The sequence below is a fragment of the Mus pahari genome, chromosome 16 (assembly GCF_900095145.1).
Source record: "Mus pahari chromosome 16, PAHARI_EIJ_v1.1, whole genome shotgun sequence".
Classification (NCBI taxonomy): domain Eukaryota; kingdom Metazoa; phylum Chordata; class Mammalia; order Rodentia; family Muridae; genus Mus; species Mus pahari.
In genome coordinates this window covers 18,373,214-18,445,302 of record NC_034605.1, presented here as the reverse complement: position 1 = coordinate 18,445,302, position 72,089 = coordinate 18,373,214, and the positions used below count along the sequence as shown (strand labels likewise).

At 40.1% G+C, this 72,089-nt stretch overlaps 3 protein-coding genes across 4 annotated transcripts; 1 reads left to right on the top strand and 2 right to left on the bottom strand.

Annotated features, from left to right (window-relative positions):
• Nucleotides 1-39,099: 39,099 nt before the first annotated feature.
• On the bottom strand, nucleotides 39,100-47,343 carry C16H7orf25 (chromosome 16 C7orf25 homolog). 2 transcript variants are annotated; one of them, XM_021215570.1, is made up of 2 exons: nucleotides 47,304-47,343; nucleotides 39,100-40,998 (listed from the first exon to the last, which is right to left on the bottom strand). In XM_021215570.1, the coding sequence occupies exon 2, from the start codon at nucleotides 40,729-40,731 to the stop codon at nucleotides 39,466-39,468; it is 1,266 nt and encodes a 421-aa protein (XP_021071229.1). In that variant the 5' UTR covers nucleotides 40,732-40,998; nucleotides 47,304-47,343; the 3' UTR covers nucleotides 39,100-39,465. The 2 variants fall into 2 exon arrangements, with proteins under 2 accessions (XP_021071229.1, XP_021071228.1); XM_021215569.1 differs by having other exon boundaries at nucleotides 47,224-47,330.
• Nucleotides 47,344-51,942: 4,599 nt separating this feature from the next.
• Nucleotides 51,943-62,721, bottom strand: Psma2 (proteasome subunit alpha 2). The gene is made up of 8 exons (XM_021215677.2): nucleotides 62,642-62,721; nucleotides 60,671-60,747; nucleotides 59,889-60,021; nucleotides 57,792-57,914; nucleotides 56,428-56,509; nucleotides 53,741-53,814; nucleotides 52,382-52,439; nucleotides 51,943-52,292 (listed from the first exon to the last, which is right to left on the bottom strand). Exons 1-8 carry the CDS (start codon nucleotides 62,680-62,682, stop codon nucleotides 52,176-52,178), a joined length of 705 nt encoding a protein of 234 aa, XP_021071336.1. The 5' UTR covers nucleotides 62,683-62,721; the 3' UTR covers nucleotides 51,943-52,175.
• Nucleotides 62,722-62,884: 163 nt separating this feature from the next.
• On the top strand, nucleotides 62,885-65,759 carry Mrpl32 (mitochondrial ribosomal protein L32). Its single transcript, XM_021215838.1, has 3 exons — nucleotides 62,885-63,065; nucleotides 64,435-64,616; nucleotides 65,314-65,759. The coding sequence occupies exons 1-3, from the start codon at nucleotides 62,939-62,941 to the stop codon at nucleotides 65,566-65,568; spliced, it is 564 nt and encodes a 187-aa protein (XP_021071497.1). The 5' UTR covers nucleotides 62,885-62,938; the 3' UTR covers nucleotides 65,569-65,759.
• The last annotated feature ends 6,330 nt before the right edge of the window (nucleotides 65,760-72,089 follow it).

Genomic DNA, 72,089 nt, shown 5'->3' with positions numbered 1-72,089 from the left:
CAAGTGCTGATCTGAAGTGAACCCAGGCAGTTACTCCATCCAGTTTAATGGACATCAGTGTGGTCAATAATAGAAGGAATGGCCCTCTTCATTTTGTGTCCAAGTGTTCAGCACAATGTCTCTTAACATATACCCAATCTCCAACTTGGTACTTGTGTGGAACCTCTGGGGTACCTGCGTTATACAGGGCACTAAGTTTAGGCCACAATTCCAGGTGGCTGATCTGGAAAGCTTGCAGTCGAGCCATAAGTTCCTTGTCAGCCTGAAAAATCACTCTTGGAGTGATCAAGAGCTGGAGTCAAGGGAGTGGGTGTCCCATGCAGGATCTCAAAAGGGGTCAGGGCTCGACCCTGCCACAGGTGGGCATCCAGGTCCAAGAATACAGAGAAAGACAATCAACACACAGTTTGCTCCAGCTGTGGGGAAACAAACCAGGTGCCTCTGCCCATACAGCAGAAGCCAGATATACCAGATTAAAGCAAGACTCGGCTCTTGCCGATACTGTCTTGCTGTTTCCAGAAAGAGCAAAGCCTTCCCGGCTCCAATGAAATATCCTTCAGTCACGCCGCCGCCGCCAACGCCACCGCCACCACCACCACCACCCTGTCTTGCAGTTGAGACATTAAGGCAGGTCTACATGCTGCAAATGACTGCACTGCACCAGACACCATAGGTAATCCGAGCCTCACAACACTTGCAAGCAAAAGTTCAAACAGACTTACAGACAAACAGTAAGACAAACAGGAACCTCGGTAAAAGCTCAATACCTCCGATTCACTGCTCCAGTGTGTTCCACCAGGAGTCAGGTTCCCAGCCAATGCACCAAAAGTAAGACTGGTGAGCCTTAGCTTACCAGGGACCCCCTGAATAAACCACTTGGAGCCAGGAATCAATGCAAAAAGTAAGAGGAATTTATTGTTATACTGCACTGGGGTCGTCCCAGACCTGAAGGAGAGGCAGCAATAGCCTTTCTGCGTGTTTTTATATGTTTTCCAGGGGCCGAATAGAGCATCAGCAACTAGGTACAATATGATTGGCGGAACCATGCGCCCTTTAAACTGATTGGTCTTCAGGGAATGAGGAAGTAGGGGCTTACTCAGCCTCTCCCTTCTGGCTCTCCCTTCTGCTCTCTGACCTGTCTCTTCCAGGAGGGGAGGGGTGTGGTGGAATTTTCCAACGGCTCTGAGCTGAACTCTTCAACCTTTTTCCTTACTGCTTTTAATATTCTTTCTTTGTTTTGTGCATTTGGTGTTTTGACTATTATGTGACAATAGGAATTTCTTTTCTGGTCCAGTCTATTTGGAGTTCTGTAGGCTTCTTTTATGTTTATGGGTATCTCTTTCTTTAGGTTAGGGAAGTTTTCTTGTATAATTTTGTTGAAGATATTTACTGACCCTCTAATTTGGGGATATCGCCTCTCTTCTAGACTTATCCTTTGGTTTGGTCTTCTCGTTGTGTCCTGGATTTCCTGGATGTTTTGGGTTAGGAGCTCTTTGCATTTTGCATTTTATTTGACTGTTGTGCCAATGTTTTCTATGGTATATTCTGCACCTGAAATTCTCTCTTCTATCTCTTGTATTCTGATGGTGATGCTTGCATCTATCACTCCTGATCTCTTTCCTAGGTTTTCTATCTCCAGGGTTGTCCAGATAGAGCTTGATATAAGAAGAAAGGAACAAGTTTAGACATTGAATTCCATTAGCATTTATGAGAAAGATATCATTCATAGAACCTTGCTTACCAAAGTTTTGGAAATCAGAGATATATACATTTGGAAATTCTTAAAATAAAGATAGTCTCTACTCGTGAAGGAAAATTAACTTTCATACTAAGTATATAGTATTTAATTGTCATACTATTTTGATTTTTGGCCTATCGCTGAAATGATTTCATTCAAAATATTTAAAGCTACTTTAATATATAATTTGTTGAACACAAAGACACTAACAGGTTCTCAACAGGCACAATGGAGAGAAGCTTGACTCTTCTTTGCTCTAGATCTAAAGTCATAGACCACTGAAATTTTGTAGTTTGAAAACAAGCAAGGTTTCTTTTTTGGTACACACTTGATTTTCATCTGCTTGAAGTACTTTTGTAGCCTAATAAAATAAAAGTACCTGCATTTTTATATGAAGAATCAACTGGCTGTGGTAGGAGACCTTTTCATTCTTCACCCAACTGTTTTCAGGACATTAAATAATAATATTCAACATTGCTTTAGCATAATGGCAACAAGCAGTGGTTTCACATAGGACCTTTTAGTATTCTTCATCTAAATTAGCAAGTACAGCACACCTGCAGGTGGTCTCACAGCATCCAAGAAGCAGGAAAGCACTGTCTAGAAGTTGATGCCCTAGAAATGTTCCCAAGTTTTCTTCATTTCTTAATCAACACCTCTCAAAAGCAGTAAGTGTGGAGCTGGATAGATGACTCAGGGTTAAGAACTCTGACAGCTCTTCCAAAGGATCTGGGTTCAATTTTCAGCATGGCAGTCTGTAACAACTGTCTTTAACTCCAGTTCCAGAGTATCTGGCATCCCCATACAAATACATATAAAATAAAATTCAACAATTAAAAAAAAAAACTAAAAGGAAAGAAACAGCAAATGTTCTACATTGTTTCAATGAATAAAACTACTATGAAACGTAAACAAGTGGAAGCTTATGTGGGAATTTGAAATCTAGAGTAGCTCCTGAACAGAACAGTTATGAGTAATTTGAACTTTTGAGTGAAGTTATCAGAAAAATGCGGCAGGAGGTGAGCATCGATATATTGATTAACACCCTAGGGCATAACATCTAGGGCAATCGGTGCTCTAGAAATAGGCTCAAAGATTTATACTACATAGGTAGCTAGTTTTCTAAAATACCAACTAATAAGCTCTATTATAGGTAATTACAAATTTGAGTTCTAAATACAATCCAGACCTTAACATTTTGGATATCCATGGCCCACATATTTAAAAATTCTCCCTGTCTACACTAAAGCAGAAATTCCTTTCTGGAGCTTGTTGTCCCGAGTGTAGAACTGGTATTAATGCTCTGGCCTAGAAGTGAAATACCAGACATTCCTATGTCATTGACCAGAACTAGTCACACAGTTCTATTCTATCACAAATGGCCAGGAAATATAAACTTCCTATAGGCAGGCAAGACAGAGATCTGGAGATATTGTCTGAGTGAAACTTAAAAATAAATAAAGGAATAACCCTGAAGTCATCAAGGGAGGAAATGTAAGATTTCATATCACCAGACCTATGGAATTACAAAGAGATGAACATGTAAGAAAATCAAACTGGGATGGGAAGGTAGCTTAGTGAGTATGACTACTTGCTAGCAAACATGAGAACCTACGCTCAGATCCCCGCATCCTCATAAAAGCTGGATACAACTGCAGACATGTGAACCTGCCACAGTCAGCAAGAGGGTAGAGACAGAAGGATGTCTGAGGCTTTGGTCAAGCAACAAAGCCAAAAAATTGGAAGCTCCTGGTTCATCAAGAGACCCATTCTCAAGGAAATCAGGCTACAAGTGATAGACAAGAGTCTGTATCTACTTCTGACTGCAAGTGGATACCCACCTATGCCCACATATGCATATCGTATATAAATAACACATGCACACATAAAAATAAAGTAATATAATATAAACTAAAAAGGCCAAGCAAGTTGTGCCTAGCCTAGTGCTGCTTATAAGCTGTGGAGATTCAGTATTTGTACTGTGGTTAAGTCTATACAAGGTAACTCAGTACCTGTCTCACAAGAACTCAAAAGTCAGTGGTGGAATAAAGGACCACAAGAACATTGAATAATCAAGAGGGAATAAAATCATAGAAAGCATATCTATTGCTCTTCTGATCAAATTGACCCTATTTCCTGGAAAGATGTGAGGTTCATGCAGAAGCCACAATTGTTTTATTTCCCTGGACTTAAAAAGTGAGGTCCTTCAGCCTCATCCAAGCAAGGCTGCAGAAGGCCAACATATTGTACAACAATGGGCAGCAATCCTAAAGTTTGGATGTTGTCCATGCGAAAAGAACCCACCCATCCTGGAAATGTTTCTGCCCCCTTGCATGGAGGCCTAGATCAAGCATTCCCTGTCCATGTCCCTTCCCAAGACTTAGATGCTAATCTCTGGTTGTGGATTTAACTTTAGCACTGAGTTCATTTATACTGCCAAGACTCTGTTTCTTCTTCAACATTGCTAGTTATCTTACTTTATAAATAGAGGAACAAAAAGGAAACTTTGTTGAAGTATAGTCTCATACCATGATTTTACAGTGATGGCAGGAATTGGGAAGCAGGGTTTACAAGGTTCCCTTGAGATTAATGATCAAAAGAGGCATGGACTTTCCCTATCAAAGGCATAGGGAGATTTGGAAGGTCCTCTTGGGCAGGATGACAGGCATGTTCTAGACATGACACTATATGTAATCAAATGCACAGATCAGGCTGTCTGAAATGTCCTTTGAAAGTTTTACAAGGAGAGAACATGAATGCACAGTGAATTTGAAGGCAATTCCAATTCAGACAGAATGCTCCCTCTGGTGGCTACAGCATGGCCGAATCTTAACATTAACCAGCTGCACTACGATTCAAAACCCAGGCTAAGAGCTGAAATCAGGGCATGCATGTGCTTGGTTAGCAACACTTGGAACAATGGGTGACAGTTTCAAAAGCCAAAGGACAAAGAAGCAAGTGGCCTCTGAGCAGAGAGGACAGCACTTGTAACATAGATTAAGACATTCCTCAAAAGCAGATCCAGAAAAAGGACATATAATAGCTGCAGTTAACTCAAATTACCTCCTTCATCTTTTAACCAAAGTATTATAACCAAAACATATCAGCAAATATTACATCCAAGTGTCTTGGAGTGAATAGGAATTCAAACTGAAGTTCCTCTCAAGAATTTCTCAGCCCTACAGACATTGTTTGTTTGGAATGAATTTTCTTTCCAGTATGGAGATACAGTTCTGGGTCAGAGCTGTAACAATTTCCAAGGAAATGGGGGTTGGGAGTGTATGTTCTGTGGCTGTACGGGAGACTTCTATCATTTTAATGGATTTTTCATCAAAAGTCAAAGAACATGTAAATATCACACATGCATACCTCATGGATCTGAAATAGATATGACACATACACAATCATATAATTGTACCTACACCACAGACATATTCACACACAATCATAATGGTTACCACAGACATATGTCCCATATCCATATATTATATTTCATTAAATTATATTATATATTAGTATACTAACAATATATATTAATATATATAACAACACATGTGATCATATATCTATGGTTCTGCTATATACTTACATATAGTTACCCATATACCATACATAGATACATCTCTTTCATCTGTTATATGCACAAACACATACTCATTCATACTACTCACACATTCCTACTCACTTATCACATATTTTAAGCAGTCATAATTACCATGTACACATCATCACACATTCTTGAACACTCATGAACACATCATACACACAAAAAGCAAACATCTTTTTATTTTGTAAATATTTTAAAATAGTATGCTTCAATAAAAAATTAGAAGTTAGAGAGCTAGAGTTATAGTTAAAAGACAGAGAGCTTGCCTAGTAGATGCAAGGCCTTAGGTTCAGTTCTCAGTGTTACTAAAGTTAAACTCATAGTTGCATTTAATAACTATTCTGTGTTCAGTCCAAAATAGGACATCTTTATCACATACACCCAAGCACCCATCATAGCTCAAGAAACATTATGGAAGAGAAGGTAGAAAAAATGAAAGTAGAGAGGGGAGGAGTGCTGTGACATGATGTTTTCTGAACATGACACAACCATTGCACTCCTTAGCTCAGTGCAACCATGGTTACCTGCACAAAACAAGCACAAAGTCAATACAAAAAGTTCAGACAACATTCCAATGTGCAGCATGCACTGGGCTCGGGAGTTTACCAATAGGTAGGTAGGTAGGTAGATGGATAGATAGATAGATAGATAGATAGATAGATAGATAGATAGATAGATAGATCAAATAAAGAGAGGACATGAAGAAAAATGAAAAGGAAACCTGCTGGGCATGCCTGGAAGAGTGGGAGAGAAAAATTCGGATGCATATAATCAAAATGCATTGTTTACGAGTCTCAAATTCTCAAAGAATAAATAATAGATATTCTATATTCTTAAGAAGAAAAGTCTATGGAGGTACTGCCAGGCTGTTTTAATATGTAATCAGAAGAACTGGTACACAGAGAAGTATGTGTAAGTAAGAATGGGAAGATTTTAGCCAAGTGAGTGAAATCTGTATTTCTAACACTTGACAAGCTAAGGTAGGAGGTAGGATAACAGAGTGGGTTTCAGATCACTGTGGTCCTGTTTGATAACCAAATTCCAAACAACATAGGATATCATTTAAAGGCAGAAAGTGAGAACAAAAATAATAAAGATCATGCAGAAATATGATCACAAAAATTGAGTAAGTCAGTTACCCCAGGAACAATTCAGAGATCCAGTTATGTCTTAAGTTGTGTCTACCTGGATGTTTCCTGTCCACCTGACCACAGATAAGGGTGAGTTAACTGTGAATGAGCATCCCCTCTTTACAAGCATTTTCTGAAGACTTGCCTTGGTAAAGACAGTGTGGTAACCTAGAACTACTTAGACAGTGTGGTAATCTAGAACTACTTAGGCTGATCAATTTAAAGGCAAGACAAGATGCCACCCCATAAATGGTAAGCAAGATAAAATTACAAAAGCTCTTTTGATTTACAATTCACCTCCAATACCTATTGGGGCTCAGTTCTACTCATGTCTTTTTTTACCAGTAACCCCTCCATAGGACTGGTCTAGAAGAGACATCTATTTGAAGCAAGCCTCAATTAAATGCTTTTCTTTAACAAAGATACTTTCTCTACAAACTAGCCCCCCCCCTATCTAATATTCCCTGAGTAAAGCAACTTAGCTGACTTACAAGAAATAAACTTTAAAAATACCAACTATAAATGTTTCAAGAAACTCAAAGAAGGTTATGAATAAATGTCTGAATAAAGATCATAAACACACACACAGCTCAACACTTGAATGGAATCATGACAATTCAAGATGGGAAAAATAAATTTAATAAAGAGATGGAATCTCAAAAGAAAAACACAAAACTGAAGTAAAACTTAAAATAAAAAATTCAGGATATCAATGCATAAACTGCGCAGGAAACACAGCCAGCAGATTGGATCAAGTAGAAGAGAGAATTATCAAGTATTGAAGATAAGGTAGAAAAAATAGATTGTTCAGTCAAAGAAATGTTAAATAATTTTTAAAAGGAACAAAATATCCAAGAAATGTTGGATACTGTAAAGAAGACCAAATCTACTAAGTATAAGAGAATGATAAAAAATACACATCAAAGGCACAGAGACTATTTTCAACAAAATCAATATCATAGAAGAAATAATCTGAGAAGAGTTCATCAAAAGATATCTAAGAAAACAACATGATTGCAATATAACACTTTTCAACAATAAGCCCCAATATTAACCATCTTCTCCCCCATAAAAAAGACACAGACTAGTATATTGGATTAGAAAAGAGACTCTCTTTCACTGCTTCCAGGAAACACAACTCATCATCAAGGAGAGAAAATACCTAAAGGGAAGAAAAGAATGTTCCAAACAAATGAAATTAAGAAACATGCAGGCACAGCTATTCTAATATCTGACAAAATAGACTTGAAGCCCAAGATAAACAGACATGATAGGGAAGGACAGTTTATAAAGGGAACAAACCACCAAGAGGATATTACAGCTCTAAACATGCATGCACAAAATAAAAGACACCCAATTTTATAAAAGAAGCACTATAAGATCTCAAATCACAGATTGACCATAACACCATGATAGTGGGGGCTTCAATTTCCTGCTCTCACCAATAAATGGGTCACCTCCATCCAGAGACTGTCTCACCTGGGGATCCATCCCATAATCAGCCACCAAACGCAGACACTATTGCACATGCCAGCAAGATTTTGCTGAAAGGACCCTGATATAGCTGTCTCCTGTGAGGCTATGCCAGTGCCTGGCAAACACAGAAGTGGATGCTCATAGTCAGCTATTGGATGGAGCACAGGGCCCCCAATGGAGGAGCTAGAGAAAGTACCCAAGGAGCTGAAGGGGTCTGCAACCCTATAGGTGGAACAATGATATGAACTAACCAGCACCCCCAGAGCTCGTGTCTCTAGCTGCATATGTAACAGAAGATGGCCTATTCAGCCATCACTGGGAAGAGAGGACCCTTGGTCTTGCAAACTTTTTATGCCCCAGTACAGGGGAATGCCAGGGCCAAGAAGTGGGAGTGGGTGGGTAGGGGAGCAGGGTGAGGGGGTATAGGGGACTTTCGGGATAGCATTTGAAATGTAAATGAAGAAAATATCTAATAAAAATTGGAAATAATAAATAAATGGGTCACCTATAGAAAATTGCAACCAATCAAAATGCAGAGTTGTGGTGGTCAGTCCCATTGGACACATCTGCAAAATTCTCTTATCTAAGGCTCAGGAACATTACAGAAGATGGAGCAGAAAGATTGTACAATCTAGTTCAGGAAATTTTCTATAAGATCATGTTTCCTAGTATTATCAGAATCTATACCCACTAAAGTCTAAGCAACATGACGTCAGTCAACGTGCTAATGTTTACTGGAAGAGCTCAGGAGGCCTCAACTGTACACAAAGAACTATAGGCACCCGAGAAATTCTGGGATTGAGGGAAAAAGACTCATCAATTGGTTATTTAATACCAAATGGGCACCCCTAGAAACATACATACAAGTAACAGTATACAGACTAAGCAGTTCATATTCTGGATGTACATATATTCATATGTATGTGAGTCATACACATATATGTTTTTGTGTGTTAGTCATGAAGCAGGAGAACACCTCTAGAGGCCTTATGTTATAGTAGAAAGGCTAGACGGGAGGCACTCTGGTGAGCTGTGGAGTTGAAGCGATAGAGTCCATTATCAGAAAATGGGATATAGGAGTCCAGGGTAGAAAATCAAGGCATGTTCCATGAAAATAATTTTAAAAAGAAAAAAAATCTTCAATATAGTTCCTCATCATCTCCTCACAGTACTCAAGTTGTCAGGACAGGGCACGCGTTCTATAGAGTTGATCATTCAGCATGTACAAGTAAAATTCAAAGCATTTGCAGATCCATTGACTTGTTTCTAAGCTGGAACTTCTGCATGGTCAAGGAGTTGGCTTTTACTGCCCAGCCACAAACACTTCCTATCAATAACCCTTATTTTAATCATGTAGTTGATGTGCCACAGCGAGATTTCAATAGAAATAGGTTGAAAGAAAGTAATGTAAGAACCAGAAAGGAGGGTTACTGTAAAGTATGATCTTCTTGTCTTGATATAGCTAATACATTCACTGAGTCAGAGCTCACAATCGAGCCTGTGAAAATCCAAAGACAGGTGGGGAATGTGCTCACTGGGGCCCACGTCTTACTGAGGAGCTACTGACAGTTGATAGCTACTGGAGGAGGGAGAATCATTCTTCTCTGAGGGTGGGTCACTCATAGGTTTCCTGTGCTACAACTGATGATTTCACACACGAGTACACACTCCGTACAGAACTAACTGATCTTAATCGATTATCAAAAGGCAGAGAAGGAGGAAAAAGAGAAGGCAACACATTAATGAAATATTAAGTTCAGAGTGGACCTATTGAAGGGAGTTGGTGGAAGGAATGGAGGATGGAAATGGTTACATTACATTATAGGCATGTATGGAACTCTAAAACAATAAAAATAATAATCAATTTACAAAATTAATAACAATGGCTACACCTTTTATTGTTGCCTCCCAGAACTCAAAAGACCCTATTGCTAAAGATGCAACACATGTTGGACATAGAACTTTAGAAGAATTAAGGTGTAACTGACTTGAAAACTTCTTTCCTGAACATTATTTTACATAGTACCTGATGGTGCTAAACAAAATGCCAGTGGAAGAGGTAACCCTCATCACCCCCGTGGCTTTGAAATTGTTGGTAATCAACAGCCAGGTTCATATGCCCCCAATAAAACTAATGACAATAGACTAAGGGTTCCCACCCACCAGAGGACCAGGAGGTATGATCTTCTGTAAGCCTGTGAAAGACCTCAGATCCCTCTTTAAAAGACAAACATAAATGGCCCCCTCATGAGTACTGACTTAGATGTTTTAAAGCATCCTTTCTTTTGGTAGCTATGTCTAAAGGAATCACACAAGAGCTTGCATACTTATGGAGGAATGAAACTATTTCTCCTACCCAACTAAGAAACATGCTGTTGTCTCTTCTACTTTTCCTTTCCCTTGCCTTTTCTTTAGGAACACAGTATCTTCCAAGTCTCATCTTGAATATAGTTGCCAGCCTCACCAACTCCTCTGTTCATTTTGTCCCAAGCTACAACAATCACAGCGAGAATTATCCCTGAGGAGTCTCTCAGTCAGTACAAAAGAAATGGCCTAAGTTAAGGCAGGCATGCAGGTTTTAAGTGTACTGTGAAAAGCAGGGTCCTTATAAGTGGAGTAGGAGGTAACCCTAGACCTAAGTACTAGAAACAAAACAATATCATCTTGATATACAGGTACACTTGCAATAAGTTACTATTTTCTAAACATGCCCTTGTTTGATTCCAGTGGCCCATTCTGGCAATGAGGGTGATAAAGAGTCAGAGCAATAACCTGGAGCCACAGGTTCTTCAACTACTCACTCGATAACATTTCTGAATTGGTCTTACAAATCAACAGTACCATGTTGGTACTTTTTGCTACCAGGTCTGAGTTCAAACCCAGTTATCCCACATGATAGAAGAAGAGAGCCAAGCCGACTCCTGAAAGTTGTCCTCTGACCTCAACACATGCTCCATGGCATGCCCCACAATAAATGCATAAACAAGTAAGTAAGTAAATAAATAAACTAACAAAAATTAAAGAAAGTCTAGCTTTGTGGGGCAGTGAGCTGTGCACAGACAGCCTGGTCCCTGGTTGAGCACAGGCCTTGAACCCCAGTGACCTAGTAGGTGGTAACTTCTGCCTATGAGGGATGGCAGGGGTTCAAGCCATTCCCCCTGGGCCCCTGGCTCCTGTTGCAGCTACAGCCTCCCACAGCCCCTAACCTCCACCCCCCCAGGTCTGTGACCATCAGTCATATAGGCAATGCCCCAAGCTCCTGGTATTCTGTCTGGACTCTACTCCCACACCTACCTGGCAACAGCCAGGTATGCTCCTCCCCGCAGTTACCTGGCAATAGCCAGGTAGGCTCACCCCATTATAAAAGGAGCCGCTTTCCCCCTCCTCTCTCTCTTGCTCTTACCCTCTTTCTCTTATTCTTTCGCCTCTCTCTCTTGCCCTCTTGCTCCCCCTATTTCTACCTTCTCTTCCCCCCTCTCTCGCCATAGCAATGGCCGGCCTCTACTTCTCTACTCTTCTTCTCTCTGCCTTTCTACAATAAATGCCATAAAACCATGGACTGCAGACAGGCAGTGGTGGCACACACCTTTAATCCCAGCACTTCGGAGGCAGAGACAGGCAGATTTCTGAATTCAAGACCAGCATGGTCTACAGAGTGAGTTCCAGGACAGCCAGGCTATACAGAGAAACCCTGTCTCGAAAAAACAAAAAATAATAAAGAAACAAAACAAAACCCCATGGACTGCCTCTTCTTGGGATCTGCCTTGCTGGAGCAATGGAGCAGGTCTTTCCCCTAGAGAGCTGCACATCTAACCTCCCTGCCCTCCAGTCACAGCTGCCAGCCAACCCAAGACAAGTTGCCCAACTAAGCCAAGGCCTCTTATCCCCATGGTAACCAGCTGGAGCCCTCTTCCTGCCCTTTCCCTTCCGCCCTGGGCCAGAGGGTCTGCAGTGCCCAAGAGTGAGAACCTGCGGGTCTTGGCCTCTGAGCAGGCCAGGACCCCGGAGCCAGCCCCAGGCGGCTCCACCTGCCCAGCAGTGTGGGGTCAGACATGGAACCCCATTTTTCACCCTCATAACTTAGATCTTGCATGGTTTGCCTCTTACATTTGATCTTACTAAACTATAGTTTTTAAAATTAACTTTCTTTATTTAATTTTTTTCATACAATGTATTTGGATCATATTCTTTCCCCTCCTCCAACTCCTCCCAGGTCCACACAAACCTCCCTACTGAGCCAACTTCATTTCCTTCCTCTCTCTTAAAATAAATGAATGAATGAATGAATAAATAAATAAATAAACAAATAAATTCAAAACAAACTAAAACAAAACAAAACAAACAAGTAAGAAAAAAAAAAGTCGAAACAGCTTTGTTGGGTTTCTTAGTGAATTTACCCAAAGCTATTTAACCAAAGCTGGTTTCTCCAGACTTAGCTGCTACTAGAAATACTGGTAAGTGAGATTTGGGGGATCGATTTAGAGCAGATTCACAGGCGTTTTCCTACAAAATTCATTGACACTCCTCCCACCTGCCCCCCATCCTTGCCAAAGGTAGAAAGCTGTTCTGGTATTCTTGATTCCTTTGAAACTAGGGTTTGACAATGGTTTGCGCTCCATTTACTAGGTGCCTTGTTGGTGGAACTGACAATTCTACAGATATCTGTGAAGTCAGGGATGCTGCAATCCAAAGGAGAGCCGCCACAGAAAGAATCATCCAGATCAATAATGTCAATAATGACAAGATTAATTAAGTGCTATAATCAAATGAACTGGCTCCAATCTGTTCACAGAGGCTCTTTAACTCTGTGAACAAACACATTAAACACCATAAGATGAAGTAATAACGAGAAAATGACGTTTGAAGGAGAGATCACGAGCACTTTATAGTAAGCACGATAACTTCCTGGGATGTAAGATTTTTTTCGGTTATCTGGTTAGCTATTAGGCCAAAAGCATTCAGATCGTTAGTGTGAGTGATTCTAAGTGCCCAGGGCTGTTCTGTGCCCACGGAAACAATGCCCCTAACACAACAAAGTCTCTTCTGGACCTTTGAAAAGAGTCTCTAGACTCTCACCGCTTAAATGTGGCTCAGAATCTAACACTGCCCGGGAAAATGAAGGCAATTCATTTTCAAATAATACTAGTCCCACCCTCCGAGCCTTGAAATGAGAATCCATCCTGTTAAGATCAGCAACCCAAGAGACTGCTGTGCTCACCGAAAGGCTATGGCGCAGAGACCATAGCAGGTACAACTATTCTGGGGATATAATTTTAAGTTTGCGAATGCCTGGGAACTGCCTGACTTTATACATTTAGCTCTGCCACACCAAATGTAAATTTTCAATATCAGACATAGATCACTGTAACTTCTGATTTGCTTTGCTATGTAATGATTTCCATTTAGAGGCCAGTGGACTGAAACACAAGTTACTTTTGCGTTCTCCCTCAATTAACTATTTAATGATCTGCAAACAAGTTCCTAGAAAGACGCCACTTAAAGAAACTCTATGGTCCTTTCATAATGTGACTCATTACACTCTTTACTGATTCACTGTGCCCAAAAGGCTAATTTAGAGTCCCGTGGTAGCTGTGGTGATAGAAACCCCTGTTCTGCAGAAATGTCCCCAGCAAGCCACCCATACAAACACATACATGAGCAATATGCACAAAGCCCATGCTCCTGGCTTATGTCCTCAAAGTACAGTGTTTCTTAGCAATTTTGCTCCTTTCCAGACCGTACACAGGCTGTGGATCCAAATCACTAAATGATCCCTACAGGGATTCAACAATAAGCCTAAGGCAATACTGGCGGCAAAGGGGTGGTTTTGAAAACAGCTTCACAGTTTTTCTCATGGGTGAAGGAAAGGTGAAGTACAGCATGTGTGAACCTCTCCTCCCACACAAACAAAAAAATAACAATATTTGTAATTTTTTTACATAGTTAGATATAGAAAATTTCATCTGGAAAATGAAGAGCACTTTTTAAAAAAATTTTCTTGTATCTGTTGTAATGTCTCTGTTTTCATTAATTTGAATGGTTTCTAGATAAGTTTGGTTAAAGGTCTGTTAATATTTTCAAGATACTATCTATTGGTTTCATTGATGCTTTGTATTATTTTTTCCTTTCTAGTTTATTCATTTTAATATTTATTTAATTTAAATTACTGACTCATGTCTATTTTTTTGTCATTGATTGTTTTTCCAAGGTCTTCTGGTACATTTTAAGTGATTAATTTGACATGTCTCTGGTTTTTCTATGTGGGCACACGGAGCTATAAACTTTTCTTTTATGACTGTCTTCTTCACTGTATGACATAGATTTTTGGTATGATGCGTGTTATTTTCATTCAACTCAAAGCATTTAAACTTATTTTCTTGATTCCTTCTTTCACCCAATTTTGATTAAGGAGTAGATTGTCTACTTCTATAAATTTGTGAGCTTTCTGTCATTGTTACAGTTATTGTTGGTGTCCAGCTTTAATCCACAGTGTACAGAATATAGGATGTGACTTCAAGTTACTTATATTTTTGAGGCTTGTTTTGGGCCCAAATTGTGGTCTTTTGTGAAAACTGTTCCATGGACTTCTTAGAAGAATTCTATAGAGTTTGGGTGATATATATATATATATATATATATATATATATATATATATATATTAATCTTAGGTTCATGTAGTTTGTGATGCCATTTACACAGTTTTGTTTAGTTTTTCTAGATAAACTGTCTATTGGTAAAAGTTGGGTATTAAAATCCCATACTGTGGTTTTAAATCTGATCATGTTTCTTTTGGGTATATGCTTCTAGCTTGGGTACATGTATATTTAGGATTATATATCCTGTTGTTTAATTTTTTTAATAAGTATAGCATTCTTTTTATCTTCTGATTAGCTTTGGTTTGAGGTCTATTTTGTCAGATATCAAAATAGCTATATTTGCTTGTTTCTTAATTTTATTTGCCTAGAATACTTTTTCCCCATCTTTTTGCTCTAAGGTAGTGGGAGAGAAGAGTAAAGGAGGAAATATAAGGAGGGACAATTAACACTAAAGGACATTTGAGAAACCATCTGGAAACCTACTAACACAGAAGCCTCCTAAAATATACCCCATGGGAGCAACAACAATATTAACCAACCAGACCCCCCCCCAGAGGTCACAGGAACTAAAACACCAACCAAAGAATACACATAGATGGACCTATGACTCCAGCTGTGTATGTGGCAGAGATGGCCTTGTCAATGGGAGGGGAAGCCCTGGGTCCTGCGAAGGTTTGATGCCCCTCATAGGGGAATGATAGGGCAGTGGGGTCAGAGTGGGGGGGGGGAGCACCATCGTAGAAGCAGGGAGAAGGGAGATGTAGTGAAGTGTTTTGGGGGAGCCACTGGGGTGAGACTTTGAAATGTAAATAAACAAAATAACCAATAAATTAATAATTAAAAAACTAAAATACATATATGAAACAAATCTACAGTTCCAGGAAACTTATTAAGTTGTTCGCCAAAGGGGCCCCATGGACCCCTCCTCAAAACATCACAGGCTATTGCTAAGGCTTTTTGTTACTCTCCACAAACTAATGGTAAGGTCTTAATTGCTATAGATACAACTTGCTTCTGTCATCAAACACAGAGAAGTGGAGCTCATACCTAACTAGAAGCTTTGTCTCTAGTGACTAGAGTTCATGATACAAGAGTAACCAACTGTGTTTTTATTGGATTAAAGGCCCGCTCCATGAGATGGAACCTATGCCAGACACTAATAAAGTGACCAATAATCTGAGACTAGATAGTATTGGAGATTGGTTCTAATGCATTGATTCTATCTGGAATCTGTGTACAAACACTAAAGGTCCTTGTCCCCAATTGGTTTTTTATTTGATCAGTAAAGATGCCAATAGCTGGGCAAAGGGAGACAGGGTGGGACCCTTAGAGTTGCCCTGGCTAGGACCCAGGGGGAAGGAGAAGGAAAATTGCCATAAATCTGTGAGATATGGATAGACATAGGAGCTGTAGGAGATAGAGCCAACCAACTTTGTGAGATTTCTAGTGAGTGGCCACTGGCCACTTCCCCAATTGAGTCTGAGGTAGCAGGCAGAGGATTAGAACTGCCCAACCTTTGAACCATTCAAGGCATTTTAAAGTTAACTTGTGTGTGTGTGTGTGTGTGTGTGTGTGTGTGTGTGTGTGTGTGTGTGTGTTTTCCATTCACAGAGAGCTTCTGGACAGATGTGTGTGTATGATCCTCCATGATTCAAAGCAGTGTTTCAAAGCAGTGTAGCCAAACTCACCACTACAAGATAAGTCACATGGGGCTAAGGGTAAAACCACTACTATTATTCTGATAAAGGAACAAAGCAATGAAATAGCTTCTAATGATATATTGCTATATCCATGGATCAGTGCCTTGTATATCCCACACTAAAAAAGCTTCTTCATGAAGTAGATGGAAATCAACACAAAGACCCACAAGTTTACAATGAGAAGAGAGACTTTGGGCCACTCAGTCCTAACTGAAATGTCTACATCAGACCCATCCCCTCAAGGCTCACGGATTGTGCACAAAAGCAGAAATATAAACCAATAATAAAATGGAAGACTGAAACATGAGTAACCACAGTCATATTTAATTGACAAAGATGAGAAAAGAAAAGAAAAGAAAAGAAAAGAAAAGAAAAGAAAAGAAAAGAAAAGAAAAGAAAAGAAAAGAAAAGAAAAGAAAATACACTGGACAAAAGACAACATCTTCAAGAATTGGGATTGGCAGAACTGGGTGTCCACATTAAGCAGAATACAAATAGATCTGAGACCTAATAAAACTAAAACTCCTCTACACATCTAAAGAACAGTCAAGCGAAAAGAAACATACAGAATGGGAAGAATTTTCACCATCTCTGTGTCTGATAGAGAACTAATTGATATCCAGAATATACAAGGAACTCAAAAATATCAAGAAACAAACTACTCAATTAAATAATTCCTAAAATACTTTTTCCCCATCCTTTTGCTCTAAAGTTGTGGGAGAGAAAAGTAAAGGAGAAAATATGGGGAGGGACAATTAACACTAAAGGACATTTGAAAAACCATATGCTGAAAAACTACCACAGAAACTTCCTAAAATACATATATGAAACAAATTTAGATGGAGACACCATCTAATGGGGGAGACTATGCCCCAACTACATACCTTATACCACCAAATAAAGTCTACAGTTCCAGGAATCTTATTAAATTGTTCACCAAAGGGGCCCATGGACCCCCTCGAACATCACAGGCTACTGCTAAGGCTTTTTGTTACTCTCCACACAAATAGATTATGGAATCTAAACCAAGTTCTCAAAAGAAATAAAAATGGCCGAGAAATGTCTCAGAAAGTGTTCACCCTTAGCAATTAGAGAAATGCAAATTAAAACAATTTTGAGATTTTTCTTAATCTCATCCCATTCAGAATGGCTAAGATAAACAAAACAACTGAAAACCATTTCTGGCCAGGTTCTCAGTATTGGTGGGAACATAAATTGTTGTAGTAATGTGACAAATAAGTATGGAGGCTACTCAAAAGCCTAAAAATAAATCTACCATATAACCCAGCTGTATTACTGATTGGCATATGCTCAGATCCTTGCTCAGCAATGTCGATTGCGATCATATAATCTAAAGGTCCTTCAAAAGACAAATGACTAATAAAAATGTGATATATATACTCACGGAATAGTATTTAGGCATAGGAAAAGGAAAGTCATTAAACGTCCAGGTCAATGGATTGACCTAGAAACAATTATATCAAATGAGATAATCTGTACTCAGAAAGAGAACCACTACATGTTCTCTCTCAACTTCAATTCTTAGATCCAAACCCTCGGATGTGAATCTAGGTCATGAAGTAACTACAGAAACCAGAAAAATATAAAGGAACCAGGGAAGGGGAATTGGGAGGGAAATAGCAAGATACTGATGATATGAAGTGACAAAAGGAGTAATGGAGAAGAGGCTCCAGCTAGGGAGGAGGGAAGCTGATCAATACAGAAGTGAACGGAATATAAGCCATTGGGACTGACAGTGCTCCCATCAAGAAACATTTAATTAACAAAAGGAACTCAGCACTAGGTTCAAGTAACTTTCCTTCGAATGGTTGGTCAGGATAGTCCAAGTGACTCCCAAAGCAATATAGATTGTTGATGTAGTCCTTGGTGGCCTTTCAGGATGAGAGTGGGCTGCATTTTGTTGAAGACACTTAGGACACGGGATTCAGATAACTTGGGTCGCATTTGACATGGAAGCTTTTTCTCCTGTGATCTAGCTTGCATTGTTCCAAAAAAGTACTGATGCAAGCTGTGAAAGAGAGGGAAACAACAAAGCTGTCCCACCCAGCAGCAACATACCCATGAACCACCACAATCATCAGCATGGCAAAACATGCATAAAATGCAAGAAGTGGCACACATGTGTTGGAGGCAACCAACAGCTGTCTAGTAGGATGGAAGGCCCATTCAACAGAAGGGAAATCATTCTTGGTACTGGAAACCTCACCAGCCTCCTGGGTCTAGTTTCATCATGATCCTTAGAAAAGAATCTACTACTGCCAATTGTTAGACTAGCATAATTCCTTACTATATTCTAAATTTATATTACCCTTTTACCCACACGTAGTGAAAATCACAACGCCTAATCAAAGAATCCTCTCTTCACAGCAAATGGAGACGATCACAGAAAACTACAAGTGGGCACAGCACAGAGATCAACAGATCATGGGGAATCTAACCCCAAGTGAGACATCTACATTCAGTCTCTGAACATAAATAATACTGGGAAAATGTCCATTCTATCTAAACCCATCTAAACTTTCAGTGCAACCCTTATCAAAGTTCCAGAGCAATTCTTCACAGAAATTGAAAAAATAATCTTAAATTTCATAAGAAAACATAAAATCAGCAAGACAACTAAAACAACCCTTAGCAACAAAATAACTGATAGAGATAACCTCATTCATGATTTAAAATTATAACCCAGAGCTAAAGTAATAAAAACAGCATGGTAGCACCCAAAACAGAGTCACTGAACAATGAAATAAATTTGAAGATTCAGCCATAAGTCCATACCTACTCACACAAAGAGGTCAACAAATACACATTTGAGAAAATACAGAATTTTTGACAAATGGTGCTGGTCTAACTAGATATGTACATGTCAAAGAATGAAACTGGATCCATGTCCATCATCCTGAAGAAAACAATCCTAAGTGGATCAAGAACTTCAACATAAAACCGTATATATGCTGAATCTGATGGAGGATAAATTATCAAATACACTTGAACTTATAAGCAACAAAGGGTCTTTCTGAATGGGGAATCACATGAACCTGTAAAATTAAATGCTTCTGTACAACAAAAAATATATTTTTTGAGTAAATAGGCAGCATCTATAATGGAAAAAATATTTACCAGCCACACATATGACAGAGAGTTGGCATATAGAATATAGAATATAATAGAATATACAAAGTACTCAAACAAACAAACAAGACACTATATATATATATATATATATATATATATATATATATATATATATATATATATATATTGAAAAATTGGGTATGGGACTAAGTTGAGAGATCTCAAACTACAAAACACAGTCACAGTGGCTAAAAAGTGTTTTAAAATGTTCTCTTTGCTATCAGGGCAATACAAATTAAAACTACTTTTAGATTTCAATTCATATTAATCAAAATGGCCAGCAAACACTGGTGAGGATGGGGTAAATGGTATGTAGTTTAAATTAGAAGGCCTCCATATGCTCAGGTTCAAATGCATGGTCCCCAGTAAGTGGCAGAGCTTGGGAAGGTGTGGCTGCAGTAGCATGGGAGTATCACTGGGCAAAAGTTTGAGGTTTCAAAAGACTCACACCATTCCTAGTATATTGCTCTCTGCCTCCTAAGATGTGAGATGTCAGCTGTTCTTGGCCCTGTGTCTTTACCCTGCCATCCTAGACTGTAACCTTATGAAACCAGTGGACACAGGAACCTCCACACGGCCAGGAACACAATACTTCTAGTTTTGATCTGTGCCCAGAAGCTGACCATGTACAACAGCCCTCCGCACCCCAAGCCTACCCAGAGAAAGCTTGTTCTCCAAAGTGTTGACACACTCAAGTTCACAAGTGAGACCACCACTACCACCCTAATAACGGGTCAAAGTTGGACCTGCCTGGGGCCCAGTGGACAAAAGAACCTCAGCGCAGCCAGGAACACAATCTAGTTTTCATCAGTGCATGGGAGCTGAGCCTATGCTACAGCCCTCCATACCCAATCCTGCCCAGGGAAAGCTTGTCCCCCAGGACTGTTGACACAACCAAGCTAATAGCTTGAATCCCAGGACTGCTGACACTCCCAGGCTCCCAGGCTCACAGGAGGGACAAGTTCCAATTAGAGACAGCAAGTCTAGCAAACACCAGAGATAAACAGATGTCAAGAGGCAAGAGTAAGAACATAAGCAACAGAAGCCAAGGCTACTTGGCATCATCAGAACCCAGTTCTCCAACCACAGTAAGCCCTGGATACCCCATAAAATACAAGATTCTGATCTAAAATCACATCTAATGATTACAATAGAGGACTATAGGAAGAAAAAAAAATAACCCCCTTAAAGAAATACGGGAGTACACAAGTAAATAGGAAGAAGCCTTTAAAGAGGAAATGAATAAATTCCTTTAAGAAATGCAGAAAAATGCAATGAAATAACTGAAGGAATTGAACTAAAACATCTAGGATCTAGAAATGGAAATAGAATTAATAAAGAAATCATAAAGGGAGACAACCGTGGAGATAGAAAACCTAGGAAAGAGATCAGAAGTCATAGATATAAGCATCACCAACAGAATACAAGAGATAGAATACAGAATTGCTGGGATCCAGCCTCAACAAGAGTCAGGGGTCTTCAAGGACTAGGGATAACTGGTATGTAAATAAGAAAACACACAACTGAGATACTATGCTGACAGTCTGGTGTACCGGCATGTGAGCCCTTGAACTCACGAGTCAGCATACTCATCTAGACTTGACTCACACCCAGTCTTTGATTGAAATCATACAAGGAAATTGGGTTACAAAATTCACAGGGGGGTGGGGTTGGTAAGTGCTTCTCTATTTTCCTGTGTCAACATATTCTTGTGACACAGAGTAATACAGATTTAGAACAGAAAAAAGGAAACTAAACCCTGTAGTTTTTATAATTTTTGGACCCTATCTGCCTATTTACAAAAACATCCTCACCTAACCTGTATGGAGAATTTCTAGGGAGCAGCCACCATCGTCCCTAAACCCAAGGAACCCATTGGTAACTTTCTGGGAAATATCTATATATTATTCCATCCCCAATTTTATAATAAAAATACCCTACTTTTATTACACAGAATTGAGACTAAGACTGGGGAACAGCTGCAGAATTATTCATCTTTGCCTGTGGCTCTAGGTTACTTTCATTTCCACCTAGAGAGAGTGACTATAACATACATTTCTCTTGAATCCATGAATGGCCTTTACTTTTGTAACATCTAATTTCTGGATATCAAGTGGGCTCCTACTAGATCTTGCCAGGTCACTAAACATTGGTTTAATAAGGAAGGAAGGAAGAAAAGGAATAGTAAATAGATAAAGAAAATAGTAAGAACTAAGAATAATTGTGGAAATGACTTCATGAATTGCTTGCACCAAAGAAGCAGATCTTGGGGCCTCACAGTAATCATACTGGGTCTCACAAGAGGCCATTGTCTCATGCTCTGAATCATGGTACACCTGGCAGGATTTTCTTCCTTGTTATCAGGGGTACCAGGCATCTCAAGCTTAATGTGCGGGGTCTCCAACAGAAAATCTCAGGTATAGAAGAAAACATAGAAGATATTGACACAACAGTCAAAGAAAATGTAAAAAAGCAAAAAGCTCATAACCCCAAACATCCAGAAAATCTAAGACACATTGAAAAGACCAACCATAAGAATAATAGGTATAGAAAAGAGTGAGGATTTCCAACTCAAAGGGGCAGTAAACATCTTCAACAAAATGAAGTATAAAACTTACCTAACCTAAAGAAAAAGATGCCAGTAAATATACAAGAAGCCTACAGAACTCCAAATAGACTGGACCAAAAAAGAAATTCCTCCCATCACATAATAACCAAAATGGCAAATGCATATAACAAATTAAAAATATTGAAAGTGATAAGGATCAAGTAACATATCAGGGCAGACCTACCAGAACTACACCAGACTTCTCGAAAGTGATCCTGAGAGATCCTGGGCAGATATAATATACACCCTAGGAGATAAAAATGTCAGCCCAGGCTACTATAACCAGAAAAACTCTCAATTACCATAGATGGAGAAATGGAGACATTCTGTGACAAGACCAATTTTAAACAATATCTTTCCACAAATATATCATTACAACAGATAATAGATAGAAAACTCCAACACAAGGCAGGAAATTACACCCAAGATAAAGCAAGAAATTAATCTTTTTACAACAAGCCCAAAAGAAGAGAGCCATAGAAACCTAATAAATAGACTCAATTCCCAAATAAAAAGACATAGACTAATAAACTAGATATGTAAACAGGATCCAGCATCTTGCTGCATACAGGAAACACAACTCTGTGAAAAAGGCAGACACTACCTCTGAGTAAAAGGCAAGAAAAAATTTTTTCAAGGAAATGGTGCAAAAAAACAAGCCGGAGTAGACATTCTAATATGGAATAAAATCGACTTTCAACCAAAAGTTTCCAAAAAAGATGAGAAAGATCACTTCATATCTATCAAGGGAAAAAATTTACCACAATGAACTCTCAATTCTAAACATCTATGCCCCAAATGCAAGGGCACCCCATTCATAAAAGAAATGTTACTAACGCTCAAAGCACACATTGAAACTTACACAATAACAGGAGGGGACTATAAGGCCCCACCCTTACCAATGTACAGATCATGGACACAGAAACTAAACAGAGAGTTATGAACCAAATGGATTTAACAGATATCTGTAGGACATTTCATCCTAAAACAAAAGAATATACCTTCTTCTCAGCACCTCACGGTACCTTCTCCAAAACTGACCATAATTTTTTTCCAAAGAACAGGCCTCAATAGACACAAGAAGACTGAAATAATCCCATGCATCCTATCAGATCACCACAGACTAAAGCTTGTCTTCAATAACAACAAAAACAATGGAAAGCCCACATATACATGTAAGCTGAAGAACACTGTACGCAATGATGCCTTGGTCAAGGAAGAAATAAAGAAACGAAAGACTTTTTAGAATTTAATAAAAATGAAGGAAAATCACATCCAAACTTATGTGACAAAGTGAAAGCAGTGCTAAGAGGAAAATTCATAGCTCTGGAGAAAAGATACACTGGAGAAAAGATACACTATCAGCTTAAGAGCACATCTGAAAGACTATACCAAAAAAGAAGCAAATATACCCAAGAGGAGTAGATGGCAAGAAATGATCAAATGCAGACTAAAATCAACCAAGTAGAAACAAAAAGAACTATACAAAGAATCAACGAAACCAGGAGCTGGTTCTTTGAGAAAAAATCAACAAGATAGATAAACCCTTAGCCGGAATAATTAGAGGGCACAGAAAGAGTATCCAAATTAACAAAAACAGAATGAAAAGGGAGACATAACAACAGAAACTAAGAAAATTCAAAAAAATCACCAGGTCCTACTACAAAAGCCTATACTCAAACCATCTGGAAAATCTAGATGAAATGAATGGTTTTTCTAGACAGATACCAGGTGCCAAAGTTAAATCAAGCATAGATAAACTTTCTAAATAGTTCCAAATTCCCTGCAGAAGTAGAAGTAGTTATTAAAAGTCTCCCAACCGAAAAAAAAAACAGGACCAGATGGGTTTAATGCATAATTCTATCAGATCTTCAAAGAAAACCTAAAATCAATACTCTTCAAATTGTTCCACAAAATAGAAACAGAAGGAGCACTACTTATTCATTCTATGAAGCCACAGTTAAGCTGATACCACATGAAGACAGAGAATTTCAGACTTATTTCCCTTATGAATATCAATGCAAAATTACTCAATAAAATTCTGGCAAACTAAATCCAAGAACACATCAAAATGATCATTCACCATGATCAAGTAGGCTTCATCCCAGGGATGCAGGGATGGTTCAATAGATGAAAATCCATCAACATAATCTTCTACATAAACAAAAAGGAAAAAATACATAATCATTTCATTAGGTGCTGAAAAAGTATTTGGAAAAAAAAAATACAACACCCATTGATGGTAAAAGCCTTGTAAAGATCAGGAATTCAAAGCCCATACCTAAACATATTAAAAGCAACATACAGCAAACCATTAGCCAACATCAAACTGAATGGAGAGAAACTTGAAGCAATCGCACTTAAATCAGAGGCTAGACAAGGCTGCCCACTCTCTTCTTACCTATTCAACATAGTACTTGAAGTTCTAGCTAGGGCAATTAGACAATAAAAGGAAGTCAAAGGGATACAAAATGGAAAGGAAGAAGTCAAAATATCACTATTTGCAGATGATATGATCATATACTTAAGTGACACTGAAAAATCCACCAGAGAACTCCTAAAGCTGATAAACAACTTCAGCAAAGTGGCTGGATAATAAATTTAACTCAAACAAATCAGTAGACTTCCTCTACTCAAAGGATAAATAGGCTGAGAAAGAAATTAGGGAAACAACACCCCTCACAATAGTCACAAATAATATCACATACCTTGATGTGACTCTAACCAAGCAAGTGAAAGATCTGTATGACGAGAACTTCAAGGCTTTGAAGAAAGGAATCTTTTTTTTTTTTTTTTTTTTGGTTTTTCGAGACAGGGTTTCTTTGTATAACCCTGGCTGTCCTGGAACTCACTTTGTAGACCAGGTGGAAAGATCTCCCATGCTCATAGATTGGGAGGATTAATATAGTAAAAAATGCCCGTCTTTCCAAAAGCAATCTACAGATTCAATGCAATCCCCATCAAAATTCCAACTCAATTCTTCATATAGTTAGAAAGAGCAATTTGCAAATTCATTTGGAATAACAAAACAACAACAACAACAACAACAACAACAACAACAACAAAAACAGGATAGTGAAAACTATTCTCAACAATAAAAGAACTTCTGGGGGAATCACCATACCTGACCTCAAGCTGTATTACAGAGCAATAGTAATTTAAAAAAATAAAAACTGCATGGTACTGGTACAGAGACAAGCAGGAAGATCAATGGAATAGAATTGAAGACTCAGAAATGAACTCACACACATATAGTCACTTGATCTTTGACAAAGGAGCTAAAACCATCCAATGAAAAAAAAAAAAAAGACAGCATTTTAACAAATGGTGCTGGTTCCACTGGGGATCAGCATGTAGAAAAATGCAAGTTGACCCATCCTTATCTTCTTGTACAAAGCTCAAGTCCAAGTGGATCAAGGACCTCCACATAAACCCAGATACACTGAAACTAACAGAGGAGAAAGTAGAGAAGAGCCTTGAACACATGGCACAGGGGCAAAATTCCAAAACAGAACACCAATGGCTTATGCTATAAGATCAATAATCAAGAAATGGGACCTCATAAAATTTCAAAGTTTCTGTAAGGCAAAGGACACTGTCAATAGGACAAAAAGGCAACCAACAGACTGGGAAAAGATTTTTACCAATTCTACATCTGATAGAGGGTGAATATCCAATATATACAAAGAACTCAAGAAATTAGACTCCAGGGAATCAAATAGCCCTATTAAAATATGGGGTACAGACCTAAACAAAGAATTTTCAATTGAGAAATATCAAATGGCCAAGAAGCACCTAAAGAAATGTTCAACATCCTTAGTCATCAGGGAAATACAAATCAAAACAACCCTGAGATTCCACCTCACACCAGTCAAAATGGCTAGAATCTACTGTCACTCAGGTGACAGCAGATGCTGGCGAGGATGTAGAAAAAGGAATAATCCCCTTCATGGCTGGTGGGATTGCAAGCTGAAACAACCACTCTGGAAATGAGTTTGGCAGTTCCTCAGATAATTGGACATAGTACTACCAGAGAGCACAGCCATACCACTCCTGGGCATATACCCAGAAGATGCTCCAGCATATAACAAGAATACATGCTCCTCTGTGTTCATAGCAACCCTATTTATAACAGCCAGAAGCTAGAAAGAACCCAGATGTCCTTCAACAAAGGAATGGATACAGAAAATGTGGTACATTTTCATAATGGAGTACTACTCAGCTATTAAAAACAATGATTTCATGAAATTCACAGGCAAATGGGTGGAACTTGAAAATATCACCCTGCGTGAGGTAACCCAGTCACAAGAGAACATACGTGGTATTTACTCACTGATATTAGCCCAGAAGCTCAGAATACCCATGATACAACTCACAGATCATATGAAGCTCAAGAAGAAGGAAGATCAAAGTGTAGAATGTTTCAGTCCTACTTGGAAGGAGGAACCAAATAATCATAGGAGACAGAGGGAGTGAGGTACATGGGAGGGAAAGAGAAGGGGGAGAGAAAAGGGGGACAGGATTGGGTGTGGGAGGAGTTGGGGGAGAAATACAGAGGGTCATGAATTTTAATGGAGATGTGTAGCAGTGAGGGATGGGGAACTGGGGGTACCCACTAGAAAGTTCCAGATGCCAGGAAAGCAAGAGGCTCCCAGGATACAAAGGGGATGACATTAGCTGAAATACCCAACAAAGGGGAGAGAGAAGCTGTAGAGAGTATATCTAGATGTTAGGCCCAGCCCCTGGATGAGGGATGGGGCTACCCACCCATCTCAAAAATATTAACCCAGAATTGATCCTGTCTAAAGGAAATGCAGGAATCAAGAGTGGAGCAGAGACTGAAGGAAAGGCCATCCAGAGACCACCTCACCTAAGGATCAATCCCATCTGCAGACACCAAAGCCAGACTCTATTGCTGATGCCAAGAAGCACTTGCTGACATGAGCCTGGCATAGCTGTCCTCTGAGAGGCTCTGTCAGAGCCTGATCAATACAGATGGAGATGCTCACAGGCAACCATTGGACTGAGCTCAGGGTCCCCAGTGGAGGTATTAGAAAAAGGACTGAAAGAGTTGAAGGGATTTCCAACCCCATAGGAAGAACAATAATATCAACCAACCAGATCCCCCAGAGCTCCCAGAGCTTAAGCCACTATGCAAGGAGTACACATGGAGGGACCCATGGCTCCAGCTGCATATGTAGCAGAGTATTGCCTTATATGGCATCAATTCAAGGGGAATCCCTTAGTCCTGCAGAGGCTTGATGCCCCAGTGTAGGGGAATGCTAGGGCAGTGAGGCAGGGGTGGGCAGGTGGGTAGAGGAGCACTTTCATAGAATCAGGGGGCACAGGGGGTGGGACAGGGGGTTTTCAGAGGGGAAACCGGGAAGGGGGATAATATTTAAAATGTAAAGAAATTAAATAACCAGTGTGGATGAATAAATAAATAAATAAATAAATAAATAAATAAATAAATAACAATACACAATTAGGTCTTGCACACTGCGACTACCCCACCCCGGGATCCATCCCATCATCAGCCACCAAACCAGACACTATTGCACATGCCAGCAAGATTTTGCTGAAAGGACCCTGATATAGCTGTCTCGTGTGAGGCTATGCCAGTACCTGGCAAATACAGAAGTGGATGATCACAGTCATCTATTGGATGGAACATAGGTCCCCTAATGGAGGAGCTAGAGAAAGTACCCAAGGAGCTGAAGGGGTCTGCAACCCTATAGGTGGAGCAACAATATGAACTAACCAGTACCCCCAGAGCTCGTGTCTCTAGCTGCATATGTAGCAGAAGATGGCCTAGTCGGCCATCACTGGGAAAAGAGGCCCCTTGGTCTTGCAAACTTTATATGCCCCAGTACAGGGGAACATCAGGGCCAAGAAGTGGGAGTGGGTGGGTAGGGGAGCAGGGCGTAGGGGGGGAGGATATAGGGGACTTTCAGAATAGCATTTGAAATGTAATTTTTCTAATAAAAAATTGAAAAATTCTAGTGCTAGGAAAGGGTTAACTATTTCTATTTCTGAATTTTTGTCCAATAGTGTCCAATAGAACCCCACCCCCAAACAATCAGGGTATTGACAATACTGCTAGTTACCCTCCAGAACTTGTCAGTAAGACCTACTCTTGAACATACAATATACTTGAGTCACATTGTTGATGGTGTACATGAACAAGCAGATTCACTGTCGCATTTTCTCTTATACAGTTGAAATTCTCATCAATTTATAAAAAAAAATATCAAAGTACTCAAAATCCCTTAAAAGTTCAGGCTGAAGAGATGGCTCAGTGGTTAAGAATACAAGCTATTCTTTCAGAGGACCCAGGTTCCATTTCCAGCACTCATGTGGTGGCTCATAACCATCTGTAACTCCAGTTATTGGAGATCTGACATCTTCTTCTGATCTCCAAGGGCATCAGGCACCAATGATATACACAGACATACATGCAGACAAAACACACATAAACATAAAGGACAGAGAATGTTCAAAAGAAAGACAACAGCTCCTTAGATCCTGGGCAAGAAGGGGACCTAGAAAAGCAGATTGCCCCAATAAAGCAACAATATTAGCTGATGCTGTAAAGTAGAACATACAACATTCATGGCTTTTTTATTTTTGCAAAGTTGGTCTGTTCTTTACTTATAAAGATAACCAATTACAGTTTCCACAAGATAATCTTACAATGTTCCCCTACTCTAAATTGACAGAGATTTTAGTGACAAAATCTACCTCAGACAACCAGCTTTGGTGAGGCTGTCAAAATAGAGCTATTGGCAAAAATGAAGCAATGACTCTGGCATAAATGCTATAATACATGCTAGGAGAAACATGTATGCATACTACTGCTACTATATAGGGAAGGCTTAGAGCACCCCCATGTGGTCAGTGTGGGTTAAGACAAAGATAAGGCTTCTAACTGCAAAAGTGGCTAATTCCAAATGGGAGCTATGTCTGGTATTTTTCAAGACCATTCATGGCTGAATCTCACACTCACAGGTTAATTGAATCCTCCTTCCTCAAGGGTAATAAAAGATAAAATTCCCAAGACACCATTTTTTTATAAAGAATAACAAACAACCAAGTAATCGTCAATAACAGTGTTTCCAAAATGAATGAATAAATTATGCTTATGGTTTTATATATTATATTTGTCAGCAGAATTTATGAGGATAGATATAGACTAAGTGACACACAATAAAACCATTACAGTAGGTGATGTTGAATGAAAGGAATAAAAGCAAGGTTGGGATCCTTCTGGTCTCCATCTGCACCAGAGAGCTAAGGCTGCTGCTCCACAGCCCTCTGTACACAGGTCCTGAGAGGAGAGAGCTGGTCTCCTAAGAGTGCTGACACAGGCTACAGGCCCACAGAAGGGACAAGCTCCAGCCAGAAACAGCAAGATCAACCAACACTAGAGATAACTAGATGGTAAAAGGCAAGTACAAGAACCTTCCCAATAAAAAACAAAGCGACTTGGCCTCATCAGAACCCAGTTCTCCAATCACAATTAGTAATACACCAATACAATGGAAAAGCAAGATTTGGATTTAAAAGTCATATCTCATGATGCTGATAGAGGATTTTAAGAATGACATAAATAACTCCCTTAAAGAAATACAGGCGAACACAGGCAAAGAGTTAGACGCCCTTAAAGAGGAAACACAAAAATCCCTTAAAGAATTACAAGAAAACACATCTCAACAGGTGAAGGAATTGAACACAAGCATACAGGATCTAAAAAGGAAGTAGAAACAATAAAGAAAAACATAAAGGGAGACAACCCCTGGAGATAGAAAACATAAGAAAAAGGTCAGGAGTCATAGATGGAAGCATCACCAACAGAATACAAGAAATAGAAGAAAGAATCTGAGGTATAGAAGATACCACAGAAAATATTGATACAACAGTCAAAGAAAACACAAAAAGCAAAAAAAGGTCCTAACCCCAAACATCCAGGAAATCCAGGACACAATGAGAAGACAAAAACCTAAGGATAATAGGTGCAGAACAGAGCAAAGATTCTCAACTTAAAGGGCCAATAAATATCTTCAGCATAATTATAGAAGAAAACTTCCCTAACAAAGAAAGAAATGCCCATGAACATACTAGAAGGCTACAGAACTCCAAACAGACTGGACAAGAAAATAAATTCCTCCTATCACATAATAGTCAAAACACCAAATGCACAAAACAGAGAAAGACTAGTAAAAGCAGTAAGGGAAAAAGGTCAAGTAACATATAAAGGCAGACCTACCGTAATTACACCAGACTTCTCACCAGAGACTATAAAAGCCAGAAGATCCTGGGCAGATGTCATACAGACCCTAAGAGAACACAAATGCCAGCCCTGGCTACTATACCCAACAAAACTCTCAATTACCTTAGATGGAGAAACCAAGATATTCCGTGACAAACAAATTTACACAATATCTTTCCATGAATCCAGCCCTACAAAAGATAATAAATGGAAAACTCCAACACAAGGAAGGAAACTACACCCTAAAGAAATCAAGAAAATGGTCTTCTTTTAACACACCAAAAAGAAGATAGCCACATAAACATAATTTCACCTCTAACAACAAAAATAACAGGAAGCGACACTACCTTTCCTTAATATTTCTTAACATCAATGGACTCAGTTACCCAATAAAAAGAAATTAACTAACAGACTGGATAAACAGGACCCAGTATTTTGCTGCATACAAAAAACCCACCTCAGTGACAAAGACAGACACAACATCAGAGTCAAAAGCTAGAAAACAATTCTCCAAGAAAATGGTCCCAAGAAACAAGCTGGAGTAGACATTCTAATATGGAATAAAATCAACTTTCAACCTAAGATCTAAAAGGATAAGGAGGGACGCTTCATACTCATCAAAAGAAAAAAAAATCTACCAAGAAGAACTCTCAATTCTGAATACCTATGCTCTTAATGCAAGTTCACCCACATTCACAAAAGAAACTTTACTGAAGCTCAAAACACACATTGCACCTCACACAACAATAGTGGGAGACTTCAACACCCCACTCTCATCAATGGACAGATCATGGAAACACAAACTAGACAGAGACACAGAAGTCGTGAACCAAATGGATTTAACAGATATCTATAGAACATTTCATCCTAAAACAAAAGAATATACCTTCTTCTCAGCACCTCATGATACTTTCTCCAAAACTGACCATATAATCCGTCACAAAACAGACCTCAACAGATACAAGAAGACTAAAATAATCCCATGCATCCCAACAGTTCACCATGGACTAAGGCTGGCCTTCAATAACAACATAAACATTACAAAGCCCACATACATGTAGCCAACCATTTGACTGAGGGTGGGATCCCCAATGGAGGAGTTAGAGAAAGGACTGAAGGAGCTGTATGGGGTTTACAACCACATAGGAAGAACAACTATATCAACCAACCAGACCCACCATAGATTCCAGGGACTAAGCCACCAGCCAAGAAGTACACATGGCTTCAGCTGCATAGGTAGCAGAGGATGGCCTTGTCAGGCATCAATAGGAGGAAAGGTCCTTGGTCCTATGAGGTCTCAATAGATGCCCCAGTATGGGAGAATTGAGGGTGGGGAGGCACGAGTGGATGGGTGGGTGGAGGAATACCCTCACTGAAACAGGGGGAGGAGGAATTTGATGGGGGTTTCTGGGAGGGGGGAAACTGGGAAAGGGATAATATTTGAAATATAAATAAAGAAAATACCCAATTTAAAAAACAAACAACAACAACAAAAAAAAAAATGAGGACATCCTGAGTTTTGCAGGCAAATGGATAGAACTAGAAAATATCATCCTGAGTGAGGTTACTCAGATCCAAAAGAGCATGCATGATATGTACTCACTAATAAGTGGATATTAGCCAAAAAAGAAAAAAGAAAAAGAAAAAGGGAAAGTACAGAATACTCAAGATAGAGTCCACAGAACTCAAAAAGGTCAACAAGCTGAAGGGTCCAAGTGAGGATATCCCAGTTGCACGTGGGAGGGAGAAGAAAGCAATTACAAGCGGGGATGGAGGGAGGGACTTGGGGGGGGGGAAGTGGATGGGGAGTGTGGGAGGACAGGGGAACCTAATCTGGTATTGGGTGAGGGAAAAGGACTGAAGCCCTGAGGGCCAGCAGAAAGAATGGAAACAGGCAACCTTGAGAGGTAGGAGGTTGGGAGGACCCTCCAGGCTTCACTAGAGACCTGGGAGGTGAGAGACTCTCAGGACTCAAAGGACTTAGATGAAATGCCTGACAGTAGGGAGAGGGAACTCATAGAACCCACCTCCAGCAGGAAGACAGGGCTTCAAATGAGGGAGGGACTTGCCATCCTAGTCAAAACTCTGACCCATAATTATTTCTGTCTGAAAGAGCTGCAGGGATGGAAATGGAGAGGAGTCTGAGGGAAGATCCATTGACAGGCCTAAAGTGGGATCCAGTTCCCAAGGAGCTCCCAAGGCCTGACACTATTACTCAGGCTATGGAGCGCTCACACAAAGGGACCTAGCATGACTGCACTCTGGAAGACTCAACAAGTAGCTGAAAGAGTCAGATACAGATATTTGCACCCAAACAATGGACAGAAGCTGCTGCCCCCTGTGGTTGAAAGAAGCTGAGGATGAGGGAGACCCTGTAGGAGGACCAGCAGTCTCAATTAATCTGGACCCCTGAGATCTCTCAAACACTGGACCACCAAACAGGTAGCATTACCCCAGCTGATATGAGGCCTCCAACACATATAGAGCAGAGGACTGCCTGGTCTGTGTTCAATCAGAGATGATGTACCTAACCCTCAAGAGACTGGAGGCCCGGTGTGGGGGTAGGGGAGCATCCTTATGGAGACATGGGGGTGTGGAGGAGGTATGGGATGTGGGACAGTCAGAGGGTGGCTTCAGGTAGGAATAAAATCTGGAGTGTAAGAAAATAAATAAAACAAAAAACAAACAAACAAACAAACAAAAAACCCCAACGAGGCAGGGTTTATGGTGGTCATCTGGAACAAGGGGACAGGTTTAGCTAATCTCCATAAGAACAGTCTCTATATGGGAACAGTCTTCAGGTTGTAAACATTGGCAGAGGGGAGCCATGTTGAACATTTTCTGACCACACTATCAGCATCCACTGGGCTGAGGCCAGGGTCCTGACAAGGCTGTGGCCAAGTCAACAACCCAGAGTTACTCAGGAATCCACACACTCAGAATGTTCCATAAAAGCCTACTCTTCTTCTATCTCATGATGAAGGCCAATTCTGATTGGTAGGATTAGCCTATTGCTAAAAATGGATACTCTGCCCAAGTTTTCCTGGGAACAAGATTCCTCCTGGTGAAGTTTTGTTTTTATCTGAGATTTATATCATCAAATGATAGTGTGTTACATTTTCTGTTTTATACTATGTTGCCAGCGTTAGGTATCAGATCTATGTTCATATTCTAGAAAATAAATCTGAAAACATTCCCAGTACAGTGATGCTCAGACAAGCAGCACGGGTGCCTCTCAAGAATCTGTCCTCACTATATTAGCTATGGTAGCCTCACTTAAGATGTGCACCATATTACTTCTAAAGCAGGACTCACTTGATATTTAAAACTAAAAACTTACTTGATGAAGCTAACTCAACCAGGTCATTAGGGGAGAAAATTGCTTACCTACTTTAAAAATGATTTCAGTTATTTCTTTTGGTTTTATATTTCTCCCTTGACTCTAATTCATATTCCTAAGAAAATCGAGTTTTACTGTGCTTCAAGAATTTTCACTTTGAGGAAGACTAAAAAGATGCCCCCTATCCCCTACACACACACACACACACACACACACACACACACACACAAGGTTCCAATGACAAACTTAACTTAGAATCTACCTTGGAAAACCAATGAGTTCATTAGGCTTACTTACTTACAGAGCAATGAGTGAGGAGTTATGGACAGTGACTTTGGATGATTTTAAAGCAGCAACCTTAGAAGGCCTGTACCCAGCTAGAATGATGCCTTCCTCATGGCTGTATAGAAAAAGTCCCTTCCCCCAGTCTCTCTCAGAGACTCCGAGTCTAGATCCAGTCAGGGCATGCATGAATTGCACACAACTGTGGATGAGTACTCAGGTGAGGGTCCCATGACCCACTCTGCTCCCTCCTCCCATGAGAAAACATCAACAGTCATCAAGCCTAGCTGGGATGAGAACCCTTGATGGCAGTGGCTTGGCTTGGAGAGTAGTCCTGTTCAATACAAAATTAGTGTATTCACCCATCATTAATCTTCTCTGTAGTTCTCACTGTAAGATTCTCTTTCCTCTTGCTCTTTGATCTGTAGGCTTCTTCAGGAATTCTTTTGATTTAACTTTTTCCTATATGGACTATATTATTCTCTTTCCTCATACCTCATTTGGAATTAATTTCTTCTTCATTTACTGTAGGGGTTACACCTCTTTTTTTACATCCCTCCCTACCCCCACCCCTGGGACAGGGTTTCTCTGTATAGCCCTGGCTGTCCTGGAACTCACTCTGTAGACCAGGCTGGCCTTGAACTCAGAAATCCACCTGCTTCTGCCTCCCAAGTGCTGGGATTAAAGGCATGAGCCACCACTGCCCACACTTTGTGTGTGTGTGTGTGTGTGTGTGTGTGTGTGTGTGTGTGTGTGTGTAAAAGCATGTCACTGTGCAAGTGTAGTGGTCATAGGAATGAGTTATCACCTCCTACCTTGTTGAGTCAATGGGTCTCCTATTACCTCTGTTACTGAGTTGTTCGCCAAGATAAGAATCCTGTGAGCTTCTGTGATTTTCCTGTCACGCCCTCTCATCTTTCTGTAGGAAGGTTGTATTTATAGGCATATACAGCAACATCTGGCTTATGTAGGTTCTTAGATCAAACTCTATCAGGCATGCACAGCTAGCACTTTTACCTGCTGACCTCCCAATTCCCACTCCTCAGCCTCAAGTTACATTTCTTAATACTTAAAATTAAGTTGCTTTACTTTTCCAAAATATTTTTAGATTATCTTTTCAGATAATGTGCTTTTTAAAACATACTTTTACTTCTGCCTACTGAAGACCAAGGTAAAAAAGACCAATTATTAGGTAGTGATTTATTGATTTATTTAGTGATTTACTTAAAGCACTGCCTATTTGCTAAGCATGACTTTACTTGTTAGCTTCAACAGAATGACCTAGAAAAACAGCGGAAACAATGCGTCACTGTTCTTCACAACCTGCTGACTGCCGCTGTGCCTTGTGCTTTTTGAGCAGCAATTCTCAACTTGTGGGTCATGACTCCTTTGAAGGTTGGACAAATCCACGCTAACGCAGGCAAGGCACTGGCCTGTTCTTGTGGAGACTCTCTGACCCGGAGCTCTGAAATCTCTCCACCCAGCTTGCTAAGTTCCCACTGGCGGGTTGCTACCACGCCAGCCCCATGCTTCCAAATTCCCACGGACTTTTGGGGTGCGAACCCATGCTTTGCCGCAGTCCCTTTCTCTCTGGGACCCAGTTGAGGCGCCATGTGAAGGAAAACACAACACAAACTCAGTTCAGAACAGGTAACTCAATCACTGGGCTCAGCAACTAGCACCCTAACTTACAAATCATTCTAAGTGTAACTCCTGTGGAGCATTCTGGTGGATCTGCCATTGAATTCGGGGGGGGGGGGGCTGGGGGCGGGGCTCTTGTTAGCTACATATTGTCCTCCGAGCTTTTCCTGTCCAAAAGCAAGACACTTTTTTTTTTTTTTTCTTTTTTTTGCCTCTCCTCTTCCCCTCTCTGACCTGTAAGTCCCGCCTACTCCTCGACCAGTGATAGGTTCCTAGAAATCTTCATTCATTAGGGGAAGGTTCACAGAAAGTGAAGGAAGGTGAGTAGTGATTCACTCCTAGCCCTAGGCAGCCCCTCTTGGGGAAGCAGAATTAGCATCAAAATACAAACTGTACCAGGGCTATCCACAATAGTTTATATCTGATATCCTGCATGTCAGACATTTATATTACAATTCATAACAGTTAAATCACATAAATTACAGTTATGAAGTAGTAATGAAGACAATTTTATGGTTGGGGGTCACCACAACACAAGAAAATGTATTAAAGGGTGACAGCATTAGGAAGGTTGAGAACCACTGATTTAGAGTATAAAATGAGAATACAACCTGGATCCAGCATCCAAGCCGTTCAGGAGCTATTGTGGCTTCAATTTTCCACTGCCATTTCTTTCCATGCTCACTGAGTGCTTATTCCAGAATCTCGGCAACACTGCCACCTTGCCCAGTACAACTGTGGGTTCTTTTTATCTTCACCTTCACAATGTTTTAGACATTTGCTTTACTTTCTAACATGACGTGACAGTTTTTAACTGCTATTTAACTGGACATTCCTCTTGCAATTTCCATCATTTTTTTTTTACCTTTGAATTGATCTCTCCAGCTAACTTAAACCTCAGTGAGCCTTTGGTGTACGGGGTAGGCTGCGGAGAACAGATCCAGAGAGAGCAATTTGTTACATTCCAAGATCTAGTGCCTCACTAAAGGACCACATCTACTTCTTGCATTTATTGTTAAAACTGTAATTGTGGATGCCCGGAGACAGTGGTGTTTGGTAGGGCCACAGATATAGCCACTTCGGACAGCAGTTTCTTCAGAAGGCCATGGCTGGTAACTTTCTGGTTGCCAAGGATGCAAAGTTCCTAGGAACTGGTTCCCAGAAGACAGCAACACCAAGCTCCCTTCTTGAAAACAAGCCTTTTTCATATCCTAGCCCTCCTCTGTGCCAGGTAGCAGATGGCAGACCCTCAATAAATACTAAACAATATTAATACCACATCAGTGATGCTATTAACACAGCATGCATCTTTATGTCCCAATATTCTCACTCTGGTCAGTTATTGCCACATCTTCCTTAAAATATATTTCTTCAAACCACAGCTATTGCTTTCTTAAAAGAGATCTGATATGATCTTAAGGCTATCTTGACTACCGTTAAAAAACTTCCATTTCGGGGCTGGAGAGATGGCTCAGTGAGTAAGAGCACTGACTGCTCTTCTGAAGGTCCAGAGTTCAAATCCCAGCAACCACATGGTGGCTCATAACCATCCATAACGAGATCTGATGCCCTCTTCTCGAGTGTCTGAAGATAGCTACAGTATACTTACATATAATAAATAAATAAATCTTTAAAAAAAGAAAAAAACCTTCCATTTCTCTGGCCTGGTTTGCTACCAGGCCCACATATTCACCCTCTCTGACCACACTTTTTTTCACTTACACACTTTATAAGGTTTCACCTGTGAAAAGCATCAATCATCCCTTCTGACCTCTGACCCCAGGTCAAGAATTACTCCCTTACTATGTACTCAACGCATTTTGAGTATAATTTAATACATTATATTTTGATTTTTACCTCCATTGGGACTAAGTGTTCCTCATAATTACCTGCTGTTTCGTAGCAAAATATTCTAATTATGTTTGGTACTAAATGGCACTATTTTAACACCCTTAATCAGTAATTCTCAATCCTCCTAATGCTACAATCCCTTATTACAGTTCATGCTGCGGTGACCCCCAACCATAACATTTTCATTGCTACTTCATTAAGTATGATTTTGCCACTTTTACCAATCTGTGTTTCTAATCTTCTTAGGCAACCCCTGTGAAAGGGTGGTTCAATCCCCACCCCCACCTCAAAGAAGTCACAACGCAAAGGTTGAGAACCACTGCCTTAAATAGCTGCTCATATTTGTAAATTTCATTTCTACAACTAGAAAATACTTCCCCACATTAAACTTGAAGCCTAATTCAGCTCTTCCTGTGGGAAATATGTTTAGTAACCTCTTCCCAGAGAAGCGCCACTCTACATTTAATTTTGCATTCATTTTTGTGTTCCTAGACCCTGACAACCAAACTTCATCTCAAAGTTGTTGCTTGAAACTAAGTTTCCCTTTTTGTAACTTAAGCAATGCTGGCACAGTTTCAGGCTGCTAATACTCAAATCCCAAAACTAACTCCTTAGGAAAGACAACACTACTCTCAAAATTCCCAGTTTTTAGGAAAATATATACTCACTTTGTGAATTTGTTTTCTTGTAAATGATAAAGCATGGAGTACGCTGTAGTCGCAGAACTTACCTTTAATTGCATGCAGCTCTCATTCACTATCTCCATCACCATTTCATGAGTGATGCAATTAACTATCACTTGCTAGCGGCTAACAGAATAAGACAGGTAGTTTTTAAATAATTCAAATACTTGTAATAATGGGTTGTTTGGGGCTTAAATGTAAGATCTGAGTTTTAAAGAACTACATTTTCAACTTGTTCAGATTAATGTTTACCTTCAGAGCTCTAGGCTGAGCTTAGGAACAGTGTTTCTTCTTTACAGTGCTGTGCTGGCTAGCTTTATGTCCACTTGACCCAACCTAACGTCACCTGAGAGAAGGGAACCTCAGTGGAGAGAATGCCTCCAAAGGACTGGGCTACAGCACCTGTGGAGCTCTTCAGTGGTAGCTGATGGGGAAGGACTCAGTCCACTGGAGTCGTGCCATCGCTGGGCTGGTGGTCCTAGAGTCTATAAGAAAGCAGGCTGAGCAAGCCAGAAAGAACAAGCCAGGAAGCTGCACCCCCTCCCATGGCTTCTGCATCAACTCCTGCTTCTGGGTTCCACCCAATGTGAGTTCCTGCCTTGGCTTCCCTCAATCAACTGTGACTCAGGATATGCAAGACAAAGAGATCCTCTTTTCCTTTCCAACTTGCTGCAACTGTAATCCCAGCTAAGACAAGTAGTATATTGATAAATAAATGAGAGTCAACAGTTCAAAGTTCCCTTTCATTCCATATGAATTCTAAACTCTGTAAACATACCCACCCAGACTCTGTCTGACACAAAGCAATTGTTTTTATAATTTTGAGATTTAAAATTTTTCTCTATTTTCTGTAAGAATTTTAGCTTTAGTTTAATTTCTAAAATTAATAGCATTAGTTTTAGTTTTAATTTGTTTTAGGACTTTCTTTCCACTAATAACAAGCAGTGACTTTAGGGTCTGGAATAACGAATATCTCCCACCTTTAATTGACTGACAAATATAACACAATGAAAAACAGGCCTCAGAATTTTCTCCAGATATTTAATGAATCCAAGAATCATGTAGCCATATTCCATGAAATGTGATTACCTGTAGTGGAGGCTGCAGCCCTACTGAGGCAAATACATCACAAGATAGCTAAAAGCCTTATGCAAATGTACTTCTGTTCTTACCTGCTACAATGTAGTCTGTGATGTAATGCAGGGATAAATTAGACTGTACCTTGGGGTTTTTTCTAATTTATAGACCTTAAATAGATGAAACACAAAGAACTTCTACATAAACGGTTCTAAATGTTATATTTACTATAAACTTTTTTCTCCCAATATATATGGGAAGGCCAGCCTCTAGTATAAATAATGTATTTCCATGACGACACTTAAAGGATAGCATTAGTGCGCACTAGCATTGGTGTGGTCTTTCGGTAAGGGCTCTGCTAAGGCCTCTTTACTCTCAGTAAGTGCTCTAGGCTGATGAATGAACACACTGAATTTAACACCCTGATTGTTGGCAGCTCTGACAAAACCACTATTGGCAGTCATTGTGATGGCTTTCAGGGTGTCTCCTGTCCCAAAAATTGTTAAGGAACGGCTATTAATTTTTGAACTTGCCACTAGTCTCAAGGCACGCTCAGAAGGCTGGTCTGGCACCACACTGATCCGTTTAATTAGCACAGTGGCCCTCTCTCTCTCTCCCGGTCCCCCTAAGGTATCTAGAATAGACTGAAAATCCTTGACAGCAGATTCACAGGCAAACAACTCCTTGTCCTTCATAAACGCCTCCAGCTGAGGTAAAACCCGCTCCTTCCTCTCTTGCTCTGCTTGCTCCGTGAGCACTTTTTCTTTGAAGACAAAGTGGCAGCCTCCGTAACTCATGGCAGATACGTATGTGATTAAAGTAGTAATGTCCAGATTGACTCTTTTGCACACATCGACCTTGATCTCTGTTGGAAAGGCAACGCGCGCCAGTACATTGTCTCGGTCGACCCTTGTCACCTGCAGAAGTTCTTGGCCCTCATCATCTGACTCGCTCTCGCTCGGCTGGAACTCTTCGGGGTGATTTAACAGAGAGTTGACGGCTACAATGTCTCCTCTTACAGATATGCCCATATCTTTCAGCTTGTCTGCCATGGGGCTGGAGACACTGTTGTAAAATGCAAAGACAATGTGAGGGTTGCTGTACTGCACCGGTTGCTGTCGACTGGCCTGGAGGAAGTCTTCAGCCTGCTCAATGATGCTTTTGTCACCGTACTGGCCCCTGCCCAGCCAGATGTTATGTAGCGCTTCAGCCTTTCGACCAATGGCTTTGACCCAAGTATGACCTCCATTTGCTACGACGTCCACCACTAGAGTCTGCTTTTCTCCCAAGGTGTCTGTGTAGCCGAAGACGCGGAGAACGCTGACAACCTCTTCCAGGTTCTCTGCCGATTCCACGATGGCTTTCAGGTGTGTTAGATTAGTACTCTGTAAATGAGATTCTTTAATAGCTACCTTCCCGGCCTCTATTTTCTGTAAGAATTTGAGTTCTGCCTTCAGTTTGCTGCACAGCTTTGCGCCACCTTCTATGCCACCTTTTCGGGACCGGGAAAGTGACTCTGCTCTTTTGATCAGTTCCTTGGCCATGACAATTCTGTCAGAGAGCATGGAGTATGCAGACATGCTGACAGCATTATTCCTTAGATTAAAAGAAACGAGGCAAACTTCAATGGCTGCCACTATTAGGATGGTTAGAAAGTCCAATCTAGCAACAAGGTTTTGTGAAGATCGAGGCTATGACCCTGGGCTTCAGTGAGTGGGGTTTGGGGAGAGCCTCCTTCCTTCTAACAGCTAAACAAAGCTGTATGTTTGAGCTCCTCCTGAAGTGTGCTGGATTCCCACACTTGCTTAGACCTTCACTTCTGTAAACTGTAGAATCCACACCATGTCCTATGTTGGGAAAAAAAAAAACAAACCGAAACAAAACAGGAGTTTGGCAATGTGTCTTGTATCTCTATCAATAATTAGTCTTACTATTTAACTACTGAAATTTTTAAGATTCCAAACATCAAGATTAAAGTTTTAAAATAGCTGCCCATACACCCCTTCAACTGGGGAACCCCAACATCCATCCCTGCCAAAAGTCCTTGGCCCCAGGAGCCTAGACTGCCCCATCCCCAACTCAATTCCACCCACTCCAGCCAACTCCACTCACGCTATTGCCTAAATCTGGTCTCTTCTGCATGCAGACATCAGATGTACCATCAAACCCACTACCCAAGGACCCATGCCAACAACTCCAGCCATTCCTGCAACTTGCCTAAGGAGCAAGTGTCCTGTCTGCCTTCCAGCACCTTGTCCCATATTCCTCTTTCATGTAGGGAGCCAGCAACTCCTGCCCCTAACCCCATCCATTCCCCCTAAAAGCCCTCGCCTCCATTCCTTCCTGGATATCCTAGATTTCTCCCACCAGCTCAACCCTGTTCACCCTAGCCAGCTCTACAAATCTCTGGTTTACACACCTGGTCTCTCCTCTAGGCAGAAGACACCAGACTCATGCCTCTAACTATACCCATCCCCAAAACATGACCACCTCTCTCTAGGGAGGGGCATTTGACCCAAACTAATAACTATAACTACTCCTGAGACTCATCTAGGATCATGAATCCCTGTGTTCTGGGCCTCTCTTGGGGGAGGGATCCAAGACTCACACCACCAATTCCACCAGCACTTTCTGCCTGAGGAAAAGTACTGAGTACCTCTTAGAGGAGGTTCACTGTATCTCTAATCCTATCCCCTATCAGTACAGAGACTGCGACAATATGCACAAGACCTACATAAAATCAAACCAGGGAAAAGAAAAGAGAAGAGAAGAGAAGAGGAGAGGAGGGGAGGGGAGGGGAGAGAAGAAGAAGAAGAAGAAGAAGAAGAAGAAGAANGGGAGAGAAGAAGAAGAAGAAGAAGAAGAAGAAGAAGAAGAAGAAGAAGAAGAAGAAGAAGAAGAAGAAGAAGAAGAAGAAGAAGAAGAAGAAGAGAAGAAAAAAAAGCCCTGCATGGAGAAGGCTTAGCAAGAAGCTACTTGCAATTCCTCCCTGCTGGGAGAGGGAATATCTGTTCTCTTCAATGGAGTGACACTTTGTATATCAAACTCCAAGGCAAGCTCAGGAAGACCTGACCAACACAAAACACACGCCATGTTTTCTGTGTGCTTTGTTTTTGTTATTTTGAGAGACCATGAAGTTAGGTGGGAGTGAAGGGAAGGCATATCTTCAAGGGGTAAAGACTATGATGAAAATATACTGTATGAAAAATACTTTTAATTAAATAAACAAATAAAATCAGCAATGAAAAAAGATATTGAAGATACCAGAAGCTGGAAAGACCATCAAGGGCTGGTGGGACTAATACTGTGAAAGTGACTATCCTACCAACGGCAAACTACTTATATTGAACATACTCCCCATCAGCTGGCTAAAACAATTCTTTACAGAACTTGATAAAACAATCTTAAATTTCATATGAACTGCAAAAAGCCCAGGATTTCAAAACAATCCTAAACAACAAAGAATGACTGAAGATACCATCTCAGATTTCAATAAGTTACTCTACAGACCTGTGATGGTTTGTATATGCTTGGCCCAGGGAATGGCATTATTAGAAGGTGTGGCCCTGTTGGAGTAGGTGTGTCACTGTGGGTGTGGGTTATAAGACTCTCATTCTAGCTGCCTGAAAGCCAGTATTTTGCTAGCAGCCTTCAGATGAAGATGTAGAACTCTTAGCTCCTCTTGCACTATGACTGTCTGGATGCTGCCATGTTCCTGCCTTGATGATAATGTACTGAACCTCTGAATCTGTAAGTCGGCAACTAAATGCTGTCCTCATAAGATTTGCCTTGGTCATGGTGTCTGTTCACAGCAGTCAAACCCTAACTAGGACAGAAGTTGCTATCAGGGACTGGGGTATTGCTATGATAGGCCTGACCATGCTTTTGTTTGGAAGAATGTAGATTTGGGGACCTTGGATTTGGAAAGCAGCAGCAGCGAAATGCTTTAAATGGGGCTTAATGGGCTATCCTAGTAGGAATATGGAAGACTTTGTTACTGAGAGTGATTTGAATTGTGCAGACCTGGCCCAAGAGGTTTCAGTGGAGAATGTCGATATGTGGCCTAGAGACTGTTTTTGTGGTACTGGTGAAGAACCTGGCTACTTTTTGCCCTTGTCTGAAGAATCTGCCTGAGACTAAGGTGAAGACACGCAGATTAACTGCATTGACATAGGAAGTCTCAGAAATGTCAACCATAGACTTCAAGACGCCAGAGCCATGGGTATCTGCTGTGGAAAGCTACTAACAAGGAGTAGAACCAGCCCAGGAGAAAGAAGTTTGTTACAGTCAACAAAGGTAACGGAGTTGGAGATCTGAAGACTGCTTTGACATCAGCCATGGAGATGCAGAGTTTGCAGTTTGCCCAGCTTTTTCCTGTCTTGCATTGGGGATTACAGTTAAGTGAGTGGATGCATCTCAGAAAAGACTTTGAACTTTGGACTTTTAACACTGTTGAGACTGGTATAGACTTTGAGAACTTTTGAAGTTGGATTAAATGTATCTTTGCATTATGTTATTTTAGGTATGGACCCCATAGACTCTTATGTTTGGACAAGCCTATGGGGGCCAGGGAGTGGAATGTGATGGTTTGTATATGCTTGGCCCAGGGAATGGCATTATTAGGTGTGGCCCTGTTGGAGTAGGTGTGTCACTGTGGGTGTGGGTTATAAGATTCTCATTCTTGCTGCCTCAAAGTCAGTATTTTGCTAGCAGCCTTCAGATGAAGATGTAGAACTCTGAACTCCTCTTGCACTGTGCCTGCCTGGATGCTGCCATGCTCCTGCCTGGATGATAATGGACTGAACCTATGGACCTGTAAACTGGCCACAATTAAATGTTGTCCTCATAAGAGTTGTCTTGGTCATGGTGTCCGTTCACAGAAGTAAAACCCTAACTAGGACAAGACCCATAGTAATAATGACAACATAGTATTATCTAAAACAAAATAAAATAAACAACAACAAAAGGCTCATTGATCAATGGAAAATAAAGACCCATATATGAACTCCTCAAACCATTTGATTTTTGATAAAGAAGTCAACAATACACACTGGGGAAAATAAAGCAGCTTCAAGAAATGGTGCTGGTCAAACTGAACAGTTAACGTAGGAGAAAGAAACCGGATCCTCATTTCTCACCTTACATATAACTCAACTCCAAGTGGATCAAGGACCTCAACCTAAGACCTGATATAGGTGAAAATAGGATAAAACATACTACAAGTCACTGGAAGTTACTGGCAGGAAAGAACTTTCTGAACAAGACCTTTATAGTGCAGAGGTTAAGAACAGCAATTAACAAGTGAAACCTGAAAATAAAGAGTTTCTACACAGCAAAAAAAAAATACCATTACTTGAGTAAAGAGGCAGCCCACAGCATAAGGAGAACAGTTACCATCTCTACACCTGACAGAAGGTTAGAGTCTAGAATGTATAAAGAACTGAAAACATATCCACAGAGATCAGAACATTACTAAGGGGCCACAGAGAGGGGCTTTTAAGGGAGGAAGGAAAACACACTGGTGGAAAGTTAAATGGAAAATGGAACAGGAATGGTTAACTGGGGTGAGAGTGAACTGTCTGGTAGAGGAGGAAATGTAGGAAGGAAAAATAACACGAAGGACCTCTCAACACACGTACACACACACACACACACACACACACACACACACACACCAAGAACAAAGATGGAACTACCTTACAACAGAGGAAAACAATGTCTCTACTAGATATGAGGCTAACAAATCCCAGTGTCAGAAATGGATTATCTTTTGGAGTTGCTGTCCAGGGAGGCTTCATAGATACCCAAACAGAACGTGGTATTGACAATGCATGTAGAACTTGATGGCTAAGATCCTATTGCTAAAAACACCAATTGGAGTCATAGGACATGGAGAGACAGAGCTCGTTCAGACCCAGAGGCTTCGTCTTCACTGGGTAATTTTCATAGTTCTGCAAAGTGTTATGCAGGCTAACAGGAGAAAAGCCATCTTCAACAGTATCTAGCTATGAAGCCTTGCAATTACCATTATGACTGGCCTGGCAAGACATGCCCATCAGTACAACAGCAGCACAAATATTACGGGAATAACCAGCCACTTTATGGTGGGTGTTAGCATTTTGTCTAAGCTCTGCCCCATAGTTACTTGGCAATGGCCAGGTATGCCTGACTCACTATAAAAGGGGCTGCTGGACCCCTCCACTCTCTCTTGCTCTTGCCTTCTTGCTCTCCCTCTGTCATCTAGTCCCTCTCTCTCCCCATTCCCCTCCCACCTCTCGCCATGTGCTCATGGCCATCCTCTCCTCTCCTCTCTTCTCCTCCTCCCCTCTCTTCTCCTCTCATCCGCTTCCCTTCCTCTCTTCTCCTTCTTCTTCTTCTTCTTCTTCTTCTTCTTTCTCTCTCTCTCTCTCTCTCTCTCTCTCTCTCTCTCTCTCTCTCTGCCTTTCTCTGTCTCTACTACTCTCTCAACTCCCCTCCCCAATCCCTGAATAAACTATTCTATACTATACTGTGGTCTTGTGGCTGGCCCCTCAGGGGGACCTCAGTATGGGCCCACAGAGGCATCCATCCCCTTCCCCCATACTGACTACACATCTACCACATATATATATATATATATATATATATATATATATATATATATATATATATATATAACATTTGGATTTAAGTGCCACTCCACAGGATGAAACCCATACTTGGCATCATTATTAGGCTATGAACCTATGCTAGGGAAGTCATAAGCCCTAGGGGAAAACTTACCACTTTATGCTGCTAGATAGATAGTGTAAAGTGACTTATTATACCCATAGATGAATGTATTTTTCAACCCTCATCTAAGAGGCTTCTATTGCAGTAGTTATTAACACAGTTATTAACTCACAACTGGCCAAGGTGCAGAGACTAAAAGACTACATATAACTTATTCCTAAAAGGGACATATGTAACACTCATATGTTACTCTCACAAGGCTCAGGGGTCACTGAGAAAGGAAAAGAGGGAAAGCTGCAGTGAAACCTCTCCTGGACATAGCGTGCACCAAACCCGTGCAAGTCCAAGCCAGCATGGAAAGAGGGACTGCGCCTGGAATCAATCCCCCAGGCAACTGCTGACAATGCTGAGCTGCTGGGAGAGGGAGAGTTTTCTCTAGCAGTGTAGCCTCCATGATGTCTCCCACTCTTCAGTGGAAGACCATTTGGGTAGTACAAAGCAGTCTTGAAGGAGGGGTGGAGTATGCGATTGCTTGGATCATCCACGCTGAATATGAACCAAACACATGATATGAAATTCTCAAAGAACTGATGTTTTAAATGTAAAAACAACTGCTTAATATTAAAAATCCACAAACTGTCCAAACAAGAGGCTCTCCTAAACTATCCATACTAGGATCTCTCTCCTTACTCCTTCAATAGATGATTTTTGTTTTCTTGGGGCTTGTTGGGTTTTGGGGGGTGTGGGGGTGGGGTGGGGAGGTTGTTGTTTGTGTTTTGAGACAGTGTTTCTCCACATAACCCTGGTTGTCCTGGACCTTAATATGTACATCAGGCTGGCCTTGAGCTCACAGAAATCCACCTTCCTCTGCCTCCCAAATACTGGGATTAAAGGTGTGCACTGCCACGCCCGGATAGTCTTTTAAGGTTCTTGATTTCCACAGGGTTTAGATGTCAAGCAATCAAGACTGTCTGATTTCTGCATGTGATGTCAACTTAGCAATGTTTCAATAGAACAAAGGGGATAACCAACTGGCCTCCTGTTCCCATTCTGAAGGAAAAGCTGGAAGGACCCAGAACACCACACCAGGTGGCCAGCCTGGCTGTTGGACTATGACAAGATGAGAGAGCCTGGGGTGAAGGTGCTTCTGCGTGAGTATGGTTCCCATCCTGGTACGTCCACCTTCACAGCTGGGCCTGATCCAACAAGTCCGGATCAAACAGGCTCCAGCTGGCCTAGTGCTTAGAGGCCAGAGTAGAGAAGACGCAGAACTGACCCTTCCTGCCCGGATACCCGGCCCATGCCCTCCCTCTCCACCTCCCTCTATTCCCCACTCACTCCCTCGGTCCCCGGATCCTCACCAGCAGCGCCAGACCCCACGCACACATGGCGAGGGAACACAGAGGCAGTATGCAGGGACAGCTCACCAGTCAGTCCTCACCTTGTTCTGCTGAGAGGCACTCCGCCTGCCGAGTCCCGCCTCCGGCATTACGTGGTTCCGGCCCGGTGAGCTTGAGTCCCAGGCGGCACCGCAGCGACCATATTTGTTGAGGGCACCGGGCTTCTGCTACCAAAGCGACGGAAACCTGAGCTCCCAGCCAGCAGGGGCGGGTCAAGGGTTGGGTCTCAATCTCACTGAGTCCTGAATGCTAAAACTTATTTGGGTTTCAGATTTGGATATTTTTAGCAAAATATAAATCGAGAGCCATCAGGTTCCAAACGCCACTCGGAAGCATTTTTAGTTGCATCATCCTGGCCTTTACATAGAAGGGACCTTTAAATACGCTGTCCTTCCGAACAGGGCAGAGAACTGCATAGCTTCGGGGGCTGTGGATATTTAGCCCAGTGTTCAAAGTTATCCAGGAGGGAAAAAAAGTTTGAGAAAGCAAAACTAATTTTAAATGTTAGATTTCAATTTTTTTCTGGTATCCTGCTTCTTGTCCCAAGTACTGCTTTAAGGATCGAAGTAACTCAGAACAGATACACTACCAAAATCTTAAGACAGGAGCAATATCTCATTCGGTGCTTTAAATATATTAAAAAGTAGCGCTGTAGCCAGCGCTATTCCAAATACATTACACACGAATTTATTTAGTTCTAAACTAAAGGGTAGATAGATGTATTTTGCCCCTGAGGCACAAATTATTTAAACCCAAACAACCCCTGTAAATACCTCCAGCAAAGTCTAAAACTCCTGCCAGGGTTTATCATGCACAAATTTCCAGAAGGGCTTTGGAACTTCAGGTGTCTAGACGGGGTGCAGAATTAAAACCATTCTTTAAAAAGACTTCATTAATAACATACCAGAGTCCTCTCTCCCATCCAGGACAGGCAGCCCATTCCTCATCCTTCCCCAGAAATAAGTTTATGGTGATGTAGGTAAACAGGTTCCAAGACAGAAAGAAGCCCAACAAAATATAGGCACCATTAGGAAGTGGGAAGTTTTCCTGACTAAAATGTTGCCCCTAGCCTCCTTGCTCCTCCAATGTTCCCACCTCCCACCCCCTACACCTTTTCCCTTCAAACAGTAAATAAGTAAAAACCTCCAAAGAAATCTGAGATTCACAATCTACAAGAAGGCAGGTAGGTACCAGACTCATTCACAAACTCAACACTTCCAAGCCTTCTCCTGTTTGGATTTGGAGGAGAAGGTACGGACACCAGCACGTTTTCTTAAGTACCTTGCAACTGCAACCTTCAGCTACCTGATTACTTTGGCCTTCAAATAAGCTTTTCTTCATTTAAGGGCTGAAGGTACAAATAGGAAAAAGCTCTTCCAAGTAAAGCCCAGCATCTCATAGTCTAAACATCAGTGGACTAGAAAGTACAGTAAGGGATTAAAAAACAGCAAAAGAGCAAGAATCAGATATTCCGTTAACAGAAATTTTAGGTCCATAATCAAGAAAAGTCAAAGGAAAATGTTAATATACTAAAAAATATACAAAAAAAAATTTAATAAGGACCTACTTGGGTGTTCAGTCTAATAACCACTAAGAAACTTATCAAATGCCCTTCCTTTGGCAGCACATTTTAAACTAAAGCCCAAGTGATCCAGAGAACATTAGCATGGCCCCTACAAGAGGATGGCATGCAAATTTGTGAAGTAAAAACTCATCAAAAGGCAAATAAAATCATTGTGAAACAAAAGACAATCCCAAAGGCCACAGAGAGGAAAGTATTTTGTCACAGACACAAACTGTAACTAATAAAGGGGCCATTGGACTTGTTGCCAGGAACTTAAAATTCTAATCCTAGAAAAGTACCAACCCCTCCCACTGAGTATCAGTTTTTACTCTTCTTTACATGGAGGCAAAGGTTAGGGCTGGGGAATTGAAAAGCTTGTCAACACTGACTGGAAAGTGGGTGAGCTTAAGTACCAAGAGTCAGTAACTCCTATGTATGATAATCAACTGAAAATACAAGAATTCCTTAAAGAGCTCAGTGCTCCATTAAAAAGCAGAGTCTTCCTCACTCTTCCCTTCTACTTCTCCTTGCCCAATATATATAAACTTCAAGAACAGCCATGTTTCTCAGCTAGTTAACTTTGCAAAGCAAGATTTATGGTAAGGAATTTGAGACAAAAGCTTTCCAGATACAACCAAATGTTGGAAGAAGCTATGAACACTGGGAACATTATAATACACAAGATGAAAAGAAACTAACATCCAGAAGCCTAAAATAAATTGAGTTTAAGAATGTTTAGGTATACAATGAGTTCCTACATCAAAGAATGATTTTCTGAAGTAACTAGAACAAAAAGGGAACAGATTAGTTTCAAGGTCAATGAAGAGAGTTTTGTTCAGTCTTGTGAACAAGGGGGATGGAGTTGCAGGCAGCTTTCCATTTGCGGAGGCAGAATATAGCTGACCCTGAATCTAATGTTTCCGCTGCTCTATCTGCACTTTCCTCGTCTTAAACTTACATACCTCTACTTTCCTCTTTGATTTATAAATGTTGACACTCTTCTGGGGTTCTTGTTTTGAGAGCCAGTGTTTCCTCTATGTAGCCCTTGTTGTCCTGGAACTCTGCAGATCAGGCTGGCATTGACTTCAGATCCACCTACCTGTTTCTCAAGTGCTGGAAATAAAGGCTTGTGCAACCACCACTCAGCATTCTGTTGTGTTTTGTTTTTTTAATATTGGACAGCAGGTTTAAACACATTAAACAGCAGCTAACAGAAATCTTAACCTTTCAAACAATATCAAATTTACACACACACACACACACACACACACACACACACACACACACACAAAAGTGGGAGAGAAACCTTTTAATTTAGTGGTTGTCAATCTTCCTAATTATTTTTGTTGCTACTTAGCTGTAATTTTTTTTAAATACTGCAGGTTTTTGTTTTTTTTAAAGATTTATTTTATTTTTTCGAGTACACTGTACCTGCCTTCAGACACACCAGAAGAGGGCATCAGATCCCATTACAGATGGTTGTGAGCCACATGTGGTTGCTGGGATTTGAACTCAGGACCACTGAAAGAGCAGTCAGAGCTCTTAACCGCTGAGCCATCTCTCCAGCCCCAACTTTAATTTTGCTGTTGTGAATCATAATGTAACTATGTTTTCCCAAAGCTTAGAAGACCCCTGTGAAAGAGTCATTTAAATTCCCAAGGAGGTTGCAACCTACAGATTGAAAACCACTGTTCTAATTTCTTTGCAGTCAGATAATTAAAAACAAAAACAAACAAAAAAACCCCGAAAAAAACAAAAACAAACAAAAGTCTGTGCTGGACTCAAATATACCAAGGCAAATCTAGAGAGATTATTAATAATACTCAAGACCTTTAGTAACTTTTTAAATATTTTGTGTTTTATCTGCTTGTATGTTTGTGCATATGTGCTTACCTAATGCCCACAAAGGTTAAGAGGGTTTCAGCTCCTCTGAAATTGGAGCTATAGATGATTATGAGCCACCATGTGGGTATTTGAAACTAAACCCAAATTTTCTGCAAGAGCAACAACTGCTCTCAACCAATGAGCCATCTCTCTAGTTCCTCAACACATATCTTAAAATAGAAGGGCACTGCAGAGGGTATGGCTCATCACCTAAAGTGGCTGTAGTGCAAATGTGAGAACTGCAGTATGGACACATAACACCCACAAAAATGTGGGGCAGCCCTTTAGTCCCAGCACTCAGAAGGTAGAGACAGGATTTCCAGAGGAAACTAGCTAGACTAGTTAGTCAACAGGCAAGCTCTGGGTTCCTGTGACACATCACTGGTACCCAAATAAACACAGGTGCTCATACACACACCACAGATATACAATAAATACACCAATAACTCCAGGTCAAGGTGTCACCTTCCCATGTCTTAAAATGTTACTGTCTCCTCTTAGTAAGATACAGATGTATTGTGGAAGCAAGTAGCAAAACAGTACATCATGTCAAAAATATTCTAAAATAAAGCTATTTCTAAATTTTATGTAATGTTGATCAAAATCTTTTCAATTACATTTAAACCATAGAGCTGCCTACTTCTTCATATTGATAATAACATTCATAAACAGTCTATTATCCTAAGTGTCTTTTATCCTAAGATGCCTAGGGGAAATCCAATTAAAATCATGCATCATACTTCCACAAAAGAAATGGGTTTAAATGCCCCAACTACTTGTTTGCTTCTAAGGCCTTACAGTGAAGGCTCTTCTCTCACTAATGAGGTAGATGCAGCTCTGACCTTAGTTATATTACCACTATTTATATTTAACCTTAAGCTAAGAAAAGTTCTACCATAATCTAGTGAATCCTTCTAAACAGTTTACCTACATGAGATGCAGAAACAAACAGGATCTAACACACCATGATTTACTTACTCACATGTCTCCTAGAGGAGACCAATTTTGTTTGACACTCCATTGCTATCGTACAACTACAGAATGCTCCAAGGCCCTGCTGAACCACATCCAAAAGGAGCTTAACATGTTCTTTTCATGAATTTATCAAAGTACAGATTCTTCCAAAGCCATGACCTATATTAAAAACTAAAATTATCTTTTAAGGAAACATAGGTATATTTGTTAGTAAAGGGGGCAATGAGATATACTAAAGAAAATATATGAAGATCAGAGTGATTTTACCATTTAATTTTCAGTATAATTTCCAAAAGTCAACTATGATAAAGAAAGAAGTATATGCAAGCTTTACTCTTAAAAACTAAAAATTGGTTTTAACAGTTTATTATGATTATTTTTAAAATGTGAATCCACTAAACCATGTAGAAATAAGTCTACACAAACAAAACATACTTTAAACATGAAAAAGTAGAGTGTGTGAGATCTTGATTGTTCCAGCACGTCTTCATTACGCTATAGCAGCCAAGTAATCCCTGACTTCAGTTGGCGTGAGCCTCCTAAAGCCAGCCTCATTGCAGATCCCAACTTCTATGTTATCTTCTGTCATTTGCCCTTCAAAGCTTTCCTAGTTTAGAAAGGAAGGAAAATGGTCAATTTCACAAGCAGTTCATTAGAAAAACCATTTGAAATCTAGTTGGTGAATACAGAACTAACCTTTAGGGTTAAGATGGCTGTGTGAATGGCATCTTCCAGTTCTAGGTCTTCATTATATCTAAAGAAAAAGATTGAAAAATATTGTAGCACTGTTTAGATTCTTCATGGTTATTTTAAATAAAAGGGTAGAAAAAAAAAACATGAAATCTTTTTTAAAAATCTAACCCTCCTAAAAACCTCTAATTTGTAAAAGTATCCCCTAACCATCTCAATGAGACAGCTATCCCCAGATGAGACACTTGCTACTGAACTTCTAACACCATGAAAAACTTCATTATAAAAACGCACTTTATGTTTTAGCAATACTACAATAAAAGTCAAACTGTTGCTAAAATCATGATATTGTAAGTTACAACTCAGCATGCTGAAGACTCATTAAGAGGTAAATGTTAATGTGCTTTATCAAGATTGAGGTTACAAATTGATTAAAAGTCTAAGATCTTTAATAACTTAACATGAATATTAAACGAAAATCATACAGAGAAGCCCCACTTGTTACACCTCTGCTATAAAATACTCTGTCCAAAACATCAGAGACGTCTGGAGTACAGTGAACACACTGAATTCAGAATATCACCACAAATAAATCAGAGTGGCTTATTGTCCACACTGACAGCAAATGCTACACAGTGCTTCATTCTTACTTTAGCAAATACACACATGTAATTAGCTCAATACCAACTACTGGTCTCACAATTTTTGTTTTGTTTGAAACAGGTCCTAATTTTGTAGCATAGCCCAAACCAGAGCCCACTCTGTAGCCCAGGCTGGACTTAACTTATAGCAATCCTCCTGCCTTATCATTACAATTGCTGGAATTCCAAGCATGAGCAAGCAGAAGCAGGTAGAACCTTGTGAGTCAGATGCCAGCATGGTCTACATGGTGAGTTTAAGAGCCAGGTACATGGACAAATTCTGTCAACTACTCCCACAACCCCAAATAAAAAAAAAAAAAAAGAAAAGAAACAAATAATATTAACACTAACTTCACTGAACACAAGAAAACAAGATATTAGGATGTTTTTTATCTTTTATCTCTAGCAAAACTCAAATACATAGTGATGCAATGAACTTGCTAGATAGATCTGGGAGATTAATCATTCAAAGAGGGCTAGAGAGATGGCTCCGTAGAGCACTGACTGCTCTTCCAAAGGTCCTGAGTTCAAATCCCAGCAACCACATGGTGGCTCACAGTCATCCCTAATGAGATCTGACGCCCTCTTCTCATGCATCTGAAGGCAGCTACAGTGCACTTAGATATAATAAACAAATCTTTTTAAAAAATTTAAAAAAAATTCATTCAGAGTTCTGGAACTCCTATGATCAGTCTGCCCTGGAATCTGATCCTGGGAAGCCTACCTTTTCTCAAGGAAAGTTTTCCCGTTCACATAGTTCTTTCCCATTGCTGTAGCCTTCCAAGCAAAGTAAGCTCCCTAATCAGGAGAGACAAAGACATTTTCAAACATTCACACAACTGTGTTACTTTGGTATCTGTGCTTAACTCTAGTTGGTCTCTAATTTCTAACGTCATGATTATTTATTGAAACTGAATGGCAATTTCACAGAATAAGTTTTGTTTAAAGGCTGTAGAACAAAAAACAAGAATCATGAATAAACTTAGGTTAATGACTGTGGTAATGGTTTAGCTTGGTATTTACACATATATACACACATACATATACACAATCAAACTCATCAAACAGATAACAATGAATTAGTACAATTATATACTTTTGAAGCAAGATAAATGGAAGTAGGAATTAAAGTAAAATATCAAAAACAATAGCTTAACGGAGTGAATGCATCTAAACTGTATCACATTATCCTGAAACTTAGAGACCCCTTATCATCTTTACTGAATAGAGATGGATTTTTATTGAAAGTATTTTGATACTTTCAATATTTTTTGAAAATTTTAATGGGGTCATGAAAAGTTTGGCAACAGTGCAAGGTTTCTAAATATTTAACAATCAAAATTTAGCTCAAAATCGATGTGTAAAGAATCCAAGGTGTTTTAAGGCAGCCCTCTTCCACACTACCTAAGTGATGTCCCCAGAGCTTTGCCTCAGAATGTCACGTGCACTCTGTACTGTTTATGCCAACATGCTACACAGCACCAGGCAACATTGATTGGAAACTTCTATAGGTCAGGGAGTGGTGCCTTTTAGAAACATACTGTTTAGTTAAAAGAAATGAAGGACAATGTTGTCTTATCATCATTCCTCAGCATAGATGCCACTGTTAGAATTTCCTGTTTTTAACTTTAAAGTTATTATTGGGTTGTTGACTTGAGTTTCATAAAAAGATTTATTAAATGGATTTTGGATTGGGGTTAGAATTTGCAATCATTTTATAAATGACCCTAAGCATTTTCCTAACATTTCTACAGCAAGTATTTATGTGAAGTGGTATCCTTAGCACTGACAAATATAAATCAAAATATCAACTCTGAAAAAATGTTGAAGCTCCAAGACCCTGCAGATTAGAATATTCTCTAAAGACTTAATTCTTTCTGTAAAAATAAACAAGCTCATCTATCTCATTACTATGCAAACTTGCTTCTGTTTTAAATAAAAGCTAAAAGTATATATACATCAAGGAACTGTTTTCAGCTAGGTCTGTGACTTACTGTCAGGATGTTACTTGTGTATTTTATATTTACTTCTGTATTTTTTATTTTATGTTTTATATTTTACTTGTGTATTTTACTTGCGTATTTTATATTTACCATGGTTACAATTACTTTCCCAGGTGAAAAGGGGGGCAAGTGGAATGTTTAAGAAGCCCTGCGTATAACACCCACATCTGGGAAAAGCAAACATGCATGTAGAAGAAAGCTTATCAGGTGGGTAAATCTTGTTAGAGTATAGTATAAAGTACAGAAAAGGACAGCAAAGTGTGAACACAGTCCCAAGGGACTGCCTTCCTCAACTGGCCGGGAAGGCAAGACCACAGACCAGACACTCAGATTCAGAAGCTCACAGATGGCCTCAAAATTTGATTACTTTTTTTTGCCATTTTAATTCCTAAGACATGATTATAAGGCTTGCATCAAGAGGACTTGCACTTATCTAACAAACAAAACTTCACTCCTTAACCTTGGACTTCTCCTCACAGTAAATGCAACAATGTAGAGTAAGCCCAGATCCAGATATCACTCTCTGCTTTAGAAAAAACAGCTCAGGGCTGGAGAGACGGCTCGGTGGGTAAGAGCATTGACTGCTTGCTCTTCCTGACTTCAATTCCCAGCAACCACATAATAGCTCACAACCAATGGGATCCGATGCACTCTTTTGGTGTGTGTCTGAGGAAAGTTATAGTATACTCATATAAATAAAAATAAATACATAAATAATACTTTTTTAAAAAAAGAAAAAACAGTGCCATCAAGACACTTTGTAAATCCCAGTTGTCATCAAATTGATGATGACAAACATTAAACACTGGCCTCCTGTTATACATCTGACTGAAGTGTTTGCCAAGGTAACAGCATCACAAAGTAAGAGTTCAAGAGACCTAATGAAATTTGAAAACTACAACAGCTAGTACATGCGGATTCTAGTACATGCTAATGAACATGGCCAAAAAAGGGTGAAAACTAATGTATCATATAGCTTATCAAAGACAGCACTATAAAAATGATGAGTGAGCAAACAAATATGTTCTACATTATACTTTCTAATAAATAAATAAATAAATAAATAAATAAATAAATAAATAAATAAATAAATAAATGAGCTTGGGAAATAGCTGAGGGATAGGAGCACGTCCTGCTCTTAGAGAGAACTTGAGTGCTCACCCCAGCACCTTAACTCCAGTCTTAGTGGGATCTGACTCCTCTGTCCTCCACAGGTACCTGCAGTCAGTCACATGCATACAACCAGACACATATGAATACACGTAATTCAAGGTAAAACCAAATCTTTAAGAACAAGAGGAAAAGAAGGAAAATACTGCTAAATATTAACGTTTTATGGTTTCTACTTTTATTACATGTATAAAAAACAATTCTAATAAATATTTCAAATATATGTAATGATACTTACAGATGGATCTGACTGAAATAAATATGGTCGTCCCTCATTCCACCCACAAATAAGTAAAGAAACACCAAATGGACGAACACCACTATAGAAAAAAAAAAAAACAAAAATGATTTGGAATAATGTAAGAATTTACATATATTCACAAGAAAAGTAATTACCAAGTAAACTCAGTTAGACTTTTAACTTCTAAATGAACCAATATAAAATAAATTGTCCTTATTACTGTTAATAACAGCATTAAACCCAAATTAAGTGGTTTAGTTCCTACAAGTTCACCAGAAATTATTTCTCAGTGCAACATAATTACAAAATTACATCTTCAAGAGATGATGCATGGTGGAAGACACTAGGTCACCGACTCCATCCTAGAAAAGGGTTCATGTTTTTCTTAGAGCAGGTCTGGTCTTGGAGAAGTGAATTCGTTTCTATGGAGTGGGCTACCCTACTGTGGGCCTCTTACTGTGTGACTTCTGGCAATGTGATAACTATGAACCATGTCCTTGGACCTGCAGTTCTCTGAACTAAACAAAGTGGCTAAGCACACACTTATAAACAATGGTATTACTATCTAAGCATGGAGAAGCCTGTACTAACATTTAATAAATGCCTCTTTCCTACTAGGCTTATGTATCAGCACTTACCTTTACGCTATTTCAGTCACAGTATGATTTAAGAATATTGGGTGGCTGGAGGGATGCTTAGAGGTTAAAAGTCCTGGCTGCTCTCCTGAGGTACTGAGTTCAATTCCCAGCACCCACATGGTAGCTCACAACCATCTCTAACTGCAGTCTTCATATGATCATCATGGAATTAATGCCCTCTTCTGGTATACAGACATACATGAAGACAAAATACCCATATACATAAAATACATACATAAGTAAATCTTAAAACAACAAAAGAATATTGGAATTAAAATGTTATTGCTGTCTTCATAGTTCACCATCACTTCAGATTAAAAAGCTAATTACTGAGCACTAAAGATTACAAAGTACACAGGCAAAGGGCTTTCTTAAAATCAAGATGCTGATGTCTGCTGTTGGATAAGAACACATTTTTGCCCCTTTTCCTTCATTTTGAGACAGTATCTAACTATGCATCCTAAATTTGCCTTGACTTGGCCATCTCCCTCCCTCAGTGTTCAGAATCCTAGGTTTGCAGGGCTATCACCATATTGCCACATTTTACCTTAAGAAATTATTTCAAGTCAAATCCAGAAACAATTGTTATCAGTGATTTTCTTCATTTGTTCAGCTTTAAATACACAAAGAATAAGAAGACTTCTATGTACCTGATTTCTTTTACACTATTTTTTTCTTCCTCAAATTCATAATGCATTTCTTCAAGTGATAAAAGTGACTTACCCTGACTGCGTATACTCTTGCATCACAGATGCTACTCTCTGTACCAGCTGGGCTGTGGGAATGGGCTCTTGGTAAACAAGGTAGTATTGCTGAGCAAGTTTCCGAGCTCGGTGTACAAGTACTCTAAGGCAATAGAAAAAATAATTAAAATTTTAACACACTTATACTAACTAATACTAACTGCCCCACAACTTTCTTCTAAAAGAACATATGATACAAACTTAGTACGTGTCCCTCTTTAGCAGCCATCAGCTCAGAGTTAGCCTCACTCTTGACACCTGATTCTAGTGGATTGAGAAAAGATTCATTAAAGAATCACAGTAAGAAACAACAGAAAGAGAAGCAGGGACTAGAGCAGTTATTAACAGATTAAGGGACCTGGAGAGATTGGTTAACCATTAAGAGTATAGAGAACTCAGGTTCAGCACCAAGCAGCTGAATGGTGGTCACAACTACCTTAACTCTATTTTCAGTGGATCCAATAACTCTTCTGGCTACTGGAGGCACTGCATGCATGTGATGCAGATACCCATGCAAGTGAAACACTGTATTAAGGTAACCGATTTATTTAACAAAGTGAGAGCTTTGTGTCTCCCTCTGTGACATCTTCCAGACTGCTCCCTGTCTTGAGGGCAGTCTATTTATACCACACTACAGCCATCCCAAATAGAGATGCATATGAATACACAAAGTCTGGGCATTTTTGTCACAGCCTCTGTCTTTCCTGTAGTCTACCTTTTTTGTCTACAATTCAGAATAGTCTTTGAAGATTAAAAAAAAATAATAATTAAGAAACTACTGTTTATATAAGGCATGAAATCCTACTATTGTGATGGTTAATCCTGGTTGTCAACATAACTATAACTGGAATTAACAGAGATCCAAGCGCCCGTTGAAGCAGGAAGACCCACACTCACTCTGGGCTATACTTTCTGAGAAAACTCCTTTAGGCTCCTTGCCTTACTCCAGCTGGACAGTCCTGATGCTGTTGCTGCCGCCTGTATTAACACAACTTCATCAGGCGGAAGACAAGACAGGCAGAAGACAACAGCAGCCTCCTCCAGGAGTCCCTCAGGACTCCAGCATTAGACTGGGTCTGCTGAGACATGCAGCCTTGTGTACTGAACAACTTCTGTATTCTCAGCCTTTCTGCCACCAGACAGCCAATGTTGGGACTGTCCAGGCCACAATCTGTAAACTAGTGTAATAAGTCAGACACACACACACACACACACACACACACACACACACACACACACACAAAATCAGTTCTGTACCTGACTAACCTAACTATACAGCAGTCAAATATAGTAGGACAAAAGGATTTATCCTCACCTGCTCTTGCACTACTTATCTGAAGCATGCACTTTATCACTGACACTCAAGTCCTTCCCTTAAGTTTATTTTCTCATCAATAGTCCTCTGCAGTGTCCATTCTACAAAGTGGTGTAGAACTTTCCATGGCAGGAAAGCAAATCATGTTTTGATAACTCCAGGGCTCATAATTCAAAGTAAAACTCTACCTTGTCTTATAAAATTAAAATAAAATAATTTTAATTTTAATTGTGTATGGTAAAAAGCTGCTAATCTCTTTCAACTTACTGGGACCTCAATGTGACAAGTATTACTCTCTTTTCCAGTGGAATTCAGAGGGAGTAATTCCATATGCCTGAGTCCTGCCTGGCTACCCAGAAGCCTTCAGTGACCTTAGAGACAGTTATCCCTTTAAGTAAATCAGATATAAGCAGAATGATGTTAACTCTACATGGCCCCTGCTTTTTCTTATTGCCCAAGCCACTGTAACAATATATTATTATAGTATGAATAAATTCAATCATTATTAAGGTGCTTTAAAACACCAAAGCCCTTCCTACCAAGTCCTTGGATGGAGGGAATGAGATAGTGATGAGAAAAACAGGTAAAAAGGCATGTTATTTATCACCTGTTTTACAACCATGTATCATAAGATCAACCTCCTACTTTTGTAACCCTTATAGGCAAACAAAACTTGGCTATTGTCAGGCTGCCATGACTCTGTGAAACCAAAGAAGAATTAGGATAACATGATGAGAAAACATCATCAACAGTACACCATACCTGTAATCCGGGCCCATGCCACTATACACCAAACCGATGTGTTTGGTTATGGGCTCCACCTTGTGTACGCTCCTTTCATCATACAGGATGGACTTCTGCTTCTTCTCAGTTGCTAATACTACACCATTTGCAGCTTAAAAAGAAGAAAAAATGATTAACTTTATAATGTATCCTTCATTAGCAATCTACTTACAGATGCATTAAACTCAAATTTGTTGCCTTCTCTAGACTGTAAAACCTTTTTCTGTATTCTTACACATCAAAAACACAAAATAAAAAATAAAAAAGTAAAATCCCCATAGCTGCATGCATTACCCAGTCTCTCTCAGTATTTTCAGGTTTATTGTTTTTAATCTAGTTAAACCTTCTAATACAAATAAGAAATTTCTCTATAAGGATACTAGAACATACAGTAATTTTATCTTCAGATGTTTTATAATTAGCCCTTGATAAAGAAGATAAAACTCCAGAGAAAAATAGAACCAATGAAAACAATAGTTTCCTGAAGAAAAGACTACTTATGAATTATCACAATAGATTATAATGCTATATTTGCTGTAAATTTTAAATTACTGTGCTGAATGCTATTTTCTTAAAACTTCAAAATTCTTTAATCTAACACAAAGATCAATAAGAATTATATACTTAACATCTATTCAGAATGCTATTTTTTTAACTTCAAAATTCTCTAAACTAACAAAAAGACTGTTAAGGATTATGCACATACACCTATTTCAGGTAACTATTAACAAGCATCTGAAGAGAAGGAAACACTGAATTACCTTTAATTCCCACTGAAGGGGCCCCTCCAGCTACAGCAGCCAAAGCATATTCAATCTGGACAAGCTTACCAGATGGGCTGGAAAAGAAACAAAGACATTCTCTCAGTTAACACATTCTCACATATTACAGGACATCTGACAGAAGGAAAACAGAGGCCAAACCTCACTAATCAAACCTTCTGGCCTTTGAAATCTACCCTGAAGGTGTTTGGAAGCTAAGCTTATCAGACTAGGGAGTTAGTCCAAGTCCTGAATGGGCAGGAATTCTCTTTCCTGTGTTCTGTTGCTGTTGTCCCCCCCCGTCTCTGGTTAGCAAAGCATTCCCACTGCCTCTGTTCCCCACTTCAGGCAAGTGTACCGAGAACTCAGGCAGCTGCTGTGCTAATGAGTCCTAGTACCCCACTGCCTCTTTCAACAAAATCCCCACGAACACGTTTGGTAGGACGCACACCAGTCCACGCCGATTTCTTTCGTTCATTTACCATTCTTCACCAAATGTAAGCTGCTAGCTAAACCTTATCATGTTTTGTTTTTTTTTAAAGGACTGTTATAATAAAGAAATCTGTGAAAACATTCAGATGTTTGTTATAAAAGACTCAAGGACTGAGGATGAAGCTCCTATGGTAGAGTGCTTGTCTAGAATGCATGACACAGCATAAATAAGGTATGGGAGTGCACTACTAAAATCCCATCACAGAGCAAGTGGGGGCAGAAGGGTAAGCTGAATGTCATCCTGAGTTACTGACCATCTGAAGCCAGCATGGGTCACCAATAATTCTGTCACAAAAAAGAAATTAAATAATAATAATAATAATAAAAATCAGTCCCTCACAATCAATGTCCATTTGTCTCAGCTATAGTGAAACCACTGAGGACCATATTTATTTTGTTTACAAATATAAGTGACTACCATGCAAAATTTAGTCTCGGTCAATTGAAATCATTTGCTAAGGAATTTAATGGAATTCATTCAAATATTCCAAAACAATAACATTAACTCACTTCTTATGTGAAACTGTAAAGGGCAATTCTCAAAAGATAATATAGTGTAACAGAGAGTCTATTAATTGTTTTCAAAACCTATAAACAAGGTTTGACTACTGATTTAGCTACTTGTGGACAACCTTGAAAAGGTTCAATTAATTGTCCAGGCTCATATAACTCATCATACATAGGTGGTAATGAGGAACCACTTCTAGTTACAGTTATATTCAACAAGTAGATCCTGGCTGCCTTCAGCTGGCAGTCCTTAAGAAAATGGTCAATACACAGTCCTTTGTCTAAGTTCATCCACGAGAGCTTTTCTTAAGCAGGGAACAATAGAAGAAAATATATTTAACTCTTTAACTCTTTCTCCCAAAACATAAGGGTCTAAAATCGTTTTTAAAGCAATGTTTTAGTGGATCAAGCAAAATATAGAGGTTATCAGTTTGCGTGCGCCACAAAAACTTGACAGGAAATCAGAGCCTTCATTTTATAACTTAAGCTTCTACAGGGGCACAGGCGAAACCGAAAGCAGGGTGAGCTTCAAAGCACATCGCTGCTAAACAGAGACTAAAACTAAGATTTAACAGCAAATAAAGATCTCCCAAAAGAAAAAGGATGTCTCACAAGCCCCATAAGGAGTCAGGGTTTCCGAAGCTCTCGCTCAGGCCTGGCCGGGCCAGTAAAGAAATCCTGGGCCTGAAGAGAGCAGCTGAAAACAGACTATCTCAAAGCACCCCTCTCCTAGTCTAGAGAGGGAGAGCCAGTGCATGGCTCGGCTTGGCGCCTCCAGTTCCTCGGCCCGCAGCACGGCCGGCCTCAGCCAGCGCCCAGGCCTGGCACCAAACATGACTCTGCAAAGCTCCGAGTCCAGCTCCGTCACCGCGCACTCCTACGCAAACACCAGCCGGGTCCGACACACGGGACCATGTCTGGGGCGCTCCTGTGATCTGCGACGCATGGAACCTGGGGGTCCCCGCCGGGTACCTGAATGTAGTCAGCGAGAAGCTGTAACCGCGCTCTGCCATCTTTACCCGGAAAGTCGGAACACAGCCGCACACATGCGCAGTAAGCCTGCTTCCTTTCTTTTTTTTTAATCTTTGCTCTGATTGGAGGAGAGTCACCCAGGGGCAGCTGGGAGTTGGAGTTTTTTGGATCCCAGCCGGCCTTTGACCCTTGCGCAGGCGCAAGAGGGGCCTGCGCATGCTCTGATCGCGGAGGCGGGGAAGTGGGCGGACTTAACGCATGCCCTCAGCCCGCGTCAGTCTCTGACTTGAGAGGATCATGGCTCCTACTCTGCTGCTGCTTTCACTACCGTGGCCGGTGCGTCCCGGACCGCTCCAGAGGTGCTGGGAGCTACTGCAACGGCAACTGCAGCAGAGCTGGAGTCGCTTTGCCAGTCCTCCGTGGGGTCCGTAAGGAGAGAATTCGTGGAAAGAGGGTTGGAGAGGGCTTCCGGGTTGGACAGAAACAGCGCATGCTTTTTGTTTGGTTGATTGGTTCGGTTTTTTTATTTTTTTTATTTTTATTTATTTATTTATTTATTTTGAGACTGCCTCCGTAGCCAGGGTGGTCTAGAACTCACTGTGTAGCCCAGGCTAGCTTCGAGCTCCTAGTATCTTGGGCGTTAAATTTTAGATTGCTGTGTTAGTTAAAATGTATCCCAGAAGTGATAATGCCCAGTCTGAACAGAGATATATTTTATTATATCTCAAGCGCAGTATAATAAGCCATTGTCTCCATGTACTATCTGAGATAATCATTTCAATCCTTTCGTTGTCTAATAGGCGGAGAAAGCTCCAAGGTCAGTCCAGAGCTGTTATAAACGACTGTTTTGTGTAGCAATATTTCAGGTCAGCTGAGAGAGAATGCCATTATAGAAAGCTTTTACTCGTTTTTGATTTTTGCGGGGGTGAGACAACATTCCTATCCATTGACCGGTCTGCCCTTAAGCTGCTGATCTTCTGCCTCAACCTGATTCTGGACCTTCAGGGGTGTGCTTGGACAGTTTATGTAGTGATAAGAAGTCCTAAGAATTGAGTGAACGTTCGCAAGTCTGAAGAACATAGGAAAGGGTAAATCTAAGCAATTTAGAAAAACAAAAGTGATACACTTCATATTCTCATAAATAATAAATCTTTTCTTAGAACAGAGGTCAAGATTAAATATTAAGGAAGAATTTAATGGCTTTAGGGACCTACCAGGTTTAAAGATAAAAGAGTTAACTGGATCAGGATAGCGTGGTACAGATGATGGCCGTTGTAGTCATCTCAGTGATGGTCAAGGTGAATGTAGGGAATCTCAAGATTAGATTACTTGTACACTATTTATTGCTAAACTACAGTATCCCATATTACATACGTAAGAAATGCCTGGTTGCTTTGCTAGGTTGCAATAAGAAAGCATTCCAGTTGAAGTATTTTAAATTGCCTTTTGTATGAGCTTTAGTATATTTTAATAGCTGGGGATTATTATTAAGGTTTGATGTGTTTAACATTCAAAACTATTTACATCAGACTAGCCATATAGCTCAGTAGTAAAGGACCTTGTTGCTAAGTTTCAAGACCTGGGTCCTAGCCCCACAGCCAGCATGACATAAGGAGAGAACTGACTCTGAAAGCTGTCCTCTGACCTTACATGTGCACATATACTCACAAACACATATAATGTATAGGTTTGTATATCTAGCTGACACTACACATGCTGACTATTAAAGGAAATAGTGTCTATATTCATTTAGGAACTCAGAGTTGATTAACTATCTCTGTTTTGTTTTCTAGCACCAGCATTAGCAATCCAGAGCCCATCTATCCTCACAGAACTAGCACATGATACCAGGGAAAACAGAGAGACTTCCAGCTTTTTAGATAGTATCTTTTGGATGGCAGCTCCCAAAAACAGACGCACCATCGAAGTTAACAGATGTAGGAGAAGAAACCCTCAAAAGCTTATTAAAATTAAGGTAATGTGTGGACAGGTGTAGGTGTATGCATGTGTGTGCACATACATACTCTCTTCCTCAAGTCTAACACTGAATAACCTGGTATTATATTTGCGTAGCAGAGAAAACCAGCCTTATAATAGCCTTAACATCGTGTTTGGCTAATCATGGATAGATAAGTAATCTAATTTTCCCTTAATGTTTTAAGATACTATTAATGAATCATCCCATTGTATTGATGGGCTCCTTGTTGGTTATTTATTATTTGAAGTTAGAGGACTGATAGAGCTCTTAATTCAGAAGGCAAATGAGATCTTTACAAACAATCCTTTTGAAAATATCTCCAAGCTTCTTGGCTATGCTTTTAATATTTAATGTGAAATTCACTAGACTCATATAATGAAAATATTCTACTCAAGCTGGAGGTTAGACAAAAGAATTTGAGAATAGTTTATTCATAGGCTATACGAATAAAAATATTCCAGATTGGTAAACTTGAGTTTTAGTCCTAATTTTCTTACTAATTTGAACTCAGTGTTGTTTTTTGTTTGTTTGTTTTTTTCAGTTTTCCTGTTAAAATATATTGTTGAACTAGATAGTATATAGTCTCATGTAGCATGAACATTTTCAGAAAGCTACGATGTCAGCATGCTGGAGTTCTTGCTGGTGATTATATATTTCATTGCCTGTCATTAATACGTTTTTCTTTGTTTTAAAGAACAATATAGACATTTGCCCTGAATGTGGTCACCTGAAGCAGAAACATGTCCTTTGTGGCTATTGCTATGAGAAAGTACGCCAAGAGACAACAAAAATCAGACAACAAATAGGGGCTCAAGAAGGAGGTCCTTTCAAAGCTCCTTCCATTGAGACTATGGTACTGTACACAGGAGAGAAGCCATCAGAAAAGGATCAGGGCAAGAGGATTGTTGAAAGAAACATAAAGAGGCCATCTTGGTTCACCCAGAATTGAACTAAAAAAATATTAAAAGGATAATTTCATAGTTAAACACTTATTTAAAATCAGGGTCTTCATTTTCATGTTGTGCCTGTTTTCAAATTATCAATGTATTTTAAAATGGCTTTTGTTAGTTATTACTTTTAAATGAGGTAATTTGAAGACTGTATCATGAATAAACTATGCATATTTATGTGAAGGCTCAATGGATTAAATTGTGTATTTCTATAATGCTGTTGGGTTTTAATTAAGCAGTTGTGTCGGTGAGAAAAGAATTTAGAACAAGTATGTGGTATACTCATTTGTATTCAGGAGTAGAAGCAGGAGGATATCTTGAATTTCAGGCCAGCCAGGCTACAAAGGGAGATTCTTTCTCAAAAAAAACCCCAAGTTTTTTCTTCTTTGTTGGTGCTTTAGAACAATTTACTTCTTATGGAACATAGTGTGCTAATTTACTTAAATACTAGAAATAGTTTTCCATTTTACATTAATCAAAATCACATTCCATTGTCATTGTAGATGCTTGTGAGATTGTTTGGAGAAAACAAACCCAAGATAAACCTTTCAAATAAATACCCAGAGTAGAGCCTTTCAAGTACCAGTTGATGGAAGTGTTTATAACCTGTCAGATTTATTTTCAGTGTCCATCCCCCACCTGTCCCTCCTTCTCTATGCAATTGATAACATCTTTTTTTTATACTTTGTAGTGATTTTTGTGTGTGTATGAATTTCAGTGCACCTCAGTCCCACTCATCTCCCTGTCCTCCTCCCTATCAACCTATCAATGTTGGATTCTTACTGCTATTTCTCTCAGATTGGGTCTGCAGGACTGGCCTCATCATGTGCTCCAACAATTCATAGATGGGGTGGAGGTTGGGGTGGGCCAACTTAGTTGGTTTGCCCACCAGCTCTCATGCCCTTACACCATTGAGGCCAACTCTCTCATACCTACACCTTCAGGGCCAGCTCTCCTGTGCCCATGTCACCCAGGGCCATTTTTACCAAGCCCCCTGCTCTATTGTACTTGATGGTCCAGATACTTGTCACTCTCCCCAGTGCTGCAGCAGGCCAGCTCTCACGCACTGGCCAAGCTTCGGGGTGTCTCCCACCTGCCGACAATGCTAGTAGCCATCAGGGGTCCTCTGAAGTTAATAACATAAAAGATTTGTCTCTCAAAGGTTTTAAATCTGTGCTAAGGAACTCTATTGCCTGTGATTATCATTTCTTAGTACATTAAATGAATAGACTGCAACAATTCTTCAGCTGTAATTTTTAGGTAGTATCATTTTAGGGACTGTTATGAATAACAACTTCATATATCTCTGTGACAGAAGTGTCTTTTCTAACTGCTTTTCTTACTGATTTCCACAGCAAAGGGCATCTGGGTCAACCTGATGTCCATGTGACACGATAGTCCACTATTCACGGAGTATCTTCACTTCATTGAAAACACTCCTTAGAAGTCTCGTACCTTTGTGTTGCCTGCCTATGTTTCTCATGTATCCCCATTGACCTGTGTATTCATTCATCTTTTCCAAGTTCATGAAGTCACTAGTGAGAGTTAAAGGTACAGTTTAGAGGAGAATGTGACTCAGGTCATCAAACTCAGCTAACTTTACAGTTTCTACCTTTGAACCACATTAGGAACTGCGTAATTCAGGTAAACATCACTATGCGGCCAAACTGTAGGGCAACAACAGTTGCAGAGGCTTCTTATGTAATAAGCTATCAGGCCTAGCCATGTTGTAGACATTTGCCTGCTTCTATCAAAAACACCAGCCTGTGGCTCGAGGGCAAGGTTACCCCAGGGGAAGAAAGCAGTCTATACTGTTGAATAAAGATATACTGACCTTGATACTATTTGAATTCCATAGTTCTAATCAGGAACAACTTCCTTTCTGCTCCCACATGATATTTGACAATATCTGTAGACATTGTAGGTTGTTACAGCTGTTGAGGTCAGGAGCTACTGGATTCTGTTGAGTGGAAGTCAGGGAAAAGACTCCTCATTTTGCCTTATCAATAAAATTAATATTAAATAAAATTAATTCTATTTTGAATTTTTATTGTGACAATGTTTTTTCTAGCAGGTCTCCCGGTGTCATCCTATCTTTTCCATATCTTACACTCTGTGATAACTTCTACGTCTATGTCTGCAAGTCTAATTTTCCTTTTGTCTCTAGGCTCAAATAATATAAGTTGTCTATTAAAATATCACTTAAACCTTCAACACATCATAGTCTCAACATTTCCAGTCTCCTTAGATTTGCTTCTCTGGTGGCCTAATATTTTGAGGTTAGAACATTTAAAGCACTGCTAGTCACACCCATCTTCCCTTGCTAGTCATACCCATCCCTACCAGCTAAATCTGTACCCTACTTTACCACTTTAAAAGCAGTCAATTTACTTCAGCAAAACTCTAGTCATTGCATTGGTTTTCTCTTTCCTTCTCAAGCACAACAATGAATGATACCGTCTCCAAAAAGGCACTTAATTTAGAGAGACAGGAAGGGTGAGGTGATGTGAAGAGAATGCACTGGGGTGGGCCAAGAAAGTACCTAAAAGAGACAGGATGTAGGTCTGGCTGTTTCCTGTGTGGGTGATGTACAGCCCATGATGGTGATGGCCAACGATATTGAGAGAATGAAGAGAAATTGCCACATTTCAGAAATGGGACAAGCTAGGTTTGGTGATTATTTTGTGGTGCAGAGTCTAGAAGGTGCAAGTGTAAGGCAGTGGGTAGTCAGCCCAAGGATGCTGCCAGCAGGCTAGGGAGCTCCTTTCCCTTTGGGGGCCTACACACAAGTAAAACTAGGTTCTTGGGTTGGGCCAGATGGCTCAAGTAGATAATCTCAGTTCAATCTCAGAGAACCACATGGTGGAAGGAAAGAACCAACTCTTAAGATGTTCTCCTATCACTGACCTGTCAGAAACGAAAATAGCCTAAAGACATTGGAATTTCTCCCAGTGATCTCTTGGTAGAAGAAACTCTGAAACTTAATGCCAGAGTCTTGTCTTCCAGAAAAGATATTTCACACAATGCTAACAAGTTGTTAACAGACTGCCTTGCAGATTAAGAATGATCCCCAGGGTATTTTGTTCCTTATTCTAAGGAGGAATGAAGTATCTACACGATGGTCTTTCGTCTTGGTTTTCTTGTGTTTTGCAAAATGTATGCAGAGACAAAATTTAGACCTAAGATGAAAGGATGGACTATCCAGAGACTACCCCATGTGGGAATCCATCCCATCATCAGCCACCAAACCCAGATACTATTGCACATGCCAGCAAGATTCTGCTGAAGGGACCCTGATATNGNGGCCTCTTGTGAGGCTATGCCAGTGCCTGGCAAACACAGAAGTGGATGCTCACAGTCAGCTATTGGATGGAACACAGGGCCCCCAATGGAGGAGCTAGAGAAAGTACCCAAGGAGCTGAAGGGGGCTGTAACCCTGTAGGTGGAACAACAATATGAACTAACCAGTAACCCCTGAGCTCGTGTCTCTAGCTGCATATGTAGCAGAATATGGCCTAATCGGCCATCATTGGGAAGAAAGGCCCCTTGGTCTTGCAAATTTTATATGCCCAAGTACAGGGGAACACCAGGGCCAAGAAGTGGGAGTAGATGGGTAGGGGACCAGGGTGGGGGAGGGGAGGGTATAAGGAACTTTCAGGCTAGCATTTGAAATGTAAATAAAGAAAATATCTAATAAAAATATTTTGAAGATGGAAAAAAAAAATGATCCCCAGATGACAGGCCACAACTTGATTGAGACAGCTAAAAACACATATTCATGATCCTCTATTTACCCTGCAAATGGACTGGAGGGTCTCCCTGAATCTCTTGGGCCTTCTTTCCAGTACGAATAATCCCACATCTCTATTCATTTTGCTCTTAATTTGGCTGTTTTAGTTTACTTTTCAAAGATGGATTGCTAACCCAAGCTAGAAAATTGGATTCCATGGTCAGAAGGAATGCTATTTGAATTAGTCTGGGTGAAGCATCACATGCCAAAAGGCAAACTTGTGACCAGAATAAGCATTCCAGGAAGGACTAAATGGTGTCCTGTTAAATATGGAAGTTGTTCAATGTAACCAACTTGTCACCAGGCCACTGGCTGGTCACCCTTGGTAATAGTACCCTATCACCGGCTCAGTGTTGGTCTCTGATACTGGCCAATCTGACACTCAGCAGCATTCATAGCCAAGTCAGCCTTGGTAAGTGGAAGTCCATGTTATAGAGTCCATGCACAACTTTCATCTCTACCACAGTAGTCACTTTGTGGGTCTATTGGGTAATATCAGGGATGGTCTGGAGAAGAGACTGTTCGCAGAACAGGTCATTCTGTTGACTTATATTGCCTCCTCTTCTGGAGTCCTTTTTGATGAGCATTTAAATGGTACATAAGCATCTTCACCCACTGGGGAGATCTAGCCATGTAACTCTTGCCCAAATGTTTTTCGCATTAATTTTCTTATCATTCTCCTTCCAAGTTCCAATTGGCTACAACCCAAGAATCAGTAAACAGCCACACATCTGGACATTTCTCCTTTCAAGCAAAACATACAAGCATGTTCATTGCTCAAAATGTTGCCCACTGTAAAGATTTTCCTCCACTAAGGTCCTTCACAGTTGTTCCAGAAAGGGACTAAAATACTTCTGCTGTCCACTCCTGGGTCGTGCCTGAATAGAGTATAGAGACATCTGTTTTAAAAAAAAAAAAAAAAAGCCCTAGTTTTCTCAATCAACCCATCATAGAGCACTGGCCAATGCTTGGGTCCAGAAGGTACTGTAACAAGGACAGGAACTGTAGACATTTTGGTAACCTCTTTGTATAACTTGCTTGTGCCCTTCCCCCAGGACCTGCTCAGGCCCAATCCTATATACCATTTATTTCCATTTGATGGTGCATTACTGCTGTGATCTTCTAACTTTATGACTAGGTGAATCCGATAATATCCTGCTCACAATGTCCACTTCAGGTCGTATTGCAACCTAGGGACCCATTTTCAAATGTTCCATTCTCACTAAGAACCAATAACAATCCAAGAACTGTCAATCACAAGAATAGTTGTTTACAGATGAGACTATCACTTTGCTCCAAAGGCCTTCACTTTGATTCACATACAGGGGTCTACCATAGACTCTAAACAGCATCTCTCTCTCTCTCTCTCTCTCTCTCTCTCTCTCTCTCTCTCTCTCTCTCTCTCTCTCTCTCTCTCTCTCTCTCTCTCTCTCTCTCTCTCTCTCTCTCTCTCTCTCTCTCTCTCTCTCTGTCAGAGACACCTCTAGTACCATAGAGACTGATAGGTCATATAGGTCATATATAGGTCATACAGGCCAAGTAACAGAGCAGCCTAGATCTGCGAAGAGCCTTATCTTCCTTATCTTGTTCCAGGCCCCACTCGAAGCAGCAGCTTTTCCAGTCACTTGATATATGGACCCAAGAAACAGATCCAAGAGCATAACATGCTGTCTCTGAAGTCCAAAAAATGTCCAATACATGTGGTGCTTCTTTTTTGGCAATTGGAAGGGCCAGTTACAACAACTTATCTTTCCTCATATAAAGATTATATCCACATGTCCACTGGATTCCTACAAATTTCACTGGGGCAGAAAGCTCTAGATTTTTGGTTGTATCATTTATCACATAATCCACATATGTTTTATCCACAAGTCTAAAGTGGTTGTTAGCCTCTGTTCACTTAGTCCAACCAATATAATATCTTCAGTATAATATCTTGTGGAAGAGACAAGCATCAATATGCCTTTGAAATAAATTATGACAGGGCTTGAGAAGTGATATACTTCAGGCTTTGCCAGAGGAAAGCAAGTTGCTTCTGATGGCCTTTATGGATGAGTATAGAGAAAAAAGTATTTACCAGGTCCTACCTGCATACTAAGTGCTATGCTAATCTGCTCCAGTGAATAAATCACATTTAGCACATTTAGCAGCTACAATTGGAGTCATTACTTGGTTAATTTTCAACGGCCATTTTCTATAATTCATTTGTCTACTGCACAGGTCAAGTAGAGGTGTGATGAAAAACACTGCTCCTGGATCTTTCAGGTTTTTTTTTTAAAGATTCATTTATTTATTATATGTAAGTACACTGTAGCTGTCTTCATACACACCAGAAGAGGGCATCCTATCTCATTGCAGATGATTGTGAGCCATTGTGGTTGCTGGGATTTGAACTTAGGACTTTTGGAAGAGCAGTCAGTGCTCTTAACCACTGAGCCATCTCTCCAGCCCATCTTTCAGGTTTTTAATGGTGGTACTAACTTCTAGAATCCCTCCAGAAATGCAATATTGTTTCAGATTCACTATTTTCCATGATAAAGGCAACTTTGATGACTTCCATTTGGCCTTTCCAACCATAATAGCCTCTGCTCTACAGCTCAGAGAACTAATGTGGCAATTCTTTTAACTTCTAAGTAAATCTCAATTATACATTTAGAGACTGGAAAAATAAATATTCAGCGTCCCACTGTTCCAAATTCGAGTCAGGTGTTAACCAATACTCAGTTATTA

Coding starts and splice junctions, on each gene's coding strand:
- C16H7orf25 (XM_021215570.1), bottom strand. CDS start 40,731: ATGTCTGCATACTCCATGCTCTCTGACAGAATTGTCATGGCCAAGGAA.
- Psma2 (XM_021215677.2), bottom strand. CDS start 62,682: ATGGCAGAGCGCGGTTACAGCTTCTCGCTGACTACATTCAG. Junction 56,510..57,791: donor CAAGAGTATACGCAGTCAGG/GTAAGTCACTTT, acceptor TTTTTTCTATAG/TGGTGTTCGTCCATTTGGTG. Junction 53,815..56,427: donor TATTTCAGTCAGATCCATCT/GTAAGTATCATT, acceptor TCTCCTGATTAG/GGAGCTTACTTTGCTTGGAA.
- Mrpl32 (XM_021215838.1), top strand. CDS start 62,939: ATGGCTCCTACTCTGCTGCTGCTTTCACTACCGTGGCCGGTGCGTCCC. Junction 63,066..64,434: donor CTTTGCCAGTCCTCCGTGGG/GTCCGTAAGGAG, acceptor TTTGTTTTCTAG/CACCAGCATTAGCAATCCAG. Junction 64,617..65,313: donor AAAAGCTTATTAAAATTAAG/GTAATGTGTGGA, acceptor TTTGTTTTAAAG/AACAATATAGACATTTGCCC.